Genomic DNA, 72,089 nt, shown 5'->3' on the forward strand with positions numbered 1-72,089 from the left:
TTTCTGCACCCTGTGTGCCTCTTTCAGCACCTCTTTTCTTCTTTCTGCACTTCTCCTCCTTCTTTCTGCATTCCTCGTGCATCCTTCTGCACCTCTGTTGCTTCTTTATGCACTTCTCTTGGTTCTTTCTGCACTGCTGTTGTCTCTTTCTGTATTCCTCTTGCCACTTAGAGCATCACGTTTGCTTCTTTCTGCACTTCAAGCTTCTTTTTCTGTACCCCTCTTGCCTCTTTGTGCATCTCTGATGCTTCTTTCTGCACTTCTATTGCCTTTTTCTGCACCTGCCTTGCTTCTTTCTGCAGCTGACTGGCCTCTTTCATCCCCTTTTTGCTTTTTTCTGTAGATCTCTTGCCTCTTCCTGTACCCCTCTTTTCGCTTTCTGCACCTCTCTTGCTTCTTTCTGCATCCCTGTTCCCTCTTTCGGTACCTCTCTTGACTCTTTCTGTACCTCTGTTGCCTCTTTCTGCACTTCTCTTACTTCTTTCTGCACCCCTTGTGCCTCTTTCAGTACCTCTGTTCCTTCTTTCTGCACTCCTCTTCCTTCTTTCTGTACCCCTCGTGACTCCTTCTGTACCCCTCTTGACTCCTCCTGCACCCTTGTTGCTACTTTCAGCACCTCTGTTGGTTCTTTCTGCACTGCTCTTGCTTCTCTCTGCACACCACTTGCCTCATTCTGCACTTCTCTTGCTTCTTTCTAAACCTCTGTTGCTTCTTTCAGCAATTCTCTTGCCTCTTTCTGCACTTCTCTTTCTTCTTTTTGCACCCCTCATGCCTCTCTCTGTACCTCTCTTGCCTCTTGGTGCACCTCTCCTACCTCTTTCTTTACCACTCTTGCCTCCTTTTGCACCTCTGTTGGTTCTTTCTGCACTGCTCTTGCTTCTTTCTACACCTCACTTGCCTCTTTCTGCACTTACCTTGCTTCTTTTTAAACCTCTGTTACTTATTTCAGCGTTTCTCTTGCCTCTTTCTGCACTTCTCTTCCTTCTTCCTGTACCCCTCCTGGTTCTACACCTCACTTGCCTCTTTCTGCACCCCTGTTCCCTGTTTCTGCACCTTTCCTGCCTGTTTATGCACTCCTCTTGCCTCGTTTTGCACCTTTGAGTTAGAAGTAGTTTTAATCCCCCTGCCCTATTATGTACTAGGGCCTTACAGGGGAGGTCATGTCAATCACAGGGGTACCCCAACCCATAGTGTACCCTAGTGTATGTAGATGTTTTCACTATTCGAAGTGTCTTTCAGCATAGCACTGGCACCAGGCCTGCTTAGTCAGAGTCAGTTACCACCAGTAGCAGTCAGTAAAAAGTTGGGGGCACAGGATTACTTTGCAACAAGGCCTTTTTCTGCACCTCTGTTGGTTCTTTCTGCATATCTCTTGCTTCTTCCAGCACTTTTCTTCGTCTTTCTGGACTTCTGTTGCCTCTTTCTGCATTTCTCTTCCTTCTTTCTGTGCCTTTCTTTCTCTTTCTTCACATGTCCTACCTCTATAGGGATAGTTAGAAATTATCATTTAAAAAACCTTAGCAATTCACTGAAAAAAACATATGTTTCAGGGTTGTTATAGTTAGAAATTAGCATTTAAAAAAACATAGAAATTCACTGCAAAACCATAGGTTTCAGGGACATTATAGTTAGTTGGACTTTTCACTCGTAGTCGTATGATGTAATATATGATGTCAACAGTAGTGCATTGCGGGGGCGCGAGTTATAGTTAGCTCAACTAACCATAACGGCTGAATTTCTCTGAATTTATATGAGTGAAATGTCCAACTAACTATAACGTCCCTGAAACCTATGGTTTTTTCACTGAATTATTATGGTTTTTTAAATTGTAATTTCTAAATATAATGTCCCTGAAACCTATGGTTTTTTCAGTGAATATATATATATATATATATATATATATATATATATATATATATATATATATATATATAATGCACGCATTGCTGTGAACGAAATAAAATAACTACTCACTTGCAACTTGGATCGGTTCTCGTCTGTTGCTGTTTTCCTTCAAGATCGTGGGTGTTCAGGAGCTCTTCAGGCGAAATCCCCCTCATATATATATATATATATATATATATATATATATATATATATATATATATATATATATATATATATATATATATATATATATAATATATATATATATATATATATATATATATATATATATTGCACTGTTTAAGCCATTGAGGTTGTATTATTTTTTTTTTTTGTTTACAGGCAGCCTCTCTGTTTGTGGTGCCTTGGGCTCATCAACATCTGAGTCCTCGGGTCCTCTATATTCTGCGACATTGGGTTCCAACTTCAAACAATTTTGCCTGTCCTATTCCAATCTCTCATCTCCTATTGTGTTTGAAGCCTCACAATTTGGAGAGAGCGCAAACTCAAAGCAGTTTAAAATGATCTTCAGAGAGAACAAAATGTGGCGGTATAAATAAACAATAGGGTAGTAATGTCATATCTGAACCAATAGTTTGTAATAGGATCTCCCTCCATGAATCATTTGGTTCTAAAGTTAATAGAATGAGCAGAGAAGAACTTGGCATCTCTGAGTACAGTTTATATTCAGGAGAAGACAACACAACAGCAGACGCTTTAAGCAGATTGTTTCCTTCATCGCGTAGTGTAAAGTTTATGAGGGAGGCATTTCTGAAAATGTTTTGTAGAGGTTTGGCAATCCCAAAATAGATTTATTTGTGGATTGTCACAATGCCCTTCTTCCTGTCTCCTTTTTAAGGCTCAAAGTCCAGCATGCAGCAGAAGTAGAGGCCTTGTCATGCCATCACCGAAAGACCTTCTGTATGCCTTTCCTCTAACTCCCTTGTTCCCTCACCTCCTGTCAAGAATTCAGAAGGAGGGGGTAGAGGTAATTCTGGTATATCCCTTTTTGTCTAGTTTCCTCTGTTGAGGGAAAGGTTGGTGTCTCCTTTTCTCTTCTCATGCCTACTCTGTTACCGATTCCTCATTTTATTTATTTTATTCAGTGTTTTCTATAGTGCGAACATGACCCAATCCTGGGTGTCAGAGCGCTTTACAATTCAGCAGCAATCAGATCCCTTCAATATTTACAAATAATATACATATTAAGTCTTACTAGGCATCAACTCAGGTTTCAGTAGTACATATCAAGACATACTTACATTTAAAATGTAATACTCCTCCTAAAGAAAACGAGGAGTCAGCAACTGGATACACTGTTACAAGTTTAGTCAAATACCCATGTGGCTTGATAGAGGTACCTTTCAATAGCCATCGTCCATTAATTTTGCGAATGGACTAAAAGTATCCAAACAGAGCTGATTGTGGCCAGTAGGTATGAATTGATGACAGCCAACTGACTTGTGCTATCCCTGGAGTTATTGCTCTGAGATTCGCAGAACTATCATCCTGTTTACCGTCACCTACTAGCACAGCTGAATGTAGAAGATCCAGGATTGTCTGAAAGTCTCAAAAGTAGCCAAGAGTTGACTGCAGTTAGTTAAGGAAGGTATTTGCTCATGAGAAAAGCCTTAGCCTCTTTTTTTAATCGTGCAATAGAGGTGATTCTTCTCATATTTGGTGGAAGCGCATTCAAAATTCTTGGTGCATCTCCCGAGAATGCTCTATCATAAGTTCTCTTCTTACGGAAGAATGCTGGTTTCAGTAAGAAATCTGTGGACCCCCTCGAAGATCTAATGCCTCCAGGAATTGTAACTTTCTGAGCAAGGTAAAGTGGTGTTTTGTAGTGTAGAGCTTTCTGTGTAATACAAGCCATCTTTAGCTGAATTCTTGCTTCATATGGTAGCCATTTGAGCGCTTTTAGATGTGGCGTGATGTGGTCAAATCTTCTTGTACCCCTTAAAAGTCTAGCTGCAGCATTGAGGCAAGATTTTAGTGTAGCTGTTGAAATCTTAGGATGCCCTGCTAGAGTTGTGCATACCTACTCAATCCTTGAGATGACCAAAGCTTGTACTGCCAATTTAAGGTCAGATGAACAGTTTCAGTTTTCTGAGATAGCTCAGATGGAATCGGGCATTATTTGCCATAGTGTTGATGTGTGCTTGCATGTTTAATTCCTTATTCAGTGTGATTCCAAGAGACTTGGTAGAATCAGCTAGAATCGGAGTACTGTTTAGTGTGGTTATCATCTTGGTCCATTCGTTGATCATCATGGAAGATTGGGGGGGGGGAGCAGAAGGAATTCTGTTTTCTGTGAGTCAAGCTTAAGTTGATTGCTAGATAGCCAATGAACTGACTTTTGTAGTGCTTGGTTCATTGTGTTGATCTCTTCCAGCGATGTCATCTTCATATACAGCTGAGTGTCGCTGCATGCGTGTGGAAGGAGATGCTAGCCTGCTGCAGTACTTTAGTGAGTGGCTCATGTACAGATTGAATAGGGATGGGGAATCTTTGCGATTTGTTCTCTAAGAAGGAATGGAACCATTTTAGGACTGTTACCGAAAAACCCATCCTATTCTCCAGTCGTCTAATAATTTGCCATGGTTTACTGTGTCAAATGCTGAAGATAAGTCGAGGAGAACTAGTAGACAGGTTTTGTTGCGGTCTGGAGCCAGTAGAGCATCATCAACTATGTGCATAATTGTTGTTTCCGTGCTGTGATCGGGTCTAAACCCTGACTGGCAGTCGTTTAGTAGCTTAAATTCTGTCATGTGAAAGTTCAGTTGTTTACTGAAACAAGAAACAAGTAGCTGGGTTATGGCGGACTGCACAGCCAAGACAAGTCACTGAAAAGTGGTGAAATATTGCCCGCCTCAGATGGCCAGCTGCCATATGACCATAAATTACAATAACATTCACAGGGGTATGAGAGGCAATATATTAGAAGATTTCTGCAGTATATACATGAAGTGTGAAAAATTAATGAGTCCACGTCGTTGCTTGTATTCCTTAGTTGTTTTTATTCGTGATGTGCTCAAAGTTCAATACAGCCAACGCGTTTTGCCCAGACATGGGCTTCTTCGGGGCAAGGTAAGTAAAACGTTGCAGCACCTTTGGACAGGGTATGTGTTAACTTTAGGTCTCGTACGTGCCGTGACTGAGAAGTCTGAATTAGAGAAACCTCTCAGTGGTATGATACTATCCAGGATCACCTCAGTCATACCACTGAGAGGTTTCTCTAATTCAGACTTCTCAGTCACGGCACGTACGAGACCTAAAGTTAACACATACCCTGTCCAAAGGTGCTGCAACGTTTTACTTACCTTGCCCCGAAGAAGCCCATGTCTGGGCAAAACGCGTTGGCTGTATTGAACTTTGAGCACATCACGAATAAAAACAACTAAGGAATACAAGCAACGACGTGGACTCATTAATTTTTCACACTTCATGTATATACTGCAGAAATCTTCTAATATATTGCCTCTCATACCCCTGTGAATGTTAAAGTTCAGTTGTTGTTGGGCAAATTTTTCCAGTACCTTGCCCAGTAATGGAATGTTTGTTACCAGCCTAAAGTAGTTTGGGTCTGAGTGGTTCTCGGTAAGTTTTTTTAATTGAGTGATGACCTGGCCCGTTTTTAGGCAATCAGGAAATGATCCTTCGGCAAGCGAGGCATCATTTATCTTAGTCCAACTAGGGATGATCATGTGGTTGATCATAGGCCAACATTTTGCGGGAAAAGGATCATTGTAATGGTTGTTCGGTTTTAAGGTCAGTAAGGTTTTAGCAATGTCTTCCTGATCATATAGTTTGAAGGTTGACCAACAAGCATTATTTTTGGGCACTGTTTGTGCAGGTTGGGCTGGCTGCTCCTCCTGAGTACTCTTTTGACTCACAAGTTTATCAGCGGTATCCTTGAGTTCTCTCTCAAGCGAGCTGGCTTTGGTTGTAAAGAATGCTGAAAATCTTCACAGCTCAAAACCGATTGAGCTGTTAGGTGGCAGGATTTGGCCACTTTGTTTGAATGATCCTTTACTAGATCGAATAGTTTTCTAGGTCTGTTCTTTGCGTTATCAAGTTCATTTCTAAAAACGTCTTTTTTTGATTGAAGTATGCTTTTATTGTAGGCTTTCCTGTTCTTTCTTAGCTGTTTTAGATGTGGCGATGATGGGAGCTGTCTCCATTTCCTTTCTGTTAGTCTGAGTTTCCGTCTTTCTTCATTAAGAGAACCGTTGAACCATGGGTTTTTATCTTTATCTTGTATTCTTTTGAGTTTTAAAAGGGCTATGTTATCGATTATTTTAGACATCGTATGGTTGTAGTAATCCGTAAGCTCACAGACGTCCACCAATTCAAGAGGAGGCTGAAGTTCATTCTCGCAACATGCTGTTAGCATCTTCCTCTTCAAGCCTTTTGTATCTCTAACCCATTGCTTAGGTTTGACTGATTGTGAGGCTCTTTTCTTCTTTATGGATGTAATTTGGAAGGTGATGATGTGGTGATCTGACCAATCACAAGTGACAATAGTGATTGAATCCACTGCGTTTTCTTTGGAGATGATCTAATGTAGCGTCTTTTGAGTGGGTTGGAAGACCACAAGCCTACACTAGTGAATGGTCTGCAAGGAGGTTTTTGAAAATATTGACCTGATTATCATTGAGGTATATTGTATATTGAAGTCCCCTAGAAAGATATCGTTGGAGTGCGGTTCAGAGTTCGCTGTAATAATTACCATTAGTTGGTCTATGAACATTGCGTTTTTACCTGGGGGATGGTAGAACGCGTGGAGTTTATAGTGTTGATTATCTGTGAGATGTAGAGAGAGCCCAAGGTATTCACAAAACTCCAGACGGTCAGAGTGAGCTTTAGAGATGGAGATGTCTGATCTGTGGATACAGGCCACTCCTCCACCCATTTTGTTTAGCCTGTCTAGTCTCACAATGTTGTAGTTTGGTGTAATCAGTAGGTCTAGGCAAGGGGAAGATGCATTATTGAGCCACAATTCCGTTAGAAGAGAAACGTCAATACCCTGGTTCAGGATTATTTTGGCAATGTCTGCTGCATGTTTGATTGCTGATTGGCAATTCAGTAATAAGCACAAAAGCGGTTTTGGCGGGGCATTTAGATTAGAGTCTTGCCCTATGGGGATCAATGTTATTTCATTCAGGTTGTTGTTAGCTTTCTAGGATTAATCTGTGTTATTCTGTTTACGTTGATTGGAATTGCTATAATTTGCTATTCCATTCTCTTAGGAGGGGACTGGATGAAGACTCGTACGATTGCAATAAGGATTGTGCTTCGAAGTCTGTCAGATATGTGAGGATTTTGCGTGAATGGAAAATCCTATCTGACAGGGGCAGTGGGGTTGTGTTAATCTTGTTGTGTAATGAGTGTATTGATTTTTGAATCTGGATGATATTGGAGAGATAGCTTTCTGAGAGGATTAAAATATTCTTCATGTTTCTGAAGGTATTTTGAATGTTTATAGCTATCCTATCAGTCTGGTCATTGAGTGTTTCTAGCTCAATTCGTGGGGGAGGGGAGAGAAGTGGAAATTACAGCGTGTCTGCAGCCCTGGTGATCTGAATGCTAGATGTATCAAGTTCAGCGTGATTGTGGCTATTTATGGTTTCTTCTGATGATTTTTCTTTCAACTGTAGGGATAGACCGGAACTGGTATAGTGATCTAACCTTCTAAAGTTCTGATTGAAGGGTGCTGCATCCGAAATACCAGCGCTTTGAAAAGTTTTAGAGGTATTCAACCGAGACGTGTGAGGGATAGATGGTAGGCTAGATTGTAACTGGTTTGCAACCACAGGGTTATTGCTAACTGCTTTATGTATGTCCATAGACCGAGTGGAGGCTATCCTGCATGTCTTTGCACTGTATCTTGTGCTGCGGGTTGAAGTATGGGGGCTACTACAGTGGAGTATCGATACTGACTCCCTGTGCTGTAGACTATTGTCCCTAGTTTCAGTGTTGATGAGCAAAGTTTTAGGCTGCTGGCTCTCCTTATCAATCCCACTATCAATCATAGCCAATGTTCTACACGGTGTATAGGTGTTAGTATTTTCGGTGGTGAATTTCTGGTGTACTGAGTGAACGTGAACTTTTAGCTTGCCAAAGTAGTCATCAAATAGTTCCAGATCTTTGTTGGCTGCCTGGACGAGTACAATGCCATTTTTGTAATATGTAATTTTCAGTGCAGCTCTCAAATGTTTTGAGGGTGTTATCAGAATATTAGATCCGTAAGGGATGTTTCTTGACTCCTGGATGTTAAGAAATTTAGCCAAGGTAGTACGCCATTTAGCCAGTGATCTAGTGAAGAAAATTAAGTCATTGATAATTATGCAGTTTTTTGAGTTGAAGGAGGGATCTGAGAGAAGTGTTTCAGGGTTTTTTCTGAGCAGGCTTTGTTTAAAAGTTTTGGTTGCATTGAAGTACTGGGTATTTTAGACCCAGCGGTGCAGGGGCACACACCCTATGACTTCTGGGTTCACCCTGTTCCAGACCTACAGAAACACAGAGTCTTCTGGGTGAAGTCAAAGATAGTTTATTGGCTGCAGACCAATTACAGGTATCCTAGAAGTACAACAGCGTGTATGTTCTCAGGAGACTGCTGAAAATCATAGAAACGGACTTCATCTTAAATACGCTTTTTCCTGCCTCAAGCATACATTCCTAGGTTTTATGATACGGCAATATACACGTGTACATTACAAACGAAAAGGCAGAGTCATGATGACCATCCCACATTCCAGTTAAGCCAGCCCACAATGATTTACACAGCAAGGTTCAGATCCCACATTAGATAATCGATAGGCCCCAATAAACATGAGCATCTCCTGTTTTGGGAAACAAGCCGTAAAGAAGGAACAAGCAGGTGCGAAAGTGATTAGCTGGAGGCTTGTGTGTGATGAAAGGACTTTATGATGGGTCAAGCCCTGATGCTAATCACAGGTGGACGGAGGAAGGGGAGCTCGTGAGACCAGTTTGACCTGGGGCAGCAGAGCCAGCTGCCCAGGTCACAGAGAAGTCAAAGGAAAGCACATGTACTGTGAGGCCCGTATTTGCTCCATTATAGCCTATGTGAGGGCAATCACAAGATGGCCACTGCTTCCAAAATAGAACCCGCGAAGTAACGTAAAACAACGTGTACACAGTGCATTCATAGCTAGAACGATATATAAAGCACTCGTACATACCGCATTAACCATTTGCGGTTTGCTAATACCAGGATCGACAGGGGTAGGGCCCTGTCCCCTACGCGTTGACCGGGATTAAAGTACGACAGACCCTCCTTTTGCCCTTACATAGGCAATCACTATACTCATCTTAATCCGAGTCTAGGTCAATGTTCACGAAGTCATGGAGATGTTGCTGTAGCATCATCCTATTACTTAGCTCGTCCCTCGATACAGGTTTCCTTACACATAAGGTAGCACAGAGGCCACATATCGCAGGAGCACACTGTATGCACAGACAGAACAGGAAAAGAATGGCTAAGATCATTCCAATGACCATTAGAACTTTCCAACCCCAGGCAGATATCAATTCCCAGAACCACCCCACCAGTGACCAATCTCCTTTATCCACACGTATGGATTCAGATATTTTATGGAGTTTGGAGATGGCTTGATAGACTGTTTGAGCGTTATCTGGTATGAAAATGCAACAACTGGATTGGATAACCTTACATACCCCACCGCGGTCTGCAAGAATAACATCTAGAACCATGCGGTTCTGCAAAGTCATAAGGCGATCCGCTTGGAGCTCAGCTGTCAAATTACCAAGGGCACCAGCCGTTTCATTAACAGTGGATTCAACCACACGAGTCAGTTGTCTCAGGTTCCTACTATTCACCATAGGTCCCCAAAACGGCAGGAAACCCAAGAAGAAGTCTCCCGCTTCCTGACCGGCAGTATCTTCCTTACTAATCACACCTCGCACAACTCTGGTCTTGTGATAAACAGAGGCAGCAGTAAATGTCGGCGGTAGCAAGTTCGCAATATAACATGTGCCCGAGAAATCAGGGGGCAACCATGTATATGCTCGGTCATTGCAGATGAAATATGTGCCCTTGGCAGCCAAAAACGCAGGGGAAAACTGTGACGGGAAAGTGTACGTTTCAGTACAGTCACTTCTCCCCAGTTGAGCTCTAGGATTCTGACCATTACCCTGTAAGCAGAACCGACCCATGTGGGGTACGACCCAGATTGGAGATGAGATTTTTCGCTGTCTTTCACCCAGACTAATACTATACCCCGTCGCGTTCCACCCTACATAAGCTCTCAGCTCTTCTTTGGGAATGGATGAGTATGCATCAATATCCCTACTCATATCGGCAATTCCTCTCACTAAGGCTTTATTATTTGTACTAGGTCTGATGGAACGCGGTTGTCGCGGGGAATAGGCATCTAGAGCGTAGAGGAACATGGTCTGGAATGCCCATGACGATCCATTGTAACTAAAGAGCAGCACCAAATAGGGAATACCCTTGTTAATGGTATGTGGCATTAACCCACACACCCAGCAATTGGTCGTATTCATTACTAGTTGGTGTTGGTGCAAGAGCTGGATAAACGAGTTATTTACAAACTCTGATCGTCTGGTTTGTTCGTGCTCAGGCAAAGGGTGAAAAGAGTGAGAGGAGGCAGTAGAAAGAGGTATAGGCTGTACAGTGGGCGCAATGGTCTTTTGAGATGAGAAAAACACAAATCCTACGATGAACATTACTATACTACACAGTGTAAATAGGCACAAAAATACAAAATATTTACTTTTTACAATTCTACACATTCTTGCTTTAAAGTTAATTTCCTCAACGGGTCTCTCCATCTTAAAAAACTCCATCCTCTAATCGGGCCGCTCGCGGCGGATGAGTTTCTTCTGCTAAGGAGTACGCCTGTCAGTCCAGGGCAACGCCCTAGACCAACCAGAACCGTTGACCTAACGTCTTCGGCCTGTACCCCAAAGTCTTGGCACCGCGACCCTGCGGCTGAACCCGGATGGTGGTTCGAAAAACAAAAATCAAGAAAGTCCTTCAGATGGGAGAGCCTATAATGTCAAAAAGAAAATAGTAAGGAAATCTTTATTTGTCCATGGGCCTTGGTCTCAAATTATAGCGGAGACGGCCAGGTGCTGTTTGGTCTTGGAACAAAAGTTCAGGCTCTGTGGTGTCCAATCGATTTGACAGTGGCACAGCCTCTTGCAGAATATTGTCACTCTCTTGGTCTGAAGCTGTGTCTCTTATGCGTGCGTCACTGAATGGTACAAAACGAGGTACAGTGTCTGTCTCAGAGTCGGCGATACCCTCCTGGACCCACTGGTCGTATGGCAGAGGCAAGGGGACTACTTTGCAGTGGGTGCCATGGATCCAGTGTTTCTTCCCCTTTACTCGCACCGCTGATCTTGTTGATAAAAGCACAAGGTGAGGGCCGATCCAGCGAGGCTCGTCGTTGCTCTTGCGCTGGAAATTTCGGATCAGCACCCACGTACCAGGGTTGATAGGGTGTCCAGGAGTTTCAGAAGCTTGGGGAAGAGTATCATGTACCTGTTGGTGCAAAACACGCAGTTTAACAGTCAAATCATACAGGTAATCGAGTAGTACTGGATGCTCAATCTCACTAAATTTCGTAGGCCTCGGTACACCCCATACGTTGGCCGGGCTGCCAAAAACCACTTCGTAAGGACTAAGTCCCACTCGTGAGTGTATGGTCATTCTGGTGGACAGGAGTGCTAAAGGCAGAGCATCAGGCCATTTAAGACCGGTGCTCGCCTGGATTTTGGCCAGCTTAAGTTTTAGAGCACCGTTGTAGCGCTCTACTAATCCAGCTGATTGGGGGTGATTTGCGGCGTGGAACTTTTGCTTTATACCTAGCCCTTCACACACATTCTTCATCACTTTACCCACAAACTCACTTCCATTATCACACCACACCATCCTTGGCATCCCAAACCTAGGGAAGAATTCTTTCACAAGGGCTTTGGCTGTGGATAGGGCAGTGTTATCTTTCAGAGGATAAGCCTCTATCCACTTTGAGAAAGCACAAACAACCACCAGTACATATTTCAGGTTGTTGCACCTTTCCATGTGAATAAAGTCCAGCTGCAAAACTTCGAATGGACATGATGGGGGTGCAAAGTGACCAGCTGGAGTTGGGGTTCCCCTACCAGGGTTGTACTTCAAGCATACCATGCAATTCTTGACCACATTCTCTGCACACTTGGGAATCCCAGCATTCTGCCATACTGGAGCCAACAACTTACAAATTCCTTTCGTACTGATATGTGCCATCCCATGTGCCATTGTAACTACTGGAAGCACATATGCATCGGGCAACAACCATCGCCTATGTTCTGTCAGATCAATCCAACAACCATTCTCGTCCAACTTACCCATACTTTCTCTCCACTTGCTTAACTCTTTCTCTGTAGCTTCAGCTTGAAGCGACTTCACACTCTCTATTGTGTTTTCACACATCCCAACATCATCAAGCCATCTTGCGGGGCCTGCAACATACATTCTAGTCTTTACATTCTGTGCTGTTTCTTTTGCGATTTCATCAGCAAACGCATTCCCACGTCCAACATCATCTGTGATTTTCCTGTGCGCACTGCATTTCATGATCGCAACTTGCAACGGTAGGGTCAGTGACTCAAGGAGATCATTCACCAACTTGCCATTCTGAATTTTAGCTCCATGCGACGTCAGGAACCCACGCTCTTTCCACAAACGCCCAAAATTATGAGCCACGCCAAAGGCGTACTGGCTATCTGTGTAAATATTCACTCTCATACCTTCAGACAACACGCATGCTCTCGTGAGGGCGATTAATTCCGCTGCTTGGGCCGAATTATGTGGCACTCGTGCAGTTTCCACGACCGTGTGTAACGTCGTGATAGCATATGCAGCAGTCGTATCACCATTAGGGAGCTTGAAACACGAACCATCCACCCATAGAGTACCATCACACTCAGTCAGGGGAGTATCTTTTAAATCTACTCTCCCTTTCGTCTCTTCTTCTGTTCTGAACAGACAGTCATGTTGCTCATTCTCATCTAGGTCTGCTGGATTTGGCAATAACGTAGCTGGATTCAGCGTGTTGCATCTCTTTATGTGTATGTGGTTTGCTAACAGTGTGAGCTCATAGCCTGATAATCGCGCACTAGTCAAGTGTTGTGTCTTGGTTCTGTTTAATAATGTGTCTACAGCATGTGGAACCATAACGATCAATGTGTTGTCCATTACCAAACCAGCAGATTGTCGGATAGACATAGCTGAAGCAGCTGTCGCTCTCAGACAGCTTGGCAATGCCCTCGCTACAGGGTCCAAGGTTGATGAAAAATATGCGCATGGGCGCGGTCTGTCACCAAAAGGCTGTGTTAACACTGATAACGCACATCCATCTTTCTCGTGAACATACAATGTAAAAGGCTTGCTGTAGTCAGGGGTACCCAACACAGGAGCTGAACACAATGCATTGCGCAATTCCACAAAACTTTTCTGGCACTCTTCAGACCATGGGATAGGATTCGGTGCGTCTTTGCATTTTAAGGCTAACAAAGGTTTTGCCAACAAGGAAAAATTAGGAATCCAATGCCTACAGTATGAGGTAATGCCCAAGAAAGCACGCACTTCTCTCTGTGTTCTTGGCACACTCAACTGCGCAATGGCTTGAATTCTTTCTGGGGTCAGTTTCCTTCCCTCCTTCGATAAGAGATGACCTAAGTAGGTCACTTCTTGTCGACAATATTGCAGCTTGGAGAGAGACACTTTATGATGGAAAGCAGATAAATGGCGCAACAATGACAATGTGGCATCTTTGCAAATATTTTCAGTATCCGCGGCGATTAGTAAATCGTCCACGTACTGAATCAGGATAGCGCCACTAGGTAAAACAAGTGCATCAAGCTGCGCTTTCAAAGCTTGACTGTATATGGATGGACTCTCACAATAGCCCTGGGGAGCGCGTTTGAAGCGGAAGCTTCGGCCTCCCAGACTAAAGCCAAAAATGTCTCTGCTCTCTTCTGCAATTGGGATGCTAAAGAAAGCATTCTTTAAATCGATCACTGAAAACCATGCAGCAGAGGCTGGAATCATCGTTAACAAGGCAGTTATATCAGGGACAACTGGAAACTGTGGCACAACAATCTTATTAACCTCTCTAAGATCAATCACAAATCTGTAAACAGGTGGCTGTGAAGGGTCCGTTTGTTTTAAGACAGGTAAGATGGGACTATTGCAAACGTTGCCTCTTGTCTCTTCAATCACACCCTTATTAATCAGATCGCTGACAATGTCTAACAATGCTTTCTGGCCTTCATTAGAGATCTTGTACTGGGGAATACGTGGCAGTCTGACATTAGCCTTTAAAGTTACCACGTATGGCGGTATTTCCAGGAGGCCCACATCATTGGGACCAGTAGCCCAAAGGACATCCGGAAGGGATGACAATTCCGGCGGCATTGTATTTTTAGACAAGTACATCGGGGAAATCACTTTCCTACCTAATGTAAGTTGTACTCCTGACGGTGAACAATACAGTGTAGCATGCAATATTTTCAACAAATCTAACCCTAGCAAATTCTCACCACAACCTGTTGTTAGAATCAGGGGTGCTTTCAGCTCGCAAGGTCCAATAGAAAGTGACATGGGACTAGAAATCGGGTTCCTAACTGGGGCGCCAGAAAAACCTACTGAAACATTTATATCGCCAGACAAAGGTGCGCCAGGGAGTTTTGAATGCATGATTGAACTCTTTGCAGCACCAGTGTCTAGCAGAAAGGGCTCCGTTACGTTTGCTGTAGTCACCTCAACATACGGTCCACTCTGATCCACTGGCACTGAAACAACTCCCTCTCTCTGTCTACGGCTGTCCTAGTAACCGTTATTTTCTGCATCGCCGTCCTCTGCATAATAATCATTATTGTAGTACTGAGCTGTGTTACTAGTCGCGTTAGCTTGCTGGTCAAAACTATTGATGGTATTTTGAGGCGGCAGAGGACGCGCGTTCTGGGGAGCATTTCCACGCCCTCTGCCTCTAGGAGCTTGCTGACCACCCCTACCTCTTGCACCATACGCATTACCGTTACGCTGCATTAATTTAGGGCAACTATATTTAAAATGACCTTCCTCTTTGCAGTATGAACATTGGTTGGGACCTATAGGGACACGTGGTTGATAATACCCATTCATTTGCTGATTGTTCTGAAATTGTTGGGGTTGGTGATAGACACCTTGGGGTTGTCTATAATTATTCTGACCTCCACGTGGCGGATAGGCCTGCTGTAAAAGGACCTTTGTCTTTAATTCCTTCGTTTTCTTTTCTGTTCTATCTTTCTCGTCTTTATCTCTGTTTTCATAATACTGCGCAGTAGCCAGTATTTGCGCGGAAGAAGAAACAGCCCAAGAACTTTCTGAATCTTTTAACTTTTTACACAGGTCAGGAAGTAAATTCTGCACAAATTTATCCACAAATAACCGTTGGCCACCCTCTGTACTCATATCTTGCCCACTGTGATCAATAAACGTTTCTTCAAACCTGGTAAAGAAGTCTGACACTGTTTCATCTTTCTTCTGCTTGCATGCAGATAGCTTGTCCCAATTTACGCGCATCGCGGGCATTATTGTCTTCATATACGTGATGATTCTACCAGGCAGTTCTGCTATTAAAGGCTCAGGTTTCGCGCCACCAGTTTGTCTAGCGTCAGCGGCAATAATGTCTGCCCATGTAGCACCTAATTCTGCATCGTGATCTGCATTACGAATTGATCCCCATAGAGGCTGTGGAACAACATTACCAAACAACATGTCTATGTCGGCCAGATTCATAACGCATGACCCTGCCGTCTGTGACAACTCTTTATAATAACCTGCAGGGTTTTTACGGGGATCAGGCAATGTCTGCTTAAGCGCTAGCACCTCAGAACGCTTCCATGGCACATGCACCCAAACACGCTGGAAATGCGCTGGTACAGCGGCGATACCGGCACCGGCATCAGCCGCAACTGCTTCCTTCCATACTGGGGGAACTTCTCTCATGGGGTATTGTCGTGCTTTTACCTTCTTCCCCACAAGGACATCAGGTTCAAACAATGACTGTTGACAATCATCATTCCTGAAGGATAATACAACCGCAACTGCTTTATCTACCTCGCGATCCACAATGGTACCTGTTCCAAAATCGAACCTCACTCTACACAATTCCTGCGGGCTCGGGTCTTTACCACTATCCTCCAATTCTTCACAGAGAATTTCGCACATTTTCTCAAACACATATCTCTGTTTTGGGGCATCCCACTGATGAAAAACGTTAACAACTGATTCCACATCATACAGTGAAGGGAAAACAATCCATCTACGCGCCATGCGATCTATTACCTTTTTCTCATCGGGGTTAGGCAACTGACTACGCAGTTGCTTACGCTGTAAACCAGGAGTCGTACTGGATGACTCAAAGAGAGGCGACATTAACGTAGTAACCACATTAGCTAAGCGCTGTCGCGCTGAAGGAGAAGCTGAGGCGAAAACAGGGGGATAAACAGAGGGGAGAAAAGAGGATGCAGAAACAGGTACTGGAGTGGTGCAAGGAAGAGTGTCAGGGGAGGCAGCTGCTGAACTAGACAAAGTCGCAGGAAGTGCGGGGGCAGTTGGAAACACAACTGGCGGCCCTTGAGAAGGCTGCGCTATGTGGATAAGAGCCGGCTGCGCAGCAGCTGGCGGTAGCGGCAAGGCTTGCAGTATATTGACTGGAGGTGGCATATTCACAAGCTGGGGAGGTGCCGTGGCATTTTGAGCATACGGGGGTGGCGAACTCAACAAATGCGACATCAGGGGATCTTTCTCCTTTTCTTCTAACTCATTCTGCTTAGAGTGTGGTAAAGCTGGGTAACATTTGTCGATCCCTAACTTACGCTGTCTGTGCAATTGCTCATTCATCTGCTCCTCCTCATTGTCTTTAAATTGTACAGCTGCTTGCATTACTGTCATACCTCTCTCTCTCTTATTCTTTTTCGCTAGCTTAATTTCCTTCTGTTTGGCTTCTTTCCGCCATAAGCGGAAAGAATCAAACATCGCCGGCCGGGCTTTCTTTTTAAACAATTTAATCTCCAAATTATCTAAAATATCGGTATCGAAACTACCATTTTGGGGCCATTTTAAAACACCGTCTTTTCTGGTGTAGTGGATCCACACTTCGTTATATGCAATAGGGCCTACGCCATGTTTTACATAGAGCTCATAAGTTGGATTTCCAACCGGAGGAACCGGACATGATTCCTCCAGCTGGAAATCTCTTCCACAACCCAAACAAAATATTCTACCAAATATTCTAGAACCAGGCATCTTCGCTCACTAGTCTAGATCCACACGTCAAAGGATTATCGATTACGATAGTCTCGTGAATACACGAGTCCTCTGGCTTTGGCGTTTGCAAACTCCAAATTTCCAAATCAAAACGATCCCGAGGGATACCAAACAAATGGGAGACGCTCCACTTATACTTAACTGAATATTGCTGATCGATGGCGTCACCAGAAGACTCTCTCGATTGTTTCGCTCTCTCAAAACTCGTCAAGGGTCCAAAACAGGTCGATTAATCAGGGCAGCAGTCCTTCGTAGCCGTCGGGACGCGGAGAACCTCGCAGAAAAGACTTTCGGACCACGTCGACATGCAGGGGTCGATGAAGTGGCGGCCTTCCTCCGGAATTTCCACACGAAGCTCCTCACGAACCTCTGGCTTGGACTGGTACCGCTGAAATCGCCCCACGTTGGGCGCCAAACTGAAGTACTGGGTATTTTAGACCCAGCGGTGCAGGGGCACACACCCTATGACTTCTGGGTTCACCCTGTTCCAGACCTACAGAAACACAGAGTCTTCTGGGTGAAGTCAAAGATAGTTTATTGGCTGCAGACCAATTACAGGTATCCTAGAAGTACAACAGCGTGTATGTTCTCAGGAGACTGCTGAAAATCATAGAAACGGACTTCATCTTAAATACGCTTTTTCCTGCCTCAAGCATACATTCCTAGGTTTTATGATACGGCAATATACACGTGTACATTACAAACGAAAAGGCAGAGTCATGATGACCATCCCACATTCCAGTTAAGCCAGCCCACAATGATTTACACAGCAAGGTTCAGATCCCACATTAGATAATCGATAGGCCCCAATAAACAATAATCTCCTGTTTTGGGAAACAAGCCATAAAGAAGGAACAAGCAGGTGCGAAAGTGATTAGCCGGAGGCTTGTGTGTGATGAAAGGACTTTATGATGGGTCAAACCCTGATGCTAATCACAGGTGGACGGAGGAAGGGGAGATCGTGAGACCAGTTTGACCTGGGGCAGCAGAGCCAGCTGCCCAGGTCACAGAGAAGTCAAAGGAAAGCACATGTACTGTGAGGCCCGTATTTGCTCCATTATAGCCTATGTGAGGGCAATCACAAGATGGCCACTGCTTCCAAAATGGAACCCGCGAAGTAACGTAAAACAACGTGTACACAGTGCATTCATAGCTAGAACGATATATAAAGCACTCGTACATACCGCATTAACCATTTGCGGTTTGCTAATACCAGGATCGACAGGGGTAGGGCCCTGTCCCCTACGCGGTGACCGGGATTAAAGTACGACAGCATTTCTGGAAAGATTGGGCGGGTAGACTGTAGAGTGGGAATTATTACCTGCTGGTATCAGATTCGACCCTTTCATCTTCTGGGACTTGGTTACAAATCCAGTTTTAGATATGTCCCGCTACCTTGTCTAAATTTAGGTCTTCGGCATATGATTGCCGAGTAATGATACTAAGAGCGACCTGAGCTAATTGTGATTAGCTATGATGTAGGTCCGAGAGGATTGAAAACGGCCCCTACTGTGTGAAGAAATTACCGTGACCAACCCATTTCCTATAGCCTTTCTTTCCTAGTTCCCATAGTGTTTGTTTTCCTTTAGTTATCAAAATGTATTTATTTGTTTAATATTCTGGTGAAGATCTTCTTTCTGTTTTATTTATTTATTTATTTAAATATTTAATTATTTAATCTGGTTCCGCTGAGTGATCCTCAGATACAAGGAAGCCTATTATACATCTTTATTTCCTCGTACTGTTGAAAATTGTCCTTTTTCAGTTTTGCTAGGACAAGTCCTCTCTTAGTTTCAATCGATCCCTAATCCTTTGTCCTCTTTCAATGACTATTGTGGGGGGGAGGGGCTATCGCAACCTTACTTGTTAGAGACCTTTTTTCATTTCAGTCTTCTTTCTGTTACTATGGTTATCTGCCCCTTCTTTGTCTACTTTCAAGATTGTTGTGGGGGGGGGGGGCTAGGTCAGAGACAGACATTTTGCAGCCTAATCCAAGCACAAAGGCAAAAACCAAAACAAAAAGGCCCAGGGAATCACTTCCTGGACCATCGGTCAATTCAGATCAAACCCATTGTTTCTCCCAGCTGGCTGCTCCCTCTGTCTCATCCACGTTCGCAAAGAGGGAGCGGGGAGGCGCCCTTTCATATTTTCACAATTTTCCTTGTATTCACATATTGAGATTAGTGGATTCCAGGTAGAGAGGGATGGTCTTAGAAAGCTATGTTTCTCTATTTCTGTAGTAGAATGCTTTCAGGCCTCTAGAAGGCTTTCTATTAAAAAAAAACAGACACATCATTGGACCTCTGGTGTAGAGATGAGTCTTTCACCTTTCCCCTGTTTAGCCCGTAGTGGAATCTTCCTTTAAACATTTGATTCTAGAAGTGTTTATTTTTTCATTTTGATAGTCATTGCCATGAGTTGGGTGGATTCTCTTTCTTTAGCTGCAATACTCCTATCCAAGAATATTTGATGACCATATTGTTTTACAACTTGGTGCGCAATTTAAGCCTAAACCGATTCCATCTTTCACAAATCACAATAGATTGTTTTTCGAGTTCTACCATCTTCTTCTAACTTTGAAACTCTCTTGGGTGTGGTGAGAGCTAATAAAATAAGTTTGTCTGGGTCGGCTGAATTTAGATTGAGTGATTGATTAGATTGTTAATTTCGGCCGATCCAATAAAGGGATCTCATTGGATTAAGGAGGTAGTCTCTTATTCTTACAGAAAACTAATCTTGAGTCGCCTGGGTCTGTTCAGGCCCATTCCATCAGTAGGATAACTGTCTTTTGGGCAGAATGGGGTGATGTTTCCTTCTGATATTGGTGCTGCAGCAACCTGGGCATCTCATTGTACTTTTGTATTGTTTGACTTATTAATATTGCTGTTGCACGACTCCTGTCAACTGTTATATGTTATGCTTTGGTATTCCTGAAATACTTAAGGAAAGGGACAAAGAATGGGTAAGGAGGTAATACCTGGATTACTTACCAGTAAACTTTGTTATTGCAATTTAATATTCCTCATCCCATTACTTATGTTCCCTTTTTCCTGACCTATTTAAATGGTAGTGTTTGAGGAGGCTGGTTAAATCAGGACGAGTGTTAGGTCTGCCTCCCTTTTTTTAAAGGGGCAGGGAGCTATTTAAAAAAAAGAAGAAAAAGAGAGAAAGAGGTGCTTGAAAGGTGTGATCTTGGTAAGTTTCTCTCACCATAACTGCAATACTTAAGTAATTGGAGGAGGACTATGGAATTGGAGTAATGAAGATAGCCGGTAAGTAATCCAGACATTATTATTTTTTTAACTCTTTTTATTGAACATATCACAGGTTATCAATGCATTACAAGCAATCATTTACACAAGTGCACCAACTTGACATCTGTGACGGGGAGGGAACTATGGGATCAGTGTCAGAAAACAGGTCTACTCCACGTCTGGGTAAATGGGGCTTTATTGTGAGGTGTACACGGGTTTTAGGCGAGGCCAGTCTCAAAGTCTTGTGCACATGCGGATAATACACCTTATCCCGGTCAGTCTACTGGTTATATGGGGGTCTCTTTGTCCCAGGCCGGTCTTCGACTCAGGTCAGAGCCTCTTGTACTCCAGGTATTCAAACAGGGGTCCAGGAAGATAAGAGGGGAAACAAATAAACAAGAAAAATGCCTTCCGTCAGGTTTTTCTGTTATCTGTCCTACAAGTAAGGGGAGGGAAAGTGCAGGGACACCGGTGAAGGAGAGTCGCTCTTGAGGGTGTAGTGCTCGTGAGACACGGGGGTAGGGGGCCGAGAGGAACACGCACCCAAAACAGCTGCTCATGCTCTCTCTCTCTTTTTCCAACCCACCCTGCGACACGGTCCCGTACCTGAAGGAGCCACGCTCCTCCGGGAACGTGGCTGGGCGGTCCGTGGGGACGTTGGCCTCCTGGCTCTCCTTCCGACATCGGACCGGGAATCCCTCGTCTCTCTGCCCTCGGGTCTTCTCCGATAATCCTCACTGCTCCTTCTTTGTCTCTCTCATCCGGCTCGGCTTCGCGTTTTCTGGGTCCGTGCAGAGCTGCCTCACTCCAGGGACGCGACTTGACTGGCTCAGACAGGATGACGTCACTCATCCGCGCGGGGCGTTCTCCATCCCCGGGCTGCTTAAAGGTGTATTGCTGCAACTCGGGAGGGCTCTCATGCCAGGTGGTGTCAACTTCCGCGTTCCAGTCTCCGGGCTGAAAGGTAAGGTGAGATTGATTCTCAGTGGGACAGGACCACCAGTCTCCGGGCATTTCCCACTCTTCGGTTTGCTCAGTGATCGGGGGAACAGGAAACTCGTGACAACATCCTAGTCCATGACCATTCTGTCTGTTATGGGTAGGCAGCTTTGTTTGTAGACTTAAGTCCACTTCATATCTTGATGCATTCCTCAACTTTTCTCCGGTAATAATCCCAGAGGTGGCAACGTACAAATATCCCCTCTGTACGTATACCACCCTCCCCACACCTGCTCTCACTTCTTGGGGCATCCCATATTACCCTATACCATCTTTTCAGCTACCATGACCCAGTCCATATCCTTGCACTATCCGTATATGTCGGTGTATTTTGCGCTCCCCAGTGTTTAGCAATATTACGTTTCACGATCATAATACTCAGTGTCGCACAGTCTTGAGTTTTATGATTGAGGTCCGTGGCCTCCCATATATTGAGGAGACATCTTTTGAGTTCAGGTGGTACAGGGGCCCGCAAATTGGTGTAATTGTCTTCATGATTGTTCCCCTGTAGTTTCTAATTTCAGGACAGTCCCATATGGTGTGAAAGAATGTGCCTGTTCCCCCACACCTCCACAGAGTTGGGTGTCGGCGGTCCCCATTATGACTAACGTTGCCCTAGGTAAGTATGTTCTATGGAACACTTTAAGTTGTACCAGTCGCAATTTAGAGGGTATTGCCATCTCCTGCGGGGATTCCATTGCTTCCTGCCAGTCGGTGTAGTTTAGATCCCCTATGTCCTTTTGCCATTTCTCCTGAAGGTTCTGCTTTGGGTCTGTTAAGGTATTGATTAACTGCTGATACATTAGGGAGATTGCCTTACGGTCCATTCGGTCCGTAAGTAACCTGTCTTCCAGTGGTGATGCCTCTGGGAGGATTGTGTCTGCTGGGATAACGGCCATGAGTGCATGCTTGATTCTTATGTAACGGAACATTTCCGTTGAGGCCATATTATATTGTTGTAGCCGTGAAAATTGGATAAATTTCCCTTTGTCCCAAAGATTTCCCACCCTTGAGATTCCTTTTAGGTCCCATTTTTGGAAACCTTTGCAACTAATCAGTCTGCCCAGTTTCCCAAAGTGGGGTGAACTGTGCCATTTTGTTGTGCCAACCCAGTTTCTTAAGCACTGTGCCATATGTGGACCGTGTGTGCTGTGGGTCCCGAGAGACATGTAATGTTGGCTTTGTTGTAAAGTGCTCGCATAACAACTCCCTCTCCCAGGACGTGTTGGTCCATTCGGAATGTGGGTTCAGTCTGAGGGGAGTAAATCCATTGGTTAAGGACTATGAGCTGTGAGGCCTGTATGTGTGGGAGTGCTATACCGCCATCATACCATCCTCTGATCAATTTATTAGTAGCTATGCAGGGTGGTTTCTCGTCCCATAGCAGGTTAAACACTTCAGGCTCTATTGCCTTGAAGTATATTTGTGGAACATGGAATGGTGTGTTCTGAAGGGTGTATAGAAATCCAGGTAGTGCCATCATTTTAAAGAGTGCTGTGTGCCCTAGTAGCATTAAAGGGAGGGACCGCTAGTGTTTGACTTCACTTCGTAGGCGTCTCAGGGGTTCTTGAAGGTTTCCGTTCATAAATTCCTCCAAATTCACTGTAATGAAAATCCCCAGGTAGCGGAAGCCATCGCCACCACCCTCACCTCACAACCCCTAGGCACTTTTGGGGGGAGGGCCGGTGAGGACATACAGAATTGATTTGTTCCAATTTATTATATACCCAGAATACTTCCCAAAATTCACGAAGATGTTTAGTATTCTGGCCAGGGAGCGCGTAGGCGAGGCCATGTATAACAGAATGTCATCTGCATATAATGATATCCAGTCCTCCCATTCTTCTGCCCATCGGAGTCCCCAGGTAAGGTGGTCTCCTCTCACCCATGCCGCAAGCGGTTCCAATACCAGGGCGAAGAGGATTGCTGTGTCCCTCGCCCCAGAGCACATGCTACGGACAGTCTGGCATTCACCACTACTTGTGCTAGTGGCTTTGTGTACAACAGCCAGACTCGGGTCCTGAATTTGGGGCCAATATGTTCTAGGACTGCAAAAAGGAATGGCCATTCGATCATGTTGAAGGCAATGCGGGCATCTAGGGAAAGGATGACTGCTTTCTCCCGGATAGTGTGCCTACGACCCAGTACCCCATGGAGGTGACGCAAATTAAGAGCTGTGCTTCTGCCCGGCATGAAGCTGGATTGGTCTGGGTGCACTAGTTTGGTAAGATACGGAGTCAGCCTATGTGCAAGTGTTTTTGCCAAGATCTTAGCTTCTGCATTAAGCAGAGAGATGAGGCGGTAAGAGGCACATTCCTGTGCTGGTTTGTCTGGTTTACGGGTTTCTACTATTGTTGCCATACATTGGTCTCTGGGGCGCTCCCCTTCCTCCAAGCTAGCCCGGTACATTTCTATAGGGTGTGGTGTTAACTTTGTTGCTGCCTTTTTATACAGTTCGATTGGGATGCTGTTCAGTTCCGCGGCCTTTCCTGACTGTATACCACCTATAACTGCTACTATTTCATCTTCTGTGACATCACTCTCAAACTGTTGTGTTTCTTCTGACATGAGTGTGGCGATGCGAATATCTCTAAGGAATTTGGCTGCTTCATTTACTGTTGCAGTGGCTACTCAGGTATAGATTTTGGCATAGTGCTGTGCGAATGATTCTACAATATGTTGCAAGTCCGTAGCTAGATCCTCTGAGTCGGTTTGGAGCCCAGCCACCCATTTAGCAGCACGATCCCGTCTATCTAACTAAGCAAGCAGTTTACCTGCTTTGTTCCCTACTTCATAAATCTTGTATCGGGTGGATGCCAGTCTGGCCCTGGCTCACTCCACACATGTTCCTTGTAGTTCTGTTTTTGGTGTTCTATTGGTTTGTGTTAGAATCAGAGGGGTCTTGGGAGTATATGGCTTCTAAATCAAAGTCTCTGTCACTTGTGTCTTCTCTTTTTTGTGGCCTGAAATAAGGGAGATGGCTTGTTCCCTGATAACTGACTTGTAAGCTTCCCATAGGGTGATTGGGGAAGAGACTGAGTGTTCATTTTCTGCGAAATACTGTTGTATGGCCGTGGAGAGGCCCTTCCAAATATTTAAGATCTTTCAGGTACCCTGGATATCTGCGGCGTTGGCTTGGGGCATCCAAGCCATATTTGGTGAAGATAGGAGAGTGATCAGAGGTGCCCTTCACCAGATGACATGTATTGTTGAACCTAGCCACTTTGTCTGCTAACGTGAGCACAAAATTGACTATTGATAGGCTATTGTGTGCTCCAGAGGGAAATGTGTATTGACGAAGTTGTGGATATTGTGTACGCCAAACATCTGTGAGTCCTATGGCCGCCAAGAACTCAGCAAACCGGGATGTGGTTTGATGTTGCTTTCTGGGTGGCAATCGATCTATCTGGTCTCTCAGGGTTGTATTGAAATCTCCCCCATCAACTCACCTTCTGGTTGTTTGAGCAGGAAGGTACTCAATGCAAGTAGAGCTATTGTGTGAAGTACCAGAGGGATAAAGACTGTTACTATATTGATGGGTCGCCCCTCCCATTGGCCTGATACTCCCGCGAATCACACCTGGTCATACGTCCACGTCTACTGAATGATCAGAGGAAATTGTTTTCTAACAAGGAACCCTACCCCTCTTGAGCCCGATGTAAAACCAGAGTGTACCACTAATTTAAAGCCCCATCTATCAAGAGCTTTATATGAAGTACCCACAAGGTGGGTCTCTGGGAGCAGGACCACATCTGGTGTTTGTCGTTTAATATATTGTAGAACTAGCCCTATCTTCAATTTGTCCTTCACCCCATTGACATTCCAGGAATGGAGCTAGAGGTGTATTTTACCTAGTGGGAGGTATATAGTTATGGGAGGTGTGTGATCGTATGGTATCTGTGCCATCTATTTCCTCGGTGGTTATGTATTTGTCAGGGTGCCGGAGCTGTGTTGCGAAGTGATGCCTGCTATGTTCTACTACTATCTATGTTGCACTACTATAACTACGAATACAATTACTATATACCCCTACCTTCCTTCCCTACCCCCTTGTTGCCTTCCTGCATGATGGATTTAAAACTACCCGCCTCCCCAACAGTGCAGAATGCCTGTCAACCCCTCCCCGGTACCTCTGTGGGGGGAGCGTTCCCGTTATCAGTATTATTTCACAAACCTCCCAGTTGTCCTGCCATGTTCCTAATTTAAAGAACTAGACACTCTCTTGTGCACACTCATGTAGGGAGCCAAAGGTTCCGGGGAGGCCTAGGTGCCCACTTTTTCGAGGCCTACTTTTTAGCAGCACAGCTGCTAGCAGGAACCAGACCCAAGTACAGTTCGGGCAGTTATTCACCCTGGCCTCGATAAGAAAAGTCACCTTAGCGAAGATGGTTATCTTAACCCGCCTTCAGTATTATTTCACAAACCTCCCATTTGTCCTGCCATATTCCTAATTTAAAGAACTAGACACTCTCCTGTGCACACTCATGTAGGGAGCCAAAGGTTCCGGGGAGGCCTAGATGCCCACTTTTTCAAGTCCTACTTTTTAGCAGCACAGCTCCAATGGTTGGTGTACATGATCCAGGCTTCCTCCTTCCGAGGTTGTTGCCCTCCTCCCCCTGGCCCTTGCAAGTAGCGGTGGCTCGGACATGCATGGACCAGATACATCATTTTCCTCGCAGGGTCCTACTGTACGTCCTTACATTATTTCTGGTTGGTATCCCCTGCACTCTGGGTTTTTATATTGCTGACAACCAGAGGGTCTAGAGAGCACACTCGGTGGTTTCACTGGGTGATCTCTTTTCTGAATGGCCACCTCCTCCCATTTGACCAACTCGAAGAGGACCGTGGCCTCCCGCCGGGGCAGTTTGTCCTACACAGAAAGCTCAGTCATACTTGTCACACTCTCTGGGACGTCTCAGAGGGGGAACCGGCCACGAATCCTGTTCCTCAGACCAATCCTCACCATGGGCGATGGCCGCCAACTTATCACCTGACTCTATAAAGCCATCCGCTAATTGGCGGTCATCCCCCTCTCTTACTTACATTATACCAGCCTGGTTGGGAGCCCTTGGTCCGAAGTTAAGAAGCTTCTTCCACTCCCACACCTTGCCTCTCACACATAGGAAACATAATAGAGGCACACACAAGGCACCTGCCGAGTTCCGAGACCCTGGGATGTTTTTGAATTCAGCCTCTGCCTGTACTTACTCAATACAGCGTGGCGCCTCCCTTACATTACCAGTGACACCAACACCAGCATCTTTTCCTCTTCCCCCCTCGCCCCAAAACCAGTTGATCCTCCTGCTCTATGCATAGTGCCAGTCTGAACCACACCTCACACTGCCATCACTAGCCAGGTGTCAACACCAACCAATGGCAGGCTCCACTTCACCACTACTGCCCTACCGCCTGTTTGAGCAAACCCGCAGTACATAATCACAGACACTCAACTGCTGGAAGACACACCATCTCTTTCTACCTTGGACTAGCTGGACAGGGTGCTGGCAGCTATAGAGCACTCCCAAGGTTCCGTGGACACCAGGTCTAACTTCTTGGCTGAGGAAATCAGCTTCTTGTGTGATGACCATCGCAAGCTCTCAGACAAAGTTTCAGATGGTGAGAAAACTTTTACTGTCCTACAACCGCTGGTGACAGACAACCAGTCTACAAATAGGACTTACAAGACCAAGGACAACAACTCGAGGGCAGGACAGATGACCTCGGGACTCCTAGAGGGGATTGAGGGTTGTGATCCCATTGCATACCTGGAAATTTGGTTCAAATCTTTCACCCATTTGTTGGACCTCACCCCTTCTTCTCCCTAGAAAGGGCCCATTGTTTCCCAGCAACCACCACCAGAGGCCCCTCCCTGCCCTATGCTGGCTAAACTCTTGCACCTTAGGGACACCAATGCTATCCTCCAGGTAGAGAACAAAGCCATCATGCTATTTGCCGATTATACCCGAGCAGTCCAATGCCAATGCTACTACATCCAGGAAGTCAAGAGGCATCTCTCCCAACTGGGGGTACAATATTCATTGTTGTTTCCAGCTCTCCTGAAGATAATGTCTGATGGCACCACTCTCTTCACTGACCCTAATAAAGCCTGAGAATGCTCTGACCAACACCATGGAGAGTAAACATTGGCATGCACCAAACCCACATCAGGCAACCGCAAGCCACGTGGCTGGAGACGAGGTAGACGAAACTTGAGGACTGCCTGTCGGATATCTCTGACTAATTCACCTAACTTGGAGCAGATAATCGCAGACCACAGGTGAGCTCTACAGGCTGTAGCTAACCTGGGAACCAATAGGCCTGCATATTTTCACATCAGATGATGACACTCTCTAATCCGTGACTGTCAAAGGGACTTGCAGACCCCCCCACTGGCATGGCAACACCGCAGACGGTGAACAATCTTATCTGAACAATGCGTCCCCTGAGCTCACATGGATGACTGTTTCATGAAATTGGTTTGCATTGATCAATAGGCCAACACTGTGCACACTAACACTGCCGTGGAGACCAACATCACCCACTCTTCCTGCCCGAGCTCCTCGCAACACCCTTTCGCCCTCCCCAGATTTTCCTTGCATTCTCCCCACCCACGCGGCTGTCCCACTATAGGCCGACAACTGGCCACACCCCCATGTTACACTAGACCTTACTGACCATGCCGCATTTGGGCATACTACCAGTTATGGTATCAGTAATGGAATTGTAACTTTTTTCGCTTCCCCTCCCTTACATTCTCCATCCTGGCAGGTGAGCCTTATTTGGTTTATATGGTGCATACTGGACGACACAATAGAGTGGCATTTTTCTTGGGTGGCCCACCCCCATACGCTGCTTGCTTCACCCTGACATCACCATGGCCCCCTTGTATGATATCCGTTTCCTTACCTTGAATGTCTGGGGAATGCACACTGATAGAAAGCACTATGCAGTCCATCCATATATCATGCGTCAACAAGTGCAGATTTTCTTTTTACAGGCGACTCACATCACAGTTGGAGCACTAGACTGCCTCCACAAGCATTGGAAGGATCTGTTTTGCGCTACCATCTACACTGAATATGCATGAGGTGACATGATATGGGTTCGCCCCATAGTCTCATTTAAGGAAACTAATTTGACTGTGGATAAAGAGGGCCAATATGTTCTCCTCCAGGGCCACCTTGATGGCCAGCCATTACTCATTGGGAACATCTATGCTCCCAATACAGAGTAGAGAAACTTTTGGGAAGCCCTGTTTGTGTGTCACCGCCTGTACACAAAATTAGATTTTACAGGCATTCTACAAATACTATTCCTCCATCTACCAGGCACCTCAGTAGGTCATTCTGATGCATTCTTAGCAGATATTACTCTCCCGTGCACCTCGGCTTCCACTAGGTTCTCCTTGGACCTTGGCAGGAAGAAAACACCAAGATTAGATGGTGTACCCCTCGAATATTACTGTATTTCTCATCAATCTTGGCACTCCTCCTTACAGAAATGAATGAAGCCGCCTTAAACATCGACAGGCTCCCACACTCACTCTGGGAATCCAGTTTGGTCTCCCTCTCTAAACTGGATAGAGACCCCACACATCTGACATCTTGTATGCCCATAGCCATTCCCAGGGTTGGCTATAAAATCTTCGATAAGATTCTCGCTTACAGATTCACTCAAATGCTCCCAGAACTTGTATACAGTGACCAAATGGCTTTGGTCCGAGCATAGCACCTCCCAGAACATCCGTAGTTTCTTTCATGCACAAGGCCAAGTAAGAGGATGGTTTCAAAGTGCGGCCTGTCCCATTCTAGAGCTGGAGAAGGTGTTTGACTATTTAACATGGGCCAGGCTTCCATCCTACTCCCGACTACTGTACTCCAAACCAACCTCCCAGATTTGCCTGGGCCACCTTGTCTCGGCCCCTCTCGGGTGAGCCGTGGGCTGAGACATGGATGCTCCCATTCTCTGCTGCGGTAATTGGCACTTACGCAGGGAAGCCCAAGAGAGGGGCATCCCACTCAAGGACAGGACATACTCTGGGTCCTTATGTACAGATGACATGCATTTAAATCTGCGGGATGTCACAACTGACACTAATCCACTGCAGGATCCCCTAGCTGATTATGCCTCTGCCATTGGGCTTCGTGTTAACTGGGTGAAATGAGCGATGTACCTGCTTTGTCCCAACCACAAGCCACAAAAAGTACATCTAGGCGACACCTGCCTTAGCTGGCATGCTCAAACGACCAGCTACCTAGGGGTCTATCTATATCATAATCCTCTGGACCTATACGAGGGAAACCTGTGCAAGGCCTTAGCGGCAATCAGACCCAAGTACAGTTCTGGCAGTCATTCCCCTTGGCCTTGATAGGAAAAGTCATCTTGGCGAAGATGGTTATCTTACCCCGCCTTCAGTATTATTTCACAAACTTCCCAGTCGTCCTGCCATGTTCCTTCTTTAAAGAACTAGACATCCTCCTATGCACACTCATATGGGGAGCCAAGAGCCATCGAGTTGTCCTTGCAAAATTGCAGCTGCCCGTGGGCTGGGGAGGCCTAGGTGCCCACTATTTCGAGGCATACTTTTTAGCAGCACAGCTCCAATGGTTGGTGTTCATGATGAGGGCTTTCTCCTCCCGAGGGCACCCTGGCCCTTGCAAGTAGAAGTGGCTCAGACATGCATGACCCAGATACATTGCTTCCCCCACAGGGCCCTACAGTGGAAGAGGTGTGGTGCAGGTGCCTGACTCCGGATCACGGGGTTCAAGGTTCGATCCCCGGTGCCGGCGGCAGGTTAGCCCAGCACCATGTGACTCGTGGTAATAGCTTGCTTAATCTTCCCGACAGCACCCAGCACTTGGACACCTCTCCAGAGGTAGCTGTGCACTTTACAAATGCTGGTATTTACTATATGTTGTGACATTACCCCTGGTCGGGACCCACGTCTGGGCATACCTGGACCACTCTGGGTTACAAATGAAAAAGAACAATTGATGGAAGAATGCAGAACAGTGTCATACATTCACCCAAGTACACAGCTCTGGGCCTAAATCCATCGTTTTTTTGCTCCCCATGCCATTCCAGTTTGAACCCAGCTATATGCAAATCAGTCTTGACCCTGCGCTCAATGGAAACAGTCCACTCCGAACTGCCAGACCAGTTCCACCCTAGACTGGAAACAAGCATCCTAGGACCGGTTTCGGGTCTTCCCTGCTCATCAGCCAGGATAGTTTGACTTTAGTCGCATGGAGAGCACGAGACCCACGTCTGGGCATACCTGTCCCACTCGGGGTGACAAATGCAAAAAGACACAATTGATGGACAGAATGCAGAACAGTGTCATACATTCATCCCAGTACAGAGATCTGGGCCTCAATCAATCTTTTTTTGCTCCCTATGCCATTGCAGTTTGAACTCAGCCATATGCAAATCAGTCTTGATTTGCCCTGAAACCGATCCCAGGATGCTTGTTTCCAGTCCAGGGTGGACCTGGCCTGGAGGAAACGATGCATTAAACCCAGATCGCTGTGACTGGGGTGAATGTTTTCATTGTTCAGCATTCTGTCCATTGTTTGTTTCTTTTTGCATTTGTCGCCCTAAGTGGGAAGGGTATGCCGAGACGTGGGTCCCGTGCTCACTGCACTGGATTCCTGCTAGCCTGGCTGATGAGGGGTGATACCCCGAAACCGGTCCCAGGAAGCTTGTTTCTGGTCCAGGGAGGACCTGGCTTGGCAGGTCGGGCTGGACTGTTCATATGATGTATAGGGTCAAGACTGATTTGAATATGGCTGGGGCATGTGGCGTAGTGAGCAAAAGAACGATGGATTAAACCCAGATAGATCTTTGTGCCTGGGGATTAATGTTTGCATTGTTTAGCATTCTGTCCATCATTTGTTTCTTTTTTGCATTTTTTGTGTTGTGCTTCAACACACAGCAGGTACGTGTGAGCCCGGAGGTCTGTTGTTGGCCATTTACAGAATTCCCTCTCGTTTCTTTCTTTTCAAATTCCTTCCTCCTCTCGGTTAATTGTTAATTGTGCCTTCTTGCCTCTATAACCTCTACCTACAGGAGGACAGCCCAGCCTTGAGAAATGACCAACAGAGCTTGGCGCCGCACTTCAACACACAGCGATGGTGAGTGCAAGTACACCTATTCATTCCCTGGCCTTTGAACACCCTGCAGCCCGCCGTCTGACAGTCCTTCCTCACTCTAGTGCCTTATGGCTGGGCAGCACCTCCTATAAATCTTCCTTCTCTGGCTGTGGTTGTCCTGGTTTCTGCCCTGCTCCAGTGCACTGGGCAATTCTTGTAAGTACTCCCAGAGTGACCGCTCACTGCCCCCCATGTCCCCTGCACACACAAGGTGCCGTTTTCCTGATGAAAACTTCTCTTAAGAAGTTGGTTGTTCAGTACCTAAGCAAGCCATGTCGGTTGCCTGGCCAGTGCTGATAACTGTTAATTGTACGAAGAGCGTGACATTAGAAATATCAAACTCCTAATGCTAATGCGTGTCCATGACCATCTGTCACGCTAGCCTTGAGTTACATGTACAATATCTGATCCGATTTATTTTGTGTTTCTTGTTTTAACACAGAAACCTCCGCAACTGCACCTCACCCACCCCGTGCCAGCTGGAATCATTGTCCATGTCCGGATGGTTAAATATATGTAAATAAATGTAATATATGTAAATAAATGGCGCGCTTCCCTGGAGTTTGGGATCATAAAACTCTAATTGCGTTGGTGATTTGGTTACCAGTCCGCATTGTGTTTACTGTCACAGATTTCTAACCAATGGCTTGTCTTCTCTGTGCTATCCATTTTCACTTCCTGCACTCGGCACGGCGTTGAAAGACAAATACCCAATTAAATCATCCAGATAATAATAGCTTTACGACCCTTGGACACATATGATTAGTACAATGCACGGCTCTTAAAGCTGTAAAAATTGTGCTTTTGGGATACACCAACAACCCCTTAAACTTGCTTTAACCCTTTGAGTGCACTGCGCAATTACCTTATGGGTTACATTGGTGACTGCGCACATTCACTCTGCCATTATCTTACGGGTTACCTCTGTGACTGCGCATACTTACAAAACCACAGTGAGCAAATATTACCTTTAATCAGTCATGGCATGGGTTAAGGCTTTGGTTATCAGTAACTTTTTTTGACGAGAGCACAACAGGGGATAATGTTGAGAAATATTCAGGGGGATATTCTCCAGGAAGTGGCGGTGAAAAGCGTTAGCCTCCTTGGCTTAACGCCTCTCACCTCCACTGCGGAAACGCAAGGCTGCACCCTATTCTCCAAAATGTTGTGCAGCCTGGCGTTTCCCCCTGCGATGGCGCTAAGTTTCACGACTTAGCGCCAACGCAGACATCCTTGCACCAGAGTGCAAGGGTGTCTGTGTGCAGGGGAGGGTTGTTTATGTACAGGAAGGTGCTCCTTCCTGCACAAACAATCCGAAAATACAATTTTGTAACTTCCATGTGTGCTGCTTCGTGCAGCACACATCAAAGTTACAAAATTGCTTTTTTGAAAACGTGTGTTCATCTACAGGAAGGAACACCTTCCTGTACATGAACAAACCATGGCATTTTGCTTTTTCCATGTGTGCTGCACAAGGCAGCGCACATGGAAATAAAGCATTTCTCCTCGTTTTGCCAACTTAAGACCAGGATTTTTCTGATCTTAACTTCGGCGCTGCCACCTATTATCGCCGCCCTTGATAATAGGTGGCAGCGTCGATCACAACGGGTATTGCGGTGGAAAGCCCTCCGCAACACCCACTGCACGCCCCATTCACGCTAAATTTAGCGTGAAAGCGGCTTTATTCTCAAGCCAGCATTAAGCCACTTCACTTGGCTTAAAGCCACGTTAAGTGGGTTATCGCTGCCTTGAGAATAAGGCCCTGACCCTATCGGCACAGGAATGTCAGAAAAAGTGACATACCTGTGGTGATAGGGGCTTCAAAATATGCCCCTAAATGTGTTAATTTGAGAAAGAAAGGTAACATTGGACAGCATAAGTAAAACACATTGTCCTTTATAGCGCCAGCAGCTCTAGCTTTCACAAATGCGAGACCGATTGCATTGCAAATGCTTGTTTATCAGTGTAATCGTCCACTTTGTTTGGAAGGAGGATTATTTGGTCGGGGCAGATCCGTCAATTTGAGGACAGCAGATGTTCGAATTCAGATTTTATTTATAATTCACGTCTGGTTCTGTTCAGAAAACAGTAAGTGTTGTTTTCTTTGTAAGATGGTGCATGTAAATCATATTACTTACCTTTCTTTGCCTGCTTGAATGATTGCTGCTTCCAGTTTTAATCAAGTCAAGGTTGTCCCTTCTTTATTTTTATTCTAAAGGGGACATAATTTAGCAAATCAAAAAAGAGAGGTTCTTTAGGCTACCCTCTTTACTGCCTGTCAGTCTTTCTTTTATGCTTTCAATTTTCTTCAGTTTAAATAAGATTTTGAGGATATTATTGACACTTAACTTGAGTTTATTTAAATATTAAAAATAACTCAGTCATGAGATATTTGTAGTTTTTTTCTGAAGGTGTGTTGTTGCTCACTATGGGGAAACAGAGCAAACACCTTTCTCCTTCTTCCAGGGGAATAGGTTTTCCAGATCTTCAGAAGGGACATTTTAAGAAGGGCTCCTCTGCTGGAAATCACAATATCTCTAAGAAATAACTGCAGATGATGATTAGTTCCATCTTAGAGGTCTTTAATAAGGTACAAGAGATTTAGAGGGGTCGCCAATCTCCTTTCAGAAAAAGATATTCTACCCAAGTTTCCTGTTCCCGTTGCTGTTCATCCCTTCCTTGATTTCCTCATCCTGGTCATCTCTCAGCTATGATACCGATGAGTTTGAGTCTTGAGCTAGAGTGGGAAATATACTCAAAAGGATGATTAAAAGAACTGGTTTAATATATGTCCTGGAATTTACAGTTACCTGTTGAGGAGAAACAACTTTTTAATAGGGTGACTGCGCAAAAGCGCGAAAACAGAAAAACCTACCGGACTGTCCTGCTCCTGCTCCTTGACAGGGGTGCCGTCCTTGCCCTCCCTGTTGCGCCGCTGGCTTTGGTGGTGCTCTGTTGGTGCTCCCTCGCTGGCCGTGGGCTGCCACTTTGTTGCGCTGCCCGGAGCGGGGAAAACTTCAACCCCCAGGTGCCCCGGCGCTCCCTGACGACATCGAAGCGCCCGGAGGCGCATAAAAGATTGCTGCTTCCTTGGTGGGGCGGGAAAGCGCGAAAACAGAAAAACCTACCGGACTGTCCTGCTCCTGCTCCTTGACGGGGGTGCCGTCCTTGCCCTCCCTGTTGCGCCGCTGGCTTTGGTGGTGCTCTGTTGGTGCTCCCTCGCTGGCCGCGGGCTGCCACTTCGTCGCGCTGCCCGGAGCGGGGAAAACTTCAACCCCCAGGTGCCCCGGCGCTCCCTGACGACATCGAAGCGCCCGGAGGCGCATAAAAGATTGCTGCTTCCCCCGCGTCGCGGGACGCGCGCGGGCTGGCGCCGGGAGAAGCCCGGGACAAGGGCGGGACCGTCTGTGGCCGTCCGGGGCAGACCGTGGCAGGGCTGGGCCACGACCCTTGTGACTTCATTCCTGAGCCCAAGCCACGTGAGTTTGCTGTTAACCTTTCGTCGTGAGGAACTGGTTGCTTGTGGACCTGCGTGACATATAGTTACGATATTTCAACGAGAACTTTGACTGGGGGCAGTATATACCTCCTTGTTTTTGGGGTTGACATTTTTGTTAGAGTCGTGTTCTGACTATGTCGAGCAACAATCCGGATTCGGGTACAGTTGTGGCCGGCCCTATGGATAATTATTTAGTGAAAATGGTCAATAAAATTAATAATGATCGTAGGCTTTCACTTGGGAAGGGGGGCCCCTCCGTTTTGCCTGATACCACATGTATACCTGTGGTTGTAAACCCTTTTGACGATAATATTAGTGTATGTGTTAGTCCAGTTGCATCGATAGAAGGCCAGGTTCTTTTTGAAAACGCGGAGGAATGTTTCGATCCTCGGGATTTGGCCTCCGATGCTACTGAGGAGGTTCTCCCTAGCCCAAGACCAGTAAGAGCTTGTAGGAAACTTTTAAATAAAAGGGGGGGAGGCCTGTCAAAAAAAGAGCAGAAGCTTTACACAAAGCTCAAAATAATACTGCTTCGGGGTCTGGTCCACAGGAAACAAGTAGACTGGGTGGTAACACTCTAGACCCAGTCCAATTTGCGTCACTAATAGCTACTCTTGAGGCTAAATTTGAGACCCTGTTAGCCAAGCATACGCAATCCTTACTGCTCCAATTAAAAAATACCAACAAGGAAGTACAGAGGCTTGGTGAGCTGGTAGCGAAACTTCTGCTACGTAGTGGGGAATCTAAGTCGTCAGATACTGGCTGTGTTGGGGTCATTGATGATAATGTTATAAAATCTCCGTTACCACCTTCCCAGGCACCCGCATTTCCAGTTCCTGCTTGTTCTGACCCTCCACCTCCCACTATTCCAGTTAAGCTACCCTCTGTGAGACAGGATGGTACTTCTATTTCTAGATTTGGAACTTCCTCTGGTTTTACTAATCTTCCCCCCGAGTGTGCTCCTTATGTGGTCGTCTTGACTAATGTGCCCGTCCTAGGAAATATGCACGCCCGTTCTGGTGAGGAAACACACGAGTCGCTAAAAAACAAAACTATAGCTTGGCTCAATAGAAGATGTGGCTTCCCAGTACATCTTGTTGATCAAATTATTTCCACCAGAAGGACTAAGTGGGTTGGTCCATCCCAGAAAGGCTGCAGTGGGGACTGTGTTATAGTTAATTTTAGATCCCCACAACATGTTAATACAGTCCTGATACGTGCAGCTTCCTTGACAACTGAAAACTCTAGTGTGTGTGCGCGCTCGTTGGGTTATTTCTACAAATGTTATGGGAGTTTCCCGAACAGAGTGGTGTCAAAACCCGTTCTAGCTAGGGCCCCCCAGAGGTTTCCAGAACCCCAGTGGGACAATAGGGCAACTTTTTGTAGGGAAGACCATAACATTATTACCCGAAATAGATTTGAGGCACTCTCAGGCCTAGACGCCTGTGATTGACAGGAGGATTCTGTAATTCAGGGGAGCGCTAGTGTGGTAAATCCTGTCCCCAGAGTAAATGTTGAAACCCTAATGCACTATGGAACCTCACAATCAAACTCCATTAATATTGTTTCTAATTCAGGTGAAACCATAAAATTTATGAGTTGGAATATTGCGGGTTTACGGTCAAAGAAGAGTGACCGTGGTTGGTTAGACACTTTACAACTATATGACATCATTGCCCTTCAAGAGACTTGGGACAAGGACTGTGACTTCTGGATGGATGGTTATACCTCTTATTTTGTACCGGCCCAGAGTTCTAATGCGGGAAGAGATAGGGGAGGTCTCATGTTCCTCGTTACTGTAAATATTTTGGGCTGTGTCAAGAAGGTTGTAAGTACTTCCTATAATTGTCTTATTTTGGAAGTTAGTTTGGCAAATGATGTTAAGTTTTTGTTAATCAACTGCTATAATTCCCAGCAAGAAGAGTCCCCTAACGAGCATATCCTCTGGCTGACAGAATTTTTAAAATCCTATAAGGACAATCATACCACTTTTTGCCATTATATTTTGATGGGTGATTTTAATGTTCATTTATGCAATGTTAATTGTCACTATAGAGATAAGGATGGCCCTGAATTTTCAAACCCCCAACACTTTGAACATAGTTCTAAAGGGGTTGCCATGGAGTCCCTTTTGGCAAATTCCGATCTCTATGAGGTTGGATTTCGGGATATGCATTCTCGTGTCCCCACCTATGTTGCTAGGGATAGGGAAACCATAATTGACTATATATTTTTATCAGCAGGGCTTTTAAATTATGTACTTTTTTATAAAGCCCAGCACTCCTGTTTTAGCGATCACAACCCGGTGATATTGATCTTGGCTAATGTTTTTCCAATTATAGATAAACGTAACTTGACTCCTGTGGTGGTTTCGGTGAATCCTAAAGATCAAGGGAGGAGATTACAATGGTCCAAGGTTATCCCTGAAGATTTTTTTTATTTAATTGTCTCAAAGGTTGGTTTCGAATTAAATACATGTACCGACCCATCTTCTTATGACAAAGATATTATTATGGCCTTTGAAACCATTTGTTCTCAAGTAGCTATGGAACTTACCAACAAAGGAGTCCCTGTTAAATCCAAAACTGTCCAAGGTTGGTTCAATCATAGCTGTACTTCAGCTATAACACAACTTAAAAAAGCCCTTAATGAAAAACCGAGGAACAAAGGATTGGTCACACAGTTAAGGAAAGCATACTCCCAAGTAATAATGACACGGAAGAGGGAAATTAAAGAAGAAGCTTGGGTAGCCCTAATGGATAACGCTACCCTGAAAAATAGTTCCAAATTCTGGGAAATTATTAATTCTCCTTTTTTATCCGGTTCCTAGAACATGGCGTTGGAATTAAATATTCCGGAGAAAGACTGGCTAGCCCACTTTGAAAATACTTATGGGAGTAATCTTGAGCAGGAAGTATTTAAGATCCCAATTTCTAGCTTTCCCCTCCCTCCTATCATTTTTTCCATCGAAGAGGTGGAGAAAGCAATTGAGGGCTCGGCCGGTCGTAAGGCACCAGGTCCGGATGGGGTGCCTACGGACATGTACAAGGCTAATCCCAAGTACTGGGCCAAAGTTTTGTTAAATGTTTTTAACTCTGCATCTTTAGTAGCCCCACCGAAATCATGGTCACAGTCTATTATAATCCCTGTGTTCAAGAAGGGTCAAAGGGGTGATCCTAGATGCTATCGACCTATATCCCTGTTAGATTCCTCGTTTAAAATTTTGGGAAAAGTTATCCTGGCCAGGATAAATAACTGGGCAACTGACAAAGGGGTTATCTCTAACGCCCAGTATGGGTTTAGATCAGGGAGGGGTACAGAGGACCAATGCCTGAATTTATATTTAATTATCGCAAAGTACACCAAAGCTTCTGAGGGATCGATTTATGCAGGTTTCATGGACCTGTCTACGGCTTTCGACCTGGTTAACAAGTCTAAGCTTTGGTCGATACTCATAGAGTTAGGCTTGGACAAGCCCCTCGTGTATTTTATGGCAGAACTACACAAAGACCTGAAGGCCTCAATTAGGATGACTAAGGAGGGGAAATGCACTGCTAGCTTTAAATCTGGTAGAGGGGTACGCCAGGGGTGTATTCTTGCCCCTTTGCTATTTACTTTGTATATAAATTCCCTGGAAGATAGTTTGCTAGCTGCCTCCCTTGATATCCCTAGGATTGATGGTATTCCCGTACCTGTGCTCCTTTATGCGGACGATACCGTTCTTTTGGCACGGACTCCACTTGGTCTTCAAAGACTATTGAATTCTTTTGGTAATTTTATGTCATCACTGGACCTGGTGGTTAATAACGGCAAATCCCACATAATGGCATTGGGGAAGGGAAAAAACCATCTTAAAACGTTTTATTGCAATGGAGCGGCTATTTCTAGAGTAAAAGTTTTCACCTACCTGGGTATCGTTTTTGACGATAAAGGCAACTGGTTACCCCAAATAACTACAAAGGTGAAAGCTGTGCGTAGCTCCTCGGCTGCAATTTTGAGCTTCGCAAAAAGGTTGGGAGGGAAACCCTGTGAGGCTATTTTGAAAATTTACCAAGCTAAAACTATATCAGTAGCTAGGTATGGGGCCGCTATTTGGGGGTATATTAATCTTGAACCCATCCAAGTAGAAGAGAATAAATTTTTCCGAGCCCTTCTTGGCCTCCCCCAATCCACTGCGACCTATTCAGTACATCTAGAATTGGGGACGGGATATATCTCTGACATTTTAAAGTTAGCCTCACTTTTGCTATGGATAAGAACCTGGTTGAACCCGGATCTCACAATGAATCACAATATCTTGAAAGAATGTTCTAAATTGGATAATTGGAAGAATATTCAGTGGCTGTCTTACATTAAATTAATTGCAAAGACGGTAGGACGACCTGAACTCTTTTCCAACCCCGAAAGTTTAAGGAAAGCTGATTTAGGGTGGGTCAAGACGTATTTTATTAAGCACTGTGAGGTTGAGCGAGAATCTCAAGAGCTCGGTTAAATTTCAGTCAGGGCTCACCTCTTGCTTAATTTATCCACGGTCATGCACCCATATTTGTCTATGGTTACGAACAATTATCATAGGTGGCTTTTGACAAAGTTTTGTTTGAACCAAATACATCAGGTTTTAAGTGTTCCGCAGGGTTGGTTTAGTTCTGAAGAGGGGGTTCCTTGCAGATGTGACAACTTTTCTGCGCAAGATGTGATGCATTTCTTATTTTTTTGTCCATTGTACTTAGAGGCCAGGAAAAGGTTTATCCGGCCTATTTTAAGAAAGGAGGCTTTTGTCCAGGTAAAACCAGCATTATTATTTTTGCAATTAATGGAATCACCAACAACTATGTTTTGTGTGGCTAGCTTTTTAGTTGCCTGTATTAGATCAAGGAAATCAAGATTGACTGTTTTGGAAGAGATCAATTAGTTTTTATATTGGGAATCACCGGGGTAAATTATTTATTTTTTTAATATGTATATGAATGGATTATTTTTCCTCTTTATCTGTGTAAATGTATTGTACACTTTTATGATTTTAACTAATCGAATAAAGTGGTTTTGATTCTGATTCTGATTCTGAATAGGGTGACTGTTTTCAGATAGTCTATAAGCCAGTTTTTAGGTCAAGCATTTGAGACCTCTTGTATATACTTTAGCATATACTTATTATATACTTATATGTGTATGTACTTTGTGGGCTCTGGAGATCAGCCCTAGGACTTGTCTGCTTTCGCTCAGGGACTTTTTTTTCTGTTTAACTGCCTCTATTTAACCGTCTTGATAGAAAACAACCAGCAGAGGTCATTAAAATACCTGAATTGCTTTCTGCTAAGAGACTTTCTTTTTTTTTCTTTTTGTGGCAACTGTCTCTATTTAACTTTCTTGATAGAAAACGACCAGCAGTCGGGCAATACCAATTATTCAAGAACTAGCATCCCAATTTGGTAACTTTTCTGGCTATCGTCTAAATATGCAAAAAACACAAATTTTATTTGTTGGCTTGAATCCCCCAGCACATTTAAATATAGTTTCAGTGGCCACTTATCTGGGTATAAAAATTACATCCCCAGTCACAGTTATCCCAGAACTTAACCTGATGCCCGTATTGAAAAAAGCGAACGCCTCTCTAGAACACATTAATCATCTTCATTTATCTTTATATGGTAGGTGTAACGTTTTAAAAATGATGATTCTACCTAAATTTTTGTATATGTTTAGGGCAATCCCATTAGCGTTTCCCCCGACTTTTTTTCGTCAGTTGGAAAGTATGTCTGCTAGATTTCTTTGGGGGTACAGAGGACATCGCAGGTCATACAAAAAAATGATTCTGCCTAAATTAAGAGGTGGCTGGGGAGTCCCTCATTTTCTCTATTACTATCTGGCTGCAGTGCTGCAGTTCATTTCACCTTTAATAGTTGGGTCCAGAGCATGCATTTTACCTAGTCATTCACCATCAATTTATGAATTTGCAATGGGTTCAGAATGCCAAGGCTGCTTCTTGAGAATTATTGAGCCAAGCTACTTTAAAAAGACCAAGTTTAAGACCTTGAGTGCTGCGTTTGGCGCTTGGCGGATAATTAAAAGACTAATGGGTATAGATAAAATTACGCTGTATACCCCATTCAAATCGTCTAGTATTTTTCCGCCAACCTTTCAGGACTCAGTTATGACTCGGTGGCGTAATCTCGGCATCAGTTGCATAGGCGATCTTTGGCAGGATGGCCATTTAATTTCCTTTTCATTATTAGCGAGTAAACATAATTTAACTCGTAATGATTATTTTAAATATGTACAGGTACATAGATTTTTTAACAGTCTTCGACTGCAAGATCGACTCCGTTTACAGCGGATCCCATTTATTGATAGTCTTTTTTTTAAAAAAAAGATCGGTGTCTATTATAATTTACTATTGGCTTCACTTCCAGATGATATTCTTTTAGTTCAAAACCGATGGATTGAAAAATTGAGTACCACCGATATTAAAATTTATGAATCTATAGCTTTGGCTAATAGTATACTAATTACTGGGAGAGCCCGCACACAACATTATATGGCCCTATTTGATTTATATTACTCGCCCTTCAAAATTAGTAAATGGGGCACTGGGGTAGGTACCTCATGTAACAGATGTGGACTTTTTACAGCAGATGCAATTCATATGTTTTTCTCATGCCCTCGACTGTCTTTTGTGTTGTCTGAAATTCAAACTTTCCTTAAAATATTAATTGGCCAGACAATTGTTTTGACACAAGAATTAGTAGTAATAGGCTTATCGTCCACTGACTTATCTGAATGTCAGACAAATTTTCTTTTTATTTCTATGGCAACTTGGAGGGCATGTATTACGCAAGCCTGGGTGAATCAAGACCCCCCTTCCTTTTTTTTTTGGAGAGCACGCCTATTAGCCAATTATAATTTGGAAAGGGCCATATATAGAGCTAAAGGCAGAAAAAAGAGACTGATGGGTGAACAAATTTGGGCGTTTCTAGAGTATTGGATTAATGAGAATACGCATTAAGATATAATTTTATTTATTATGTGTCTGGGAGTCCTTTATTTTGCTAATAATATTGCATTTTTTCTGTTAAGATATGTTGTATTCTTTGTCCTTTTTGTATTAGTTATACATTTGTTGTTCCCTGCTTGCATTAAATGAAACTGTTAATAAAGAGATTTAAAAAAAAAAAAAAGAAAACGACCAGCAGAGGTCAGTAAAATACCAGAATCACTTTAGCATTCCCTATCTTCCAGTCCATAGAAATTGTCTTCCACGAGCACCCATAGACAATAATATTTTTTTCAAATCTTGTATTTTCAGTGATATGACCACTGAAGGCCTGGTTTTATATAAAAAAACAGAGCTTTGGACTATACCATTTCCTGCAGAAAGGCAATATTTCTCTCCATGTGTTCCCATACCTGGTGTGTCACGCAGTTTAGTGATTACTTTCCCTCCATGTTAAAGAACAGTAGATGTTTCAGCACCCAGGCTAATTTGCTGCATAGCTAAATACATATACGGTCCTAAAGGCGAGACCAACTACATTGCAAATGATTGTTTCCAAGGTTTCCAGCATGGGCTTAAAGGCTTATGGGAAGGCTGTTAACTCTAGCTAAGGGAGAGGTCAATCTTTGACAGAAACTATCCATAGATCCTTTGCTATGCAGCCAAGTTATTATCAGATGAGGTGGCTTTCCCAGGTTTGCTGGACAAGAAAACAGAATCTTCCTTAAAGAGGGCTTATTCTGCTCAGCACCTGGGTTTCAGAGCAGGGGTATATATTGTACACCTCGTAGTACTTAGAATGTCCTCTGCGATATAAGAATGATAGGATACTTCACTCCTTTTAACATCCATGGATTCTCAAGCAAAATGTTTCACTGACATAAGACAATTTAAAAGTGTCAATTATGGCATAAAGTGGAATAGTAGCAGCTAGAAGGAGGCTGCATTTGAGATGTTGAAAGGCTGACTATTTCCAAAGGTTGTGCCTATTAAAGATGCCCTTTTCAGGGGGTAATGTGCTTGAGGAAGAGCTAGAATTTATTATTTGGAAATCTGGTAAAGGGGAGAAGATGTGATCTTCCTTTAGCAAGAGCTGCTTTAACCCTAAATCATCAGAAGGTAATTCTATGAATTCCCAGGCCTCAAACAAAAATCAGCGCCCCTGTCTATGCCAAGAGGGGTCAGGTAGAGGAGATTGTTGGTGGCATATTGTTCCACTTTATCAGCACTTTACAGACTCTGATCGAGGACAATTGGGTTCTTCAACTTGTCTCTCTGGGCTATTCCTTGTAGTTTCAATTCCTTCCTCTAAAGGATTGCTTCCTCCTGACTTTCCTTCCCAGAAATACAGTAAGAGATGGCCACGATTAGAAAACATAATGATCTTCGCCCAAAAGACAGCTGTGATTTCCACTCCTTCTCATGAAAGGAGTCAGGACTGGCATTCTCCATTATTCCAGGTGAATAAATCTACAGAAGATTACTGCCTAATTATGAATCCCAACGATTTGAACTCCTTTCTGAAGACAATTTATTACAAAATAAATTATTTACAAGAAGTGATCCCATTAGCTCATAAGGGGAGTATTCTGACAACCCTGGATCTTCAAGATGCCTATGTACATATTGGTATTGCTAGAGACCATTAAAGGTTTCTAAAGTTTGCACTGGGCAACACACACTGGGAGTTCCAGGTCCTACCACTCGGGTTGGAAGCATCTCCCATGTTGTTTTCCAAAGTGATGGCTCCAGTGGTTGGATCATGCAGATCTATCCTAATCTCCTCTTAGTCTCCAATTCTTCACCTGGAGCGCCTGGAAATTTCTCAGGTGGTGCTTTGAGGGGTTTTGAGTTTCTGATCAACCTGAAGTAATGTAATCTGAAACCCTCACAGAACCTTGTTTTCATTGGAGCCTGGTTTCAAACATAAGTCGGATCCGTGCGGCTCCCTATGGAGAGAAGGATCAAGTTGGTCTATGGACTGATTGATCACCTAAAACAGGCAACAGCAGGTGACTTCCTTCATGCCCAGAGGGACATAATAAGTATCTCTTTAGTAGCTTTACAGCTACATTATGTGTATATATATATATACTTATATATAGGACTGAATGTAGCTGACATGACCCTTCTCAAGGACATTACAGAATTGGCATCAGAACGTGATGCTTGCCCCATTACTACAACACAGGTGGCAATCAGCTCTGACTTAAACATTTACGAATCTGCTCCGACACCTTTCAAACCCAAGTCTGTATTTACGCCACTTATGCCTAAGGATGGCATTGATATCTTTGCCGAGAGGGTAATCAAAGATCTAAAAGATTTGGCTTTAATGAGCAGCAGTGATTTTATCAAAAAGAAACACAATTCCAGGATTGAATACTCCAATGTCATGAAAAAAATCAAAGACAGAACTGATATTGTTGTACGTTGTTCCGATAAAGGGGGAAACGTGGTTCTCTGGCCCATAGAAATGTACAATAAGGAGGCACTATCTCAATTACATGATAAGGAATGCTATACTCGTATTAGTACTACAGGTATAATCAGTGTAAAAGAGAAATACCATAAGTGTTTATATGATTGGAGATGTAGCGGTCTTATTTCAAAAGTGGAATTTGATTTTTTAAAGAATGATTATCCTGTTACGCCCCAATTATACCTCCTTCCCAAGATCCACAAGGACCCTCAGACCCCCCCAGGCAGGCCGATTATATCTGCAATTGGCAGCCTATTTGAAAACACCAGCAGATTTATAGACCATTTTTTGCAACCTTTTGTTAGAGAACTTCCTGCTTATATTCAGGATACGGGCGATTTCCTAGCAAAAATTTACGACCTAGCCTGGCATGATGATTATGTCCTTATGACTCTCGATGTACAAAGTTTGTACACGAGTATCAGACACAGAGATGGCCTGAATGCACTAAACCATTATTTAGGCACCAGACCCATAGGGTTACATCACCATACACTCATGCTTTTACATATGGCTGAGTGGTGTCTGGATAACAATATATTCATTTTTGACAGGCTTCTATACAAACAAGTCCAGGGAACTGCCATGGGTACCTGCTTCGCCCCCAGCTACGCTAATTTGCATATGGGCTGGTGGGAGGAGCAGGTACTCAGGAAAAACCATCATACTATTTTCCAGAATAATGTCATTCTATACAAAAGATACATAGATGACATTTTCATTTTATGGAAAGGCACCGAACAGAGTGCCATTGATTTTGTGTCTGAAATTAAAGAGAATTCATTAAATCTGAAGTTTACCAGTGCCACTAGCAAGGAGTCCATCTGTTTTTTAGACTTGGAATTGTATATAGAAAATCAACACATACAATCACGAACATTTAGGAAACCCACCTCTGGCAATGCCATCCTTCATGCCAGCAGTTTTCACCCACGTAATCTTATTAACAGCATCCCTTATGCTGAATGCCTAAGGATGAAACGTAACTGCAGCACCCCAGGCAGTCTTAAGAATTCCACAGACAGTCTGTTTCAACGCCTAAAAGACAGAGGTTACGACACCACAACACTTAGCTCAGCAAAACACAAGTGTGACAAATTCCAAAGGGAAGATTTGATCTTCAGGGACAGTGAACAACCTACACACAAGGTAGCTGAGAACACCCCTCGACTTATCACTGGTTATAATACTTACCACATGAATGTGAGAAAGATCCTTTACAGACACTGGCCTCTAGTACGCGGTGACCCTACAATAGGCCCCGCGTGCCAAAACTTTCCTCAATTGACCTTTAGAAAAGCCAAAAGTATGCAACAGGAATTAGTCACTAATGCACCCATATCCATCAAGGGAGGTACGTGGCTTAAACCACAGAGAGGCTTTCAGAAATGTACTAAATGTAAAGCCTGTAAGCACGGAGTTAACACCAGATCTGTTTCTCTTCCTTTCAGAAAAACCCCTTTTGAAATTAGAGGCAGTTTTTCTTGTAAAACTGATTTTGCTGTATATGTCCTTCGCTGCACCTGCAAAAAAACATATGTAGGAAGCACTATACATCCCGTACATGTCCGGATATTGCAACATCTAAGGGCCATCACTAATGATGACCAGTCATATCCGGTAGCGAGGCACATTAACTCACAGCATGATGGCAAAATAGATGATTTATCCTATTTTGTCATTGACAGCATTCCCAAAAATATAAGGGGAGGGAACAGACAATTACGTCTCAGACGATTAGAATCCAGATATATGATACTTCTGGATAGTAAGATTCCCAACGGTATGAACGCTGACGAAGCGTTGAATGTACATCTTTAGTATAATCACTATGAATGTCCACCAGCTGTGTATGTATATCGCTCCTGCACTCCGATCCGTCACATTGGTTCTTTCTTTTTGTTATAATCTTCCTTTATCTTCAAGGCACCCATAATTGTTAATTTATTGTTTAAATTTCTTGGAACACTCTGTACGTCGGCCCACTTGGGCACAAGTAACGACCATGTTAAAAACAAGGCATTCTACATTTTTGAACGAACTATTTTATTGTCAACCTGCAACAATGCAATTACTTTCATAATTGTATGTGATAACTTTATTTGTATAGACGCACACACACGCGTGCAACATTTGAGTCTTTGCAGGTTTTGATGTGACTATGCCACAATGTTTCAATTGTTTTAGATAATGCCTCTTATTTTATTGAAAGCACAGTGTTCTTTTTGTTACAATTTTCAATCAATGTTGCGTTAATGTCGCCATTTTAACACAGACTTAAATGTAAAAATACTTTCTATGTCTATGAACTGTGTTGCTGTGACAACCATGGAGGACGGTGCCTTGCCTCTTGTATTTAAGTAGACACTATAGAGGGACCTGATGTAGTGAAGAAGACGGTTGTATCCGTCGAAACGCGTCAGGGCATCCTTTGGAAATAAATATTTCTTTGGTTTATCATCCCACGGTGTCAGCGCCTGTCTTCGTATGCCTGCAGCTCAGGACTGGTTCAAATATATATATATATATATATATATATATTCACTTAAAAAACCATAGGTTTCACACATGTTATAGTTAGCTGGGCATTTCCCTCGTAAAAAACCAATGAAATTCCCCCGTTATAGTTAGTGCAGGCAACTATAACTCATGCGATCGCAATCCTCTGCTGATGACGTCAGATATGACATCACTGTATTTAGACACTTATTTACCCATGTCTTCTTCCATTCATCTTTAGCTATACATATATTACATTTTTTTTTTTTTCAGAAAGACACATATGTCATCAGTGATGTAATATCTGACGTCATCAGCAGAGGATTGCGGTCGCGTGAGTTATAGTTGCCTGCACTAACTATAACGGGGGAATTTCATTGGTTTTTTACGAGGGAAATGCCCAGCTAACTCTAACATGTGTGAAACCTATGGTTTTTTCAGTGAATTTGTACGGTTTTTTAAATGCTAAGTTATGTATTTATTAATATATTTTTTTAAACAAAACTTTTTCACGGCGCGCGCACGGTGCGCTTCGCGCACCGCGCGCCCACTTTACGCAGTTCGTGCCGTGCGCGCACGGCGCGCTTCGCCCCCAAGGGCCAAATACATTTTTTTTTCGATAAATCGCGGAGTTCGCGCACGCTGCGCGAACTTCGCAGAATTTTTTCCGTTTGGGTGGTGCGCGCAGGGTGCACGCACTCGGCGATTTTTCGAAAAAAAAAATTTGTTTTTGGCCCTTGGGGTCCTTCTGGGACCCCCTGTCCACGGCTAGGGGGTCAGGAACTGTCCACCCTGCCCCCTTTTCACGTTCTCCACATTTGTTTTTCACCCCCTCAGAGTGCGAGAGACAAAATGGCGGCCGACACTTCCTGGTTTCGACCGATTCGAATGTTTACTAAGATCTAACAACCAATCAGAATTGCGCTCGCGCACGGCAAGGTGCGCGCACCCAGCGCGCACGCTGCGCACGTACAGATATATATATTGATTTAAATGCTATTTTCTTTGGAAATACTGAACAGATTTACACCAAACCTGCAAAAGGCACTTCATGGACCTTATGGCTACCTCTCTGCCAAATTTCACGTAATTCTGTTCAGCCGTTCGGGCTGTAGCTGCGACTAAAGTCCCTATGGAAAAATCCATGGGGAAAACGCGTTTTGGGACCCCCCTTTTTCTCGGCCCCCGCTTGACAAATCACCCCGAGACTTTCAGGGTAGGAGCGGAGCGGAGCGCCCCATTAGTTTTGAAAATTTCGCGAGGATTCGTCAATCGGCGCCAAAGTTATTCAAAATAGAATTTTGAGATTTCCTATGGAAACTCGGTCCTAACTATAACTATCTACTGGCGACCGCCAGTAGATAATATATATATACATATATATATATATATACATATATATATATGTAAATTTACTGAAAAAAACAATAGGTTTCAGGAGTGTTATAGTTAGCTGGACATTTCACTCATACAAAACCATTGAAATTCCCCCGTTATAGTTAGTTCAGCTAACTATAACTCGCACGCCCGCAATGCACTTGTGATGATGTCACATTTTACATCACTCATGACATGGTCAGTGACATCACTCATGACATCACTGATGACATCTCAAATGACATCACTGATGACATCATCCAGTGAATGTGTGTTTTACTGAATTTGAAATATGTTTTTATATGTATATCTCAAGGTTGATGGAAGAATAAATGGGGATATATGTGTTTTTAAAGTTTTTTTTGTAAAATAGTTTGTATAATGGACTGATTAAGTGTATCTTAGTGAATACATGGGTTACTGAGTAATGTTTAAATTTGTCAATATATTTATCAATTTCTCACTTTTTGTATAAGTGACTGCATGGGTTGGTAAGTAGCTACATGAGTGTCTATATGGGTTATTAGTTGGTTTTTGAGTATCAGAATGAGTGTGTGAGTGTCTGTATGGTTCAGTGGGGGGTATTACTTAATGCGTACATGGATGAATGAGTGACACAGTGTTTGTATGTGTTGAACATAGCATGTGTGCAGGACTGTATAGGTGAATGAGTGTGTGTGTGGGTGTGTTAGTGAGTGAATGAGTGTCTCTATAGTGTCTTTTAAGTAACTACATTTATTTAAATTAGTATATGTTAGTATTGGTGTATATAAGTGAGTATATGTGAGAGTGAGAGATTGGAAGAGTTCCTGCATAAATAAGTATGTGTTTCTATAAGTGAATGTTTAAGAGAGTAAGTATGTGTACGTTTCTGTAGAAGTAAGTGTAGTGGTGTGTGTGTGTAACGTTATATGCAATTAAATGGATGTTTGATTCTTTATTAGCATGAGTGACTATGTGTGTGAGTAACTCTATGAATCAGAGGTGGTGTGTAACAGGGTGTATAGGTGTATGAGTACATATGGTGAGTGAGTATACATGTATGAGTGACTATATATGACTGTTGGTGAAGCAGTGGATGTGTATGTAGATCTTGAATTTACTGACCAGCTTGTTGTAACTGGTATTGGTATCTCCTTTTTTTGAAAATTTTAGACTCTATTTAAGAATGTGTGGATCAAAGGTTATATTAGGGTGAGAGGAGGTCTGCCACTGTATCACAAGGATGATGTCATCAATGATGTCATCAGTGATGTCATTTGAGATGTCATCAGTGATGTCATGAGTGATGTCACTGACCATGTCATGAGTGATGTAATATGTGACGTCATCACAAGTGCATTGCGGGCGCGTGAGTCATAGTTAGCAGAACTAACTATAACGGGGGAATTTCAATGGTTTTGTATGAGTGAAATGTCCAGCTAACTATAACACCCCTGAAACCTATGGTTTATTCAGTGAATTTCTAAGGTTTTTTAAATACTGATTCCTAACTATAACATGTCTGAAACCTATGGTTTTTGCAGTGAATTTCAAAGGTTTTTTAAATGCTAATTCCTAACTATAACACCCCTGAAACCTATGGTTTTTTCATTGAATTTCAAAGGTTTTTTAAATGCTAATTCCTAAATTTAACATGTCTGAAACCTTTTTTTTTGTGATGATTTTCGAAGATTATTGAAATGACAATATCTTAAATGTAATAATAGCTCTATTTATTTTTTTGATATTCATTTTCTACATTTTTTTAATTATTTATTTTTACATATTTTTTAAAAAATATTAAATATTTGTAATCTAATTTAATTTTTTTTTCAAATATTGAAGCTCAAATTTTTTTTTTGTTTAAGAATTTTTTGCAAAAGAAATTTATTTTATTTTCTTCAATTTTTTTTCAGAACCGTGCACCCAAAGCGTACCTTCCTCGATCACTGTGCGGAACCTAGCTACCATTTTAGGACTGTTGCGTAGGATCCGCGTGGGATATGCAATGGGTACGTATTTTGATGCGCGATTACTATGCGACCGGTACGCGACTCTACCCGCATATGCGAGATATACGTATTACTTACCGTGACGCTCCCTTGCTTCCGTGTGACGTCATATACGTGTTCGCCGCGGTGGGTGCGCAAATCCTGCAAAATTTCTTAATGTTTTACATTTTATATATATGTATTTAATACACATATTAGGGCAAGACATTATCTAAGCTAATCATAAAAATAATATACTTTTGGTTTTAATAAACTTATATTACTTTTTAATGCGATTTGGCGCATTGGGTGCGCGCTGCCTGTGCGCACGGTGCGCGGACCACTTGTGACCTGAAAAAAAAGGATTTGATTGTTTCATAACATTTCCCATTGTAACTACTGAAGGACCCCACCCATTTCCAGCATTCTTCTTTGAGCTTCTTTGGAGGAACATCTAACACCTTGGAACTAGAAGAACTTTTGGGGGGAGATTTCCACAGCTGCAATTTCACAGTATCTGAAGACAATGGCTTCTGGTCAGCAGCCACCATCAGATTCAGACCATTAGTCCGATGAGGGATTTGTTGTGGAACCTGCACGCCCAGAAAGATACACTTCTGTGGTGTGGAATTTTTTTTCCTTCCCAGAAGGACAAAATAAAACAAATTCCACTAAAGTAGCTTGTAAAATATGTCAAAGTGTGCTTTCCAGAGGTGATCCATCGAAAAAATACTCTTGCGGGACTGCGAGTATGAAAAAACATCTGAAGAATCTGCATCCCGTGAACCTGGCCAAGGAGGAATGCAGAAGACTCCGGGAGCAGCCTCCGCCAGCAGTGGCAAGCACTTCTGCGGCATCACCATCGACAACTCACCCGGACATACGTCCAGAATTTGGAAAACTGAAAATTAGTTGCATTAAATGCAACAAACTGCTCTGTTATGGAGAGCAGTCAATTGAACTTATCTGCCGAAACACAGCAAAACCACAAGTTCTAAACTTGTGTTTATTTTTTTTTGCAGAAGTTGACTGTTTTGTTCCTCCTGCTGTCTTTTTTTCATTTCCAAAAAAAACAAAAAAATAACAAAATGCTTGCAAAAAGTACAAAAAAAATATAAAACAAAAAAGAAGAAAAAAAAAGTTATTCTCTGTTTAAAAAAAGGTGCTATATTTGTATGATCGTGTGTGAAAGTGTGGTTGGATGTATGCGTAGTGTATAATTGACTGAAAAAATGTATTAGTAGTGTATGGTGAATGTATAAGTGCAGAACTATAAGGAAGTGCTGCAGCATGACACTATAACCTCTTTGGCTGCAGTGTGCTATGGTACTTCCGAAGCACAGGGATGCAACATATGTCCATAAATATGTTGCAAGTCTATGCTTCCCTCTGCATTACTGCTTAAACTGCAGCCATGTGGTGACACAGGCACCCTTGCACCATGGTGCAAGGATATCTGTGTCGTGTTGAGTTTGTTTTTCTACAGGAAGGCACACCTTCCTGCACAAAAACAATGAGAGAAGGCATTTTTCTCCTTCAATGTATGCTGTCCATTGTAGCATATATTGAAAGAGAGAAAATGAGGAGAAATGAAAACAATTCTCCTTGTTGTGCCTTGTTACACCAATTGGAGGATGGTGCAGCATTCACACACATGTCCAGATTTATGATTTATGATAAATCTGGAGATGTGTCTTGTTCTATGAGTGTTCTGTGCAAAGATGCACAGCAACACGTATAGAACGCCCTTTCAACGCAAACTGGTGTGTATGATGAGGTCGTATTTACATGGAGAAGAAAAGGTAGACAGAGTGCCTTTTCCTCTCCTTGTAAATATGAAAGACTGTCTTGCACTATAACTATGTTACAAAGAGTGACATATTTCTGTTTGGAAAATTGCTTGCGAATGATAGGAGGTAAGAAAAGAGTTTTGTCTCCAAAGATGCTCAAAGAAGAATGATTGAAATGATTGCGGTCCTTCAATAGGTACAATGGGAAATTTTATGAACCAATCAAATCTGTTTTTTTGCAGCTCACATGACAGGGAGACTCCAAAACTACATAGGTATAAACAGAGTGTTTTGAAGAGTGTATTCAAACTTTGTAGCTTCTTGCAGATCTGCTTGCATAGTATATAAAGAAATTAACTTGTACTAGGATTAATGGCTAGGCAAATTCTTACCTATATGACTTAGAAATAGAGTAATTTCAATACTGCAAAGAGAGAAGAAGATAAATCTAAAAGTACTTAGGTTTTGGCAAAGTGATAGGACATGTTTATAGAGTGGTAAAGGGAAGTGATGGGGCCTGATGAGACTTGTGCAAACACACTCTGTGACGTGTTTTAATTTGAGGAATTTCGTTTCTTTTAATCATGAAAGTCCCTGGGCCCTACTAACCCACCATGTCTCTGTATTGAACACCATACAGCTGCATTGCACAGAGGTGCTCTGAAACCATGTCTCATTTTATACCTCTCTGCAATGCAAGTCTTGGGCATTTTCTGCACATATCTGGTGGGTTAGTTGGCCCCAGGGACACACAGTATTCATGTTAACTTTATCCTGTAACGTAAAACACCCACAGAGCATCTTTCCACACATATCTACTCCGTCCATCCCCCCCTTCTTCACCAGTGTGCAAACACAGCCCATTGTGCATATTAATACTTAGTTAAACTTACCTTCACAGTAATAGAAATAAGTAATGGTACACATTTTTTTCAGTTGCTTCTTATAATTTAAATTCCTGAAAATTTGAAATTTTAGAATTAGTATCTGTGAAAGAGAAGAAGAAATACAGTTATAATATATAATATTATATTTTTGACAACTCAACTGAATTGTAACATTTTATTAAAAAAATTATTTGCCTTTTTTGCTGTTCTCATATTGAATTTCACTAGAAACAGTGATTTCAGTTGTACTCATCACATAACAGCGGGCAAAAAAAAAAACAATCAATTACATTGTTTAAAAAAAAACACAACTACATCTAACATATTTATCATATACACAAACATTTCTGAATATTCAATAGAAACTACATCTTCAATAACAAACCATATAATACAAATTACCAATATGTAGAATGCTTTCTTCTAAGAGAAATTTCTTATTTGAATATGAAAAAAATCAAATAATAATACGATGAACAATTATTTTTCATTTTCATACACTATAAATAATGTTCTTTAAAAATATATGGTGACCGAATGTGCAAGAAATAGTCCTTAATTGAAATAAATACTTTACCTCTAGCCCATATAGTATTTTTCAAATCCTTTATATTTAAATTATCCAATAGTAATCGCATTAATACATATCACTAAATACCTCAAATGCCGAATTACGTTCCTAAAACTTTGGCTTCAAAAATATTAGGTAGGAATTTGGTAATTCGCTTGGCAAACATTGTTTAAAAACCAGGTAAGCATCATTACAATATGTCCACCCTTTCTGGCATTTTAAACAGGCAGTGTAATGTCCAGATGTTGTAGAAGGACCATCATGGAAAATTATTGCTACTGCTACAAAAGTTCTTACTGAAATTGATATGTGACTTGCTACAATTTTTTTATCAAAGTTTCCAATTTTCTTCCATCAGCTGTACAACGTTGCATCATTAAAATTATATATTGTCCATATCTTTGTATAAATAATGTTGATAACATTTCTGAGTTGCATTGGCTACAGTCCATGTTCTGATTTGCTGCTTTAACTAGTTTATTGAAAGACACTGATTTACAGTCTGGTACTGTCAAATATATAAATCTTTCAGTGTCTATGTCAGTGCTACATGTGAACATACAATTTTCACATTGATGTTCCCATTTATAACGAAGGCCAAAAAGATTTTCAATTTCTATGCCTTCATTTTCCAATACGGTAAGCATGTACATTAGAAATTTCTGAGCATCTTGTTGTATATTCTGCATAAATTGTGTAGAACCAGAACATATATCCAAAAGTTTACGAATATCAGAAACGCTTTGCATTTTAGTTTTATCTGTTCTCAATTTTTCATAAACAGAATGCAACAAGGAACAAAATCTTTTTTCCCGATTCTCCTCAATTTGCTGTTGCAATCTCTCAAGAAAAAAAACGACATTGACCATTACATTAGCATAGCAGTTGATACCAGAAGTATTTTCAAACTGATAACCAACAATCTCTTCTACAGTATCTTTTTGCTTGCAATCTCAACATTATTATGTTTTTTTCCTTCTCTATAACTTCACTACAGATATTCTCATATCTTCTTTTTCGACCTACCACACGCTTTTCAAACACAGGATATTGCCCTAAATGGGGAGCATACACTCTTCTAAACCTACTATGCTCTTTTACACAGTTTGCATCTACAGTAATCTTTGACTCATCAAAATCAATCAAAAACAAACCAGATAAACTTGTGACTCGCGACAAAGCAACATATGCCATACCCTCTTTAAACACGGTACTTCCAATGTTCACCAAAGCACTGTCTACACTTAATCCTTGCGATTTATGAATAGTCACTGCATATGCCAAAGAAAGAAGAAACTGTTTTCTACGTACATACAAATCTTTAACAAGCAAAAAACGAGCAGAACAACGAGTAATTTGTTTCACTTCTTCAATCTGATCAAATTTAATTTTTAAACATTCAATTCCATCTTTATTCTTATAATTAACAAAATCTACAACTTTTCCCATTGCTCCATTCACTAAACCTTTTTCAACATCCAAATTAAGCCGCAAAATAACCCAACAGTTTACACATACATAAACATTCTTTTCTAAACCTGCAGTTTTAGAAATAGATCTTTCTAAAGAATACAACTTTGTTTTCAATTTGTCCATCAAAATAATAGTGATTCCTTCATGCTCTATTTTATCAATGGCTTCCATTTTTATTATTTCTTCATTTTCTAGCTTCAAAAGTTCTTCATTGAAAATAGAGCACTCGCGCACTGTTGGCATTAAGCAGATTATAGAATTATTTTCTGCAACTTTTTAATATATTTTTTCTGGAAATATATTTTCATTTGGAAACAATTTTGTAAGTAGTCGTCTTTGCAAAGCTTGTTTGCCATGTTCTGTCAGTACTCCAATTCTTGTATCTTGAAGAATACTTCCATATTCAGCATCATTTGCCTGTCGCATATTTTTTGTGAGTTCTTTGTACTCAAAATATGACCAAATGTTAACATTTCCAACACTTCCCAAGGACTTTTTGGTGTCTTCATGTGCAAGTGTTTTAAATACTGGTTGTCCTTTTACGGGAGTAAGTTGCAGTAGATCTCCAAAAACGATGACATGTTTTCCTCCAAATAACACATCATACTCTGTTTTAAGAATTTGATGCATTCTTAAATGTACAAAAGCAAGCATTAAGTTTGAGACCATGCTTACCTCATCAATAATCAGAAGTTTCATTTTCTTTAGTACTCTTGAAACTTCTAAACAAGCTTCTCCAGATAGCTTGCGATATTCCAATTTATTTTCATGCTCCACAGGTAGCATGAGTAAACAATGCAATGTAATTCCTTTAATGTTGTGTGCTGCCAACCCAGTTGGAGCAGTTACAACACAAGACAAATGTGAGTCCGTTGTTTTCTGTAGATAACTGGTAATTACTTTAATTAAGAAACTTTTTCCTGTTCCAGTTTCTCCACTCACATACATTCATATAGGTAGAAATGAGGTGCATGTGCATTCTTTCTTTTCATGAAGAAGTCGATGGTCAATCTGTTGTCTCACTTGCTGATATATTTCCTTCTGTTCAACTTTTAGTTGTTCTTCCAAAATTGCTAAGTCCATAATATCTTCTTGAACTTGATGCATTGCTGTTTCCACCTCATTCATGGTGATTACTGCTTCATTTTCAACAATTGGTTGTCCTAGTGGATCTTGACTCAGTGGAGCAGAGCTTTGACTGTCTTGAGAACTGTCCCTAGCAATCTCAGCTGCAATAGTAGCTTCTTGATCAATTTAATCGTTCAACATTTTCACATAATTTGCAAAAACAGGACATTCTATGGTATCTTTACAAGCATTGAAGAAATCTTCATAGCTGTGGAAATCTCCAAGTAATTCCAATTCTGAACACCACAGTTTGAACAGTTGCAAAAGTGCTAAATAGTAAAATTCCCTTTTATCAGGAGTGTCACAACTCAGTTTTCTGTGATTAATTAAATTTCCTTTCCTTTGTTTCACCAAACATCCTTCGGAACCAATAACTGCATATTTTCCATCATTGATGTTTTCTGTAGTATTCTGTTTAAAAATTTAGTTTTGCAGCACTTCATAGAGACATATGTTCTCAAGATGATGACTTCTATTTGGATACTATGTGTCCAACATATTTGTTTTCAGAATATCTGTACTTCTGGTTCATTTAATGCTAAATATTCAATTTCTTGTACAGATTTAAGAACTCTATTTCGTGTTGCAACAAGACCTAGACACACCCAAATGATTCTTCTAGATTTGGAGTATAAACTTGCAGATGATAACCGATCTGAGCATTCATACGCTCCAATCTCTCGATGGGATAACATCTTCAAAATGAAACTGTATAATTTCTTACTTAGACTCTTCTTGTGAGAAATCTCTTCCCACATTTCTCTTAATTCCGTCTTTTCTGATTTTGTAATGTAGGACATTACATACCGAGCGACAGCAATGGAATTATTTCATATGTACTGAATATCCATGTTAGCATTCCACATAGAGAGAATAACCGGATTGTAATCATTTATGTATTTTGAGACTTCACATCTTCTCAAATTTTCAGAATTTTTTGGAGAATTTCTAGTGATAGTATGTCTCACTGCTGACATACAACTGTTTACTCTTCCTTTTGATATTACAGGATGTGAAAATCCAAAACAACATTTGGTATACAACTTTTCCTTAGACTTGTACTTTCGTCACCAGTATTTTCCACATCGATGACTTTGGAATCATAAGACTTGTTGTCTTAAATTGTTTTCTTCTGTGCTTTTGGGTATGGCACATGTGGCATATTCTTCAATGAACGACAAAACAGTATCATCAGAATATGATCCGAATTTGGGGGCATCTTTGATCCATATGAGCATATGTATGTGAGGAGCACCTCGAGCTTGATACTCCTTTCTCCAAAAGAAATCCACAACTTCTCCAAGAGGAGGATTATTTTTATTACAGATAAAAGACATCACAGCTTCAAATCTATGATTGAAATACCTGCATACATTAACAGGATCCAAAGAGCACAATTCTCCGGGTGTCTTGCATTCAATAGTTTTTTATATTCAAATTTGCCTCTCGAAGAAATTCAAGTAAATCATCCCAAGCGTATTCAGCACAGCTTAGGGTAAGGAACCATATAGGAGTTCCTAAGTTTCTTAGCATACATTTAAGTTCTCCATGACGACGGTACCAATACTCATTAGTGCCACGCTGACATGTCATCAGATTAATCAGCTGAGATTCTAAATGTTCATCTCTCTGATGTACTTTATCAATAAATTCCTTCGCAGAAACATTTTGAAAATGTACTCCTGTTTTCAATATGTGATTCACTGCATATGAAAGTCCAGACAAGTCACTCTCAAACAAAAGATGAAATATATATGGGATACATTGTCGAAATCTTGGATCTTCTGCATACAATCTTGTTGTGCGATATTCAGATGCAGGAATCTGCACAGGTCGTTCATCATATCGTCCACCTTTTCCTGTTGGGAACAACTGCGGAAAACAACTAGCTTCCAAACTTTCTTCCCATACACTCATGGGACTTTCCTTCGCTTTTTTCATTTGGAATAAATCAATAGTATTCCCCATCACTTCTTTGGAATGAAGTGGATGTACACTGTAATGTTCATAGATTTCTTCACATCTGGACATGTCCACTTTTTCAATTTGTCCACTTGACGTTTCAGTGTCTTCTGCTAAATCTACTTCTCCTACATACACATTTCTATAGTACTCATTATTTTTTATCAGATACAATGTTGCCTTTTTCACTTTTCTAACATCCACTAACTCTTGCCAGATTTTCTTATTCTTAGTAGGAACACCATTAACTAGAATAACCAGTGGTTCATTTTCTACATTCTCTACACCAATAGTTTCAATATTTTTCTTTAAATCTAGAGGTAAATATACAACTGTTCCTTTTAATCCTCTCTGTAAATCTGAAGGAGGCAACTTACCTGTTTTAGGCTCCGTACGAACGATAGCCTGAAACGGGTGCACACATTGATTGAGAATAGACTCATACGTATTTAAATCTATCAGTTCTAGAGGAATAGCAACCAACTCTAGATTATTATGAACAGCTCTTGCGGGCATTTTATTCTCATCTAATCTGTTATAACAATATTTGCAAATACGCTGGTCAGAACCCAAATCATAACAATTGTCTACCAACAAATAAGTTGCAAATTCCTTCCACTTATCATTAATTTCTGCTTCACTTTTTAAATACAGATCAACAGTCCTAGTCTGATTTTTATAGTAAGTTTGCCGGCAGCAAATACAAGAATAATTTGGCCTTTCACCTGTAATCACCTTAAACTTTGTAATTTGATCTTCAAAATGTTTTGTACTACTATGTTCAACATTCTCTTCAACATTTTCTTCTATTAAAGTATCAGTTTCTGCACTCTCTTGTTCAGGACCAAAGTAACAAAACTCAATTTCATCACAAACCTTCTTCACATCTGATACTGATCCACGCAAAAGAGCACTGTTCAACTCATTTAACATTAGTGCTAGACTTTTTGCATAATACAATCTTCTGACTAATTTTCGCATTTGAGTATGGTGTACTGCTAACATCCTGAAATGGTGAAAAACACTTTGACATACTTTACTAGAAAGACAAGCCAGAGAATGACCTTGCATACCAGTACTTTTTCTCATTCTGCAAGGGTCTAGTCCTTGCAATATCTTAATCTTTTGTTTAACAGATTTTTTACTATATGCTTGTAAGAAATTATGTAAAATATCAATAAATTCTTGTCGTGCACTACAAATATTACTGCAATCCCAGGTGTACACTGGAGCTTTAGGACGTCTGCCTAGAACTTCATCAGCTATCACTTCTCCTGCATTTCTGGGATTCATTTTCTCTTTCTCAATTGGACAACCATTTCTAACCTCATAAGCTCGACCATTGGTATCAACTGCATGCAACAAATCATTGGTCTGTAAATAACTCTCTTCATTAAAGAAAGGCTCAGAACTTGAACTGTGTTTCCATTCACCCAAAAATAATCACAAAAATTAGTTCTGTTAATTACTCTTTTACTCTTACTTTTGGCCTTCATTAAATGGATTGGTTTATCTAGTGATTGAATTCTGTTTAAAACTAAAATAAATAGTTTCCTTTTTACTGCAAAAGCCTTTTCAACAATGGATTCAATATGCTTCTTCTTTTTATAAAATTGTGCTCATTTTCTATATTTTTTACATTTTTCAGCAAATTAAGAACCACTCTTTTGTAAAAAAATATTTCACTTATTTCTTTGTACTGATTTTGCCTTCTTTTACCATACTTTGAATCTTTTGCATGTAAATTATATTTTTTTCTTTTCATGTTATTGATTTTCTTTTGTCTGGTCGAATCATTGTCAATAGTTTGCACATTCTGCACACTGTTTGTAGGCTTTGAAAGTTTTTTTAATGAATTCCTTGGATGTCTTACCAGAAGACTTCTTCTTTTTAGCCACATGATGTTGGTCATCCACTACTTGTTGCTGAATTTCCGTCGAATAATTTTCCTCTTTCTGTCCTTTTCTCTTTCTTGATTTTTCAGGCATGATAACTTTATTTTAATGATTATAAACAATATCTGTAAAAAAAACCCATAAATAAATGTAATTTAATAAATGTATAAATTATATTTTTTCAATTATTATAAAAACACATTCTATATAAAAACCATTTAACCACTTTGTTTTCTCTTCACTAATTGAAATTGTAATTCAAGGTGTATACATAACTAAATAGGTGATTACAGGTCAGCATGTGTAATAGACAAAGGTTTCTACCAGTGTTTGTGTTATGCCCTGGGACATTATATGAGTACTTACTCACTGACTGAATGATTACAGTCCTGTAAAGAGAATGCCTGGGAGAATGTATAAGTGTTTGGGTTTTGGCACAGTGAATGGATTAGTACATGGTGCTGAATAGGTCACTGGAGGTGTGCAAGGGGAGTGACAGGGTGTTTATTGGAGTATATAGATACTGACTGGGAAATTGAAACTGTGAATGACAAGTGTGTAGGTGGTTAGAGGACTGCATGCATAGTGGATAGGCATTTGAAGCAGTCCATGTGCAAACGCCTGGCTCATTGCATGAGAACTTGGGTACTGACTGAATGATTAGAGTAGTGCAAGGAAAGTGCTTGAGTGAATTTATAAGTGGTTGGGTTTTGACACAGTGAATGGATTAGTACATGGTGCTAAATGACTTACTAGAGGAGTGCAACGAGAGTGACAGGGTGTTTATTGGAGTGCATCGATACTGACTGGGGAATTGAAGGTGTGAAAGAGAAGTGTGTAGGTGGTTAGAGGCCTGCATGCATAGTGGATAGGCGTTTGAAGCCGTCCATGTGCAAAGGCCTGGCTCACTCCATGAGTACTGGGGTACTGAGTGAATGATTAGAGTAGTGCAAGGAGAGTGCCTGGGTGAATTTATAAGTGGTTGGGTTTTGGCACAGTGAATGGATTAGTACATGGTGCTGAATGGGTCACTAGAAGAGTGCAAGAGGAGTGACAGGGTGTTTGCTGGAAGTATATGGATACTGACTGGGGAATTGAAGGTGTGAACGACAAGTGTATAGGTGCTTAGAGGACTGCATGCATAGTGGATAGGCGTTTGAAGAAGTCCATGTGCTAAGGCCTGGCTCACTGCAAGCGTACTTGGGTACTGACTGAATGATTAGAGTAGTGCAAGGAGAGTGCCTCGGTGAATTTATAAGTGGTTGGGTTTTGGCGCAGTGAATGGATTAGTACATGGTGCTGAATGGGTCACTGGAGAAGTGTAAGAGGAGTGACAGGGTGTTTATTGGAGTGTATAGATACTGACTGGGGAATTGAATGTGTGAAAGACAAGTGTGTAGGTGGTTACAGGACTGCATGCATAGAGGATAGACGTTTGAAGCAGTCCATGTGCTAAGGCCTGACTCACTGCATGAGTACCTGGGTACTGACTAAATCATTAGAGTACTGCAAGGAGAGTGCCTGGGTGCATCGTTTAAGTGTTTGGTTTTTGGCGCAGTGAATGGATTAGTACATGGTGCTGAATGGGATAGTGAAGGAGTGCAAGTGGAGTAACAGGGTGTTTGCTGGAGTGTATAGATACTGACTGGGGAATTGAAGTTGTGAAAGGCAAGCGTGTAGGTGGTTAGCAAACTGCATGCATAGTGGATAGGCGTTTGAATCCATCCATGTGCCAAGGCCTGGCTCACTGCATGAGTACTTGGGTACTGACTGAATGATTAGAGTTTTTTAACCAGTTATGTGTATGCAAAGACATGAAGTACCCAAAACCTTCTCTCAGAATGGTCCCTAAATGCATACAGACTCTCAGTGTGATTCTAGACAACAAACACTATCCCTTGCATATTACCAAAACACATTTTCTTGTCTGGAATGGGTAAACAGAGTACACACAATCCACATATTTTACTACTGTACAATATTGTAGATCACTGACTCATTTTACAAATACATAAGCAATGACTGGTTTCTAATTCTACCAAAGTGTGAGAACAGGATAGGTTTTTAAGCAGTTATGTGTCTGCAAACACATGAAATACCCAAATCCTTCTCTGAGAACAGTTCCTAAATGCATACAGACTCACAGTGTGATTCTAGAAAACAAACAGTATCCCTTGGATTTTACAAAAACACATTTACTATTCTTGAAGAGGTAATGTGACTGCACACATTCCACATATTTTACTACTGCAAATTAGTGTATAAGTCTGACTCATTTTGCAAACACATAAACAATAAATGGTTTCTATTTCTACCAAAACATAAGAACAGCAGAGGTTTTTAAGCAGTTATGTGTCTGCAAACAAATGAAATATCCAAATGCTTCTCTCAGAATGATTCACAAATGCACACAGACTCATAGTGTGATTCTAGACAAACAACACTATCCCTTGATTTTTACCAAAACACATTTACTAGTCTACATGTGTAAGATACGTGCATACATTCCACATATTTTAGCACTGCATTTTAGTGTTGAAGCCTGACTCATTTTGAGAATACATAAACATTAACTAGTTTCTAATTCTACCAAAACGTGAGAATAGGATAGGTTTTTAAGCACTTATCTGTCTGTAAAAACATGAAATACCCAAATCCTTCTCTCACAATGGTTCCCAAATACACATAGACTCACAGTGTGATTCTAGACAAACAACACTATTCCTTGTACTTTACCAAAACACATTCACTAGTCTGGAAGGGGTAAAGTGACTGCACATATTCTACATATTTCAATACGGCACACTACTGAGAAAGCCTGACTCATTTTCTGAATGCATAAGCAATGTCTGTTTTTTAATGCTACTAAAACTTGACCACATGACAGATTTTTAAACAGTTATCTCTCAGCAAATACCCAATGTAACCAAATGCTTCTCTCACAATGGTTGCCCAAATGCAGACAGACTCACAGTGTGATTCTAGACAAACAACACTATCCCTTGCTTTTTACCAAAACACATTTACTAGTCTACAAGTGGTAAGATGAGTGCATACATGCCAAATATTGTAGCACTGCATTTTAGTGTTGAGGCCTGACTCATTTTGAAAATACTTAAACAATAACTGGTTTCTAATTCTACGAAAACGTGAGAACAGGATAGGTTTTTAAGCACTTATGTGTCTGAAAAAACATGAAATACCCACATGCTTCTCTCACAATGGTTCCCAAATGCACACAGACTCACAGTGTGATTCTAGACAAGCAACACTATCCCTTGCATTTTTCCAAAACACATTTACTAGTCTACAAGAGGTAAGGTGACTGCACACTTTGCACATATTTTACTACTGCACATTAGTGTAGATTCTAGACAAGAAAAATGATTCTAGACAAGAAAAACTACACCCTGGACTTTTAGTAGGAGAAACACATTATTTTTATTAAAAACAAAATGCACCCTATACATCCCCTCACAAATTAATAACTCACCTTTCAAATGGTTTTGTAGATTAAGAAGTATGTCAGTCATACACCAGATTTTCTTATACAGAATCTCTGTATTGTACTGCTTTCAGGAAAACCAAAGAATGGTAAAGTTTCCCTCTCATTCTGCACACATATATATGTAAATATCAAATCACATTGCTTCCCACATTAATTCAAAAGCAAACATACATTTCTATTGGTTACACATTTCAACCCTTTCCAATTGACATAAGTTTGAACCCTATACCCAATGTGCCTTCTGCCTGTTACCATAGTAACAGTTCATGGAACACTCAACTGATCACACAGGTCACAAGTTCAGCACACAGTGTTGCTAATCAAAACAGCAAGTGTGCTTAACCTTTCACTATACCAGCTTATCCTATATGATGTTCTTTTCAAACAGTTTTTGTTAACCAATAAGAAACATGCTTTAAAAAAAAAGAAACATGCACCCTAGTTTTCAGACTAGAATGTTCTCAAACAGCCAATCATTTCTTTTCTTTTTTCAAAACTGTATCTTATCCACCATTTTTAGAAAACTCTAACTGGCACATGCATCAACATAGGGTTGTGCGATTCCTTAATTGCGATTATTAAGGAATCGCATTTAAGGAATAGCAAAACCCTATGCATATAGGGATCGCTAAAGAAATAGCGATTCCCACAAATTCCTTAACTGCGACTCGCAAATTGCGAGTCGCAATTAAGGAATGTCTTCCCATTCATTCCTATGAGCCTCCAGGCCCATAGGAATGAATTGGAGATTGCGGGAGCAATTTGCGAGTACCAGTAGGTACTCGCAAATTGCTCCCGCAATTTCTATGGTGCAAGGGTGTCAAAATGACACCCTATTGCACCCATGAATGTGAACTCTGCACAAATGTTGCATACACACTAAGGGCATGTGTGTGTGCAATATGAAACTTAGAAAAAAACACAAAATTGCTTTTTTCCAAGTTTTAGCAAATTACCATGAAGTCCAGCTTCATGGTAATTTGCTCCCGCTAATAGCGAAATCGCTATTATTTACACATTAATGCATTGCATTTAAGGAATCTCAATTTGAGATTCCTTAAATGCAATCGCAATTTAAAAAATCGCTATTTTGAGATTCCTTAAATTGCGATTTTTGCATTTGGGATGATGCATCCCAAATGCAAAAATACCGGTCGCAAAGGGGCAGATTCTGAGAATCTGCCCGTTTGCGACCGGTTTTGGCTTTCATGCATGTGCCTGTTAGTTTTCAAACTGCCATTTCATTTACAGAGACAATCTGAGTGCATCCAGACCTCCTTTCAAGATGCTTAGAGTGTGGATTGTGAGACACAGCTATATTTTCTGGAGCCAAAGGTATGCAGAAAACAAAGGCATTGACAAAGACCTAGCTTTGCCAAATGTAGACATGAAATGGATTGGACAGAGAGGGTTAAAGTGACACCAATTGATGCTATTTGTTAAATTCTTTTTACATCTCCAACACCTTGACCTCATAATTGTGCACTGAGGTGGCAATGACCTAGGCACTTTGACTGGGGTAGGTCTGGAAATGCTTATCAAGGACACCTTTGCAGAATTGATGTCACTTTTCCACCAAACTGCCTTTGTCTACTCTAACATATGCTAAAGGCAGAAATGGAACTGGTCCAATCAATTTTGTCCACAGATTGAGAAAGCTAGGAAACATGTCAATAAATCTGTTTCTGCTCATCTCAGAGATTATAGAATGGCGTCCATTTACAACAACAATCTGCGTTTTAATATGCAAGGCATCTATAGGAGAGATGGTGTACATTTTACTGATGAGGGTAACAGAGTCTTCCTCAACAACTTTACACTCTGTATAGGTACTTACTTATAAGTACCAAAATCTCTCAATAAACACAATGGCTCTTTTTAGAGCCACTCAAGATTGAAACACGTAAGCTTGATGTTTATCTAAAAATATCTCTTTTTTTTTTGCTTGGAGTCGTACACCCGAAGCATTAGGAATCGCGCATCCTACGCGAGAGGAATCGTGCACCCAACGAGTACACACCAGGGGCTGCAAGCGGAATCGTGCACCCAACGCGATAGGAGTCGTGCACCCAACGTGTGCACACCAGGGGGCCGCGCTGAGTGCTGCGCTGGATGCGTGACTCCTAAATTTACCGTAAAAAAAAAATAGCACCTATTACTAATTTCTATTCTCCCCGGAGACCCCATCCCCCAGGGCCTATATACAATGTTGGAGACCGTGGGGGGAGCCCCAATGCCCCCACGGTCTCAGCAGGCTCCCCGCGTCCTTCCGGAGCCGGCATTGCTTTTCCACACGGGGAGCTGCTAACATGCAGCTCCCCGTGTGAAAAAGCAATATGGTTTGCATTTTGAAACAGACAGCAGGTTTGCTGCTCTCTCTTTCAAAATCCAAACCAAGTTTTCTATGACAGGGCGGGAGCCTCGGCTCACGCCCTGTCATAGCAAACAGCAGTGTCCCGGGGTGGGCACCCCGAGACACTGCAGGAGCCCGCCCTGGGGGGTGGCGGTCCCCAAGGCCATCGACGGCTTCAGAAGGGGGGCCCACAATATTGAAAGCCCCGGGGGTGGTGGTCCCCGGGGCTTGGGGGGGCCTTTGAGCCCCCCTACCCATTTATTCTGTAGCCCCGGGGGTGGCGGTCCCCGGGGCTGGGGGGCCCCTCCGGGCCCCCTATCAAATTTTACGGTTTTTGCCCCCGGGATTTGGCTCCCTGGGGGCTAATTATTAAATAAGCGCGGGAGCCTGCGCTTCGTTTGGGTTTTTTACAGCAGGATCCACGCACCCATCGTGCATTTTGCCGTTTTTTCAAAAAAATCGAGAGGGTCAGGGTGTTTAAACCCTGCCCCCTTTATACGTTTTGCACACTTCATCCACTGATTTCTTATGCCTCGCTTCTACCGAGGCACAAAATGGCTGCCAACACTTCCTGGTGTGGAGTGTTTACAGTCAGGTAACAGCCAATTAGCATGCAGCTCGTGATCGGGAGGGTGTGCGCTGGGTGCTCATAGGGTGTGCGGATCCTCCGAGGCCATAGATAAATATGTGATTTTGATTTTGATTTTCTCAGCAACTACTAAACGGATTTACACCATTTAACCAAAAGGCATGAGTCTACCTTTCTGCCAAATTTGGTGTAATTCTGTTAAGCAGTTTGGGCCGTAGCCGCGAATAACGGTCCCTATGGGAAATTGCATAGGGAAAACATGTTTTGGGACCCCCCTTTTTCTCGGTCCCCGCTTGACGAATGACCCCGAGACTTTCAGGATAGGAGTGGACTGGAGCGGGCCACGAGTTCTGGAACTTTCGCGAAGATTCGTCAACCGGCACCAAAGTTATTCTAAATAGAATGTTGAGGATTTCCTATGGATAATAGGTCCTAACTATAACTACCTACTAGCGACCGCCAGTAGGTAATATATATATATTTATATTGCACTGTTTAAGCCATTGAGGTTGCTTTATTTTTTTTATTTTTTTTTTACAGGCAGCCTCTTTGTGGCATCTTAGGCTCGTCAACATCTGAGTCCTGGGGTGCTCTATTATTCTGCGACATTGGGTTCCAACTTCAAACAAATTTGACTGTCCTATTCTAATCTCTCATCTCCTATGGTGGTTGGAGCCTCTCATTTTGGAGAGAGAGTAAACTCAAAGCAGTTTGAAATGATCTTCAGAGAGAACAGAATGTGATGGTAAAAATAAACAATCTGTAGCAATGTCATATCTGAACAGACAGTTTGTAATAGGATCTCCCTCCATGAATCATTTGGTTCTAGAGATAATAGAATTAGCAGAGAAGAACCTAGCATCTCTGAGTACAGTTTATATTCAACACAACAGCACACACTTTAAGCAGATTGTTTCCTTCCTCGCGGAGTGTAACGTTTATGAGGGAGGAATTTCAGATAATGTTTTGAAGAGGTTTGGCAATCCCAAGATATATTTATTTGTGGATTGTAACAATGCCCTTCTTCCTGTCTTCTTTTTAAGGCTCAAAGTCTAGCATGCAGCAGAAGTGGAGACCTTGTCATGCCATCACCGAAAGACCTTCTCTATGCTACCCTTGTTCGCTCACCTTCTGTCAATAATTCAGAGGGAGGGGGGAGAGGTAATTCTGGTATATCCAATTTTGTCTCAGAAACTCTAGTTTCCTCTGTTGAGGCAAAGGTTGGTGTTGGACTTGACCCTTTTTGCAGGGTCATGCCTGAACTTTTTTTGTTTGCCTTCCTCCTATATTTTTCTGACCTGTTGGCTGTTTTATGACTCTGGGCACTTTACCACTGCTAACCAGTGCTAAAGTGCATATGCTCTCCCTATTGTAAATTGATGATGATTTGTGATTCCATGATTGGTTGGTTTGGTTTACCTGTCAGACCCTAGTACAGTGCACCAGGAGTGCCCCGGGCTTGTAATCCAAATACTGCTGGTGAGCTTGCAGCACTAGTTGTGCCACCCACAGAAGCAGTCTGTAAACATGTGTCTAGGTCTGCCATTGCAGAGCCTGCGTGCAGTCTGGTAGTCATGCTGACTGGGCAAGTGCACCCACTTGCCAGTCCCTAAACCTTCCCTTTCCTTCATATCAGACACCCCTATGGTAGGCCCAAGGGCAGGGAGCATTGTAAGGATAAGGTAGGACATGCCCTGGTGTGTGTGGCATGTTCTAATAATGAATTACAGCCATTTGCGTTTTTCACTATTGCAAGGCAACAGTATTGTGTGTTTTTGTCGTTTAATGGTCTTGTGGTAAGTCTATAGAAAGAATCTATGTTCTCCATAGGCCAGAATGGGCAGTTTGGTTATTACATCTTATAATCCTAACTGACTCAGAGAACATGGTAGAAATTCGAGTTTAGTATGCCTGAACTCAGGATGATAAAATACATCTTTTAGTACAGTTGGTTTTAACATTCTGAGGAAATATGAATTTTGTGATCAGTTATGTCCCCTGTCGTAGACCCCAACGGCTCCATGTGCATGCTATAAGTACATGTATGTTCCCTCTTGCTCCAGTTCTGAAGACGCAAACATATGTGCGTCCACCGTCAACATGTCCTCTTTCAGACCCGCCATGAATGGGTCAGATATTCCATTCCTAAGTATGAAAGGCCACCGACTTTATATGGTTCACTTTCCACATTTCACAGATTCAGGCGAGTAGGCCCGAATCCTGTCATCAAGCCTTTTTCTGCCTTCTGCCTCTGAAAGCTCCAGTCTGAGCCTGCATCTGTGACCATGAACTTTGTCTTACTCCTTGCGCGGCTAACGGTGCCTGATCCAGCCTGTCGCCTGCCAAAAACTGTATTTCACCTTCGAGATTATCTCCTTCGCTCCTCATCCGATGCATTCCTGTCTAGTAGTTTAGGTAAACATTCCTCCAGCTACCGTGCAAAGGGGCCAGGCCTCGCTGTCCTCATGCAAGTATTTCATAGCCCCGTTACCATGGAATATTCCTACCCCCTCGCATCTAGTGTAGACACTTAGACGCTTGTACACGCACTAACAGTCAGTATAGTCAGTATAGAATAAGATTCTATCCTAAGAGACCTCTCTTTTTGGATAACACAGTTCTTTAAACATAGGATATTAGATATGATTTGGAATTAGGTTGACATAACCCCAGACTTCTGTCTCCACATGTAGAGCTAAATGTCAAGTCCCCTTCACTCTCTAGTTGCACGTCAATCACACGTCATGCGGCTGCATGCGCATCTCTGCCAAACATTTCTGCTGACATTGCAGGATTCTTTTATGGATCCACCCACTTGTGACATCATGTTTAGTGACGTTTCTTGAATTACGCCCTCTATTAGCTACGTATGCACCTTTTATCAGCTGTTACGCCTCTTGCATCTGTTTCACTGTAATGTATTTTCTATAAAACTGCCTACCTGTCAATAATATATGCGCCCTTCCTTCCTGAACTTTCGTGGTGATGGAACAGAAGGCCCACAATTCGAATTGTCTTCCTTTATATTGGAATAAAGCCCTTTTAAAACCTCTAATACCACGGATTCTGCCTCTTATATTTACTGAGTTATTCTTATAGACTTTACCGCATAAAAAATAGTACCGGTAACGAAATATTTACCACAATTCTGTGTTTGAAAATGCCACTTTTAGAAAGTAGGCATTTTCTTGTCTAACCATTCAAACCTGCCTCTGCTAGGCTGTGTGTATTCCTTTGTCTGGAGTTTGAGTGACAGGGCTGGGGAATTCCAGGAGACAGGGTGAGGTGTCCCAGTGGTGAATAGAGAGATCTGCATCCAGATGGGTAGGAGGAGTTGCACCTGGGATCTGAATAGGGCTGTGCCTACCTTCCATAATGCTGGCTCCACCTCCTGGGGAGCGGCTGATGTCTCTGCCCTGCACAGTGAATGAAGAGAAGGAATCCTGTCAACAAAGTGCTCCAGTGCTGTACTTGCCTTCCACAATGCTGGCTTCACCTCCTGTGGGGCGTCTAATGTTTCTGCCCTGCACTGTGAAATGAAAGGAGAGGTCTGGTAAACAGAGTGCTCAGGAACTGGTTTAGACTGTTCAAAGGCCCCTCTGCCTTCGGAGGACGAAGGATTTCTGGGTATAAATATTGGGACCCTGATCCCAAGAAATTAGATCACTTTGGGAAAACAAGAAGAACCTCTGCTGAGGGAGGAACCAGAAGAAGCTGAGGATGAAACTATCCCTGAAACTGGGGGATTCGCCTGCAGTGGTTGCCTTACTGCCAAAGAGAGGAGAAAGGAACTTTGTGTGTACTTTTGCTCAACTTGTGAAGGATCTCCAAGGGCTTGGAAAAGAGCTTGCCTCCTGCTGAAGTCTCAGGAACTACAGACTTCACCCCCCAGCTCTCCAGAGTTCTTTGGAAGTGCCTGCTGCTGTTGTTGGGCCTTCTGAGGGACTGCGTGTCGCAAGGAGCTGGAAGCGCGACTCAAGAAGGAGAAGCGTGCCGCCGTCGGAGCTGTTGTCGTCGCATCTCGCAAAGTGTGTCGTCGCTGCAGCATCGCATTGAGCGGAAGCATCTTGCATCATCCAGGAAGTGTCTCGCAACGCCGAAAAAGCGTGTCGCCATCGCAGCCATCGTAGCTGACGCATTGCACCGCATCAAGAGAAGAGTCTCGCATCGAGGAAGAAGTGTGACGCCATCGCAGCCATCGTAGTTGTCACATTGCACCGCATCAAGAAAAGCGCCTCGCATCCACGGAGATGTGTGCCGCCGTCGGAGCTGCTGTCGTCACATCACGTAAAGGGGTGTCGCCGCTGCAGCATCACATCGAACGGAAGCGTCTCGCAACGTCGGAGAAGAGTGTCGCTGCCAAGGCTGCTGTCGTCGCATCGCGTAAAGGGTGTCGCCGCTGCAGCCGACGCATCGAGTCGAGTCTTCTCGCAACATCGGAGAAGCGTGACGCATCTGGAAGATCTTCACGTCTTTATTTCTTTTGCACCAGAACTTTGCCGCATTTCCATCGCTGCGACATTGCTTGTCGTGGAAGCGCAACGCATCTAAAAGGTACATTGACTTAAAGTGTCGCATTTAAGAACTTAAGAGAACTAAGCAAAATGCTACCATATAAAGAAACAGTATTGTGTGTTTTTGTCGTTTAATGGTCTTGTGGTAAGTCTATAGAAAGAATACTTATTTTTTATATAAAACCTGTGTGGTGTCCATTTGTAGTATGGTCACTTGGTTACTGTATGTGTTCACAAGTGCTTTACACACTGCCTCTGAGATAAGCCTGTCTGCTCGTGCCAAGCTACCAAGGGGGTGAGCAGGGGTTATTTTAGGAGTGTACCCCCTTACCCTGACTAGAGGAGGAGGTCCCTATTTGTCACAAGTGCATACCTGTGCCAACTAGAGACCCCCAAGTCTAACATTGGTGGTCAGCGGTGAGGATTCTGGACTTGCATTTGTGACTCATGTACAGTGATTGGTGAACACTACTTAGTGAGTGCAGACCTTAACGCAACCAATACTTGTTGGTAGATTTCTTTTTGGGACTTTCTATTTTTGAGTACTGCCAAGTTTAACCACCATGGAAAAAGCAGCTTCCATAGTCTCTGTTGGTAATGAATGGGAATGGGAAGAAGAGAAACTGGACATCTACCCAGTAAAACAGATAAAGTTCTTCTGCAAGAAATTCAATGTTTCTACTACTGGGTGCAAAAATAAGGCAGAGTTCTACAAGGCGCCGAGGGCCTGGGTAGAAGCAAGGAATGCCACTGATGATGATAATGCAGAGGAGCAGCTGGATGGGCCAATGGGTCCAAGAGAAAGGAGAACCCCTTCCCCTGCCGGTAGCAGTGTTTCTGTTAAAAGTCTATCTCCAGAGAAGTTGGCGGATAGAAAAGAGTGTAGGATGCACAAAATGGAGCTGACCAAGCTCAAGTTAAAAGGGCAGTTGGAATTGGA

Source organism: Triturus cristatus, chromosome 3_1, assembly GCF_964204655.1.
Source record: "Triturus cristatus chromosome 3_1, aTriCri1.1, whole genome shotgun sequence".
NCBI classification, from domain to species: Eukaryota; Metazoa; Chordata; class Amphibia; order Caudata; family Salamandridae; genus Triturus; species Triturus cristatus.